The 61,620-nt window shown below is 37.2% G+C and overlaps 3 protein-coding genes, 1 long non-coding RNA gene and 1 pseudogene across 5 annotated transcripts; 3 read left to right on the plus strand and 2 right to left on the minus strand.

The window, feature by feature from the left end:
• The first annotated feature begins 12,917 nt into the window (after window positions 1–12,917).
• Window positions 12,918–13,577, plus strand: LOC109205526 (histone H3.2). Its single transcript, XM_019368237.1, has one exon. It carries the CDS (start codon window positions 13,008–13,010, stop codon window positions 13,416–13,418), a length of 411 nt encoding a protein of 136 aa, XP_019223782.1. The 5' UTR covers window positions 12,918–13,007; the 3' UTR covers window positions 13,419–13,577.
• A 2,496-nt stretch (window positions 13,578–16,073) lies between these two features.
• LOC109205525 lies at window positions 16,074–22,806 on the minus strand (annotated as a pseudogene).
• A 4,471-nt stretch (window positions 22,807–27,277) lies between these two features.
• On the plus strand, window positions 27,278–27,881 carry LOC109205527 (histone H3.2). Its single transcript, XM_019368238.1, has one exon. The coding sequence runs from the start codon at window positions 27,363–27,365 to the stop codon at window positions 27,771–27,773; it is 411 nt and encodes a 136-aa protein (XP_019223783.1). The 5' UTR covers window positions 27,278–27,362; the 3' UTR covers window positions 27,774–27,881.
• A 3,600-nt stretch (window positions 27,882–31,481) lies between these two features.
• Window positions 31,482–35,545, minus strand: LOC109205528 (protein ROOT PRIMORDIUM DEFECTIVE 1). The gene is made up of 2 exons (XM_019368239.1): window positions 33,512–35,545; window positions 31,482–31,754 (listed from the first exon to the last, which is right to left on the minus strand). The coding sequence occupies exon 1, from the start codon at window positions 34,816–34,818 to the stop codon at window positions 33,556–33,558; it is 1,263 nt and encodes a 420-aa protein (XP_019223784.1). The 5' UTR covers window positions 34,819–35,545; the 3' UTR covers window positions 31,482–31,754; window positions 33,512–33,555.
• Window positions 35,546–37,082: 1,537 nt separating this feature from the next.
• LOC109205520 lies at window positions 37,083–41,359 on the plus strand. 2 transcript variants are annotated; one of them, XR_002064690.1, is made up of 3 exons: window positions 37,083–37,189; window positions 37,834–37,989; window positions 41,096–41,359. It is a non-coding gene; the product is annotated as an uncharacterized LOC109205520 (long non-coding RNA). The 2 variants fall into 2 exon arrangements; XR_002064689.1 differs by lacking the exon at window positions 41,096–41,359 and adding an exon at window positions 39,613–39,650.
• Window positions 41,360–61,620: the final 20,261 nt, after the last annotated feature.

Raw genomic sequence — 61,620 nt, forward strand, 5'->3', positions numbered from 1 at the left:
CTTTCTTTTATTTTTAGATTTGATAGGCTTTGTTTTGTGCTAACCAGTTTTGAAGTGTATGCAGGAGTGGGTGTGCATTGCAAGGACTGTGCTTGAAAAATATGGCTAAGTGTCAAAATGCATGGTCTCTGAAGTTAGCCTGTCAAAATTGCTTAAGGAATTATGGCCGCACACATTTTGTGCGATTGTGCAATTCGCAGCGAGACTTCTCCACAGGCAGGTAAGGAGTGCGGACCGCATCAAAATTATGCGGCTGCACTCAGTCAAAAACTTGAGCCCCATGGGTAAAAGTATAAATAGTACCTCGATCATCATTTTACACTTTTCGATCTCTTGAGCTCTAAGACTAAGCTTGCACAGTAAAATTTTCCCATTGCCCTCGAATTGTTCCCTCATTTCATCACCTGCATCTTCATTACTGGTATGTTAATTTCTTCATTAGATTCTTCATCTTTTGTTTTGATTTCGGGTTAGTTCCATGCCTAAAAATGTTTATTTTTTGCTTAGAATCATATGGGTAGCATATTTAGTGTTAATTGGGGTTTGGATAAGTAGTTATCCATGCTTAATTGTGCAAACCATGCCTAAATTACGCAAAGATTGCATAAACCCTAGGCCAGTACCCGTAGAGTTTGAATTATGCGGCCGCACACATTTCTGTGCGGTCCGTAGTGGAGGCTATGCGGCCGCACTCATTTTTGTGCGGTCCGCAGCCCTCTGAGTTAGGCAAATAGTAAGCTTGACTTATGTGGCCGCACCCAAAATTGTGCAGTCCGTAATGGCCTTGTGCGGCCGCACTCATTTTTGTGCGGTCCGCAGTGATGCAACTTCAGAGACCCCAGTAGTCTGAATCTGGGGCTCTGCTGCCGCACTCATTTTTGTGCGGTCCGCAATGGGCACTATGCGGCCGCACTCATTTTTGTGCGGTCCGCAATGGGCAGTCTGCGGCCGCACTCACATTTGTACGGTCCGCACTGCCCCTTTTGAGAAAGATTTTCCAGCAACTTCCAATTATGTTTAAGCATGCATTATAAGCTTCAATTATAACTGATTTCTTGTTCTTATGTGTGCAGACAATGGTTCGCTCACGAGGCAAAGTAGATATGTTAAAAGGGAGGGCAGAACCCTCCCGAGGCCGGGGTCGAGGCACAAGAAATCTCCCTCTAGCAATCCAAAAGGCTACAAGCAAGAAAGCAACAACACATAGAGCCCCTGATACCTTGGAGACCAATGAGTACGTCCCATCCGAGGAAGCTTCTGAGGGTAATTCCGTGCAAGCACAGACGGATGCCCAATCACAACACAGACAACAATTCCCTAGGAGACTCCACTTGGTGGATGAGTCCTCATAAGTTGCCAATTCTTTGGAAGGTTCAGAAGAGGGCAACCAAGACTCTGAGCCCTCTTCCTCACATGCTCCCCCTACTCTAATAAACTTAGATGATGATGTTGTTCCAAATGATGGGAGAAGGGGAGATACTGCAATGCCGGGGTTAGAAAGATCAAGGAGGCCGGAGATATGGGAGGACAGGTTTGTTAGTGCCAATGCCTTCGCCAAGTTTAGGGAATGCTGACCACATAGGTCATTCACTCTTGAGCGATAGTTCTTAGTGAAAGACTTGGACAAGCACAACCCCAATGTCCTCAGGCAATTCCAAGAGCGGAAAGGTTGGAGCTGGTTCACCAACAAAGTCCTAGATGCAAATGAGTACCTGGTTAAGGAGTTCTACGCAAATGTTGCTCACATCAAACAGGGAACGAAGGTGACAAAAGTGCGAAACCTAAAAATCCGCTTTGATTCTTGTGCACTGAACACATATGTAGGGTTTGAAGAAGTGGAAGCAGTGCAATATTTGGAGAAGCTAGCATTGGGTGATGCAGCTCGTCCGTGGCTAACTAAGATTCTGGCAATCCTAGGGTCAACACCTCTGTGGCTCACAACAGGGGTTCCAATTGTCCGGGCCACCCTAAATATTGAAGCAAAAGGGTGACAAACGTTTGTGTGTAGCCGCATTGACCCGTGCCTCAATGAAAACATGCTCCCACTATGAAAAGAGCTAACATCATTAACAAGGGAAGATATTGATTAACAAGTATCAGTTAAGCATGGAAAGCATTTAGAGCATATAACAGTTAAGACAAGGAAGGAAATAATTTGACGGCGTATAAGCACTCGTCACCTCGCATATACGTCGCTCACATGAAATTCACATAGCACATAGTCCGAGGGTTCCTATTTCCCTCAAGTCAAGGTTAGACACAACACTTACCTCGCTCCAAAGACCACTCAAAGCTCCACACAGCTTTACCTTTCAAACAAGCCTCCGAACCAACAATATCTGGCAAATTACCAACAAAATGATTCAAAATAAGCCTTAGTAATCACCCACGATTACAAAAGATTAAATTTAGGTCATTATTGAAAAAGTTAACAAAAGTCAACTCCGGGTCCCGCTTGGTCCAATCCCGAAATTCGGATCAAAACCCGAATACCCATTCACCCCCAAGCCCGGTTATGCAATTTGTTTTGGAATCCTACCCCAATTTGAGGTCTAAATCCCAAATTTTCAAAAATTCCTAATCCTACCCAAACCCCCAAATTTCCACCATAAAAATACTAGATTTTAGGTTAAAACTTGTGAAATGTAATGAAAGATTGAAAGAAATGGGTTAAAATCACTTACCAATGATTTGGGGAAGAAAGGGCCTTGCAAAAATCGCCCCCAAGATTTTCTTATTTTGAAAATTTGAAGAATGAGTAAAAATCCAATTTTCTAGCTATTTGAAAAATCTCGTTTTCTAGTTTGGTTTGGAGCCCCGAGGGCTCGGGTGAGTTTCTCATAGGCTTCAGAGTGGTTTGGACTTAAGAAAATAGCTGGTGAGGATCTAGTTCTAGTGCAGCCTCTGATCTCGCATTTGCAAGGTCCATGTTCGCATTTGCAAACCGTTAAGAATCCTGTCAGGTTCGCATTTGCAAACAAGTAGTTCGCATTCGCGGTAGTACTGGGGGAGTGATTCGCATTTGCAATCAAAGGGTCGCAATTGCGGAAGTCCCAAGTTCGCAAATGCGAACAAAACCATCGCATTTGTGATGGTAGCAGAGATGAGGGACCTTTGCATTTGCGAAGGCTTTCTCGCATTTGCGGGGTTCGCAATTGCGAACCCTAGGTCGCAATTGCGACATCTGCGCCTGAACTTAAGAAGGGAAAAATGGGATTTTAACTCATTCTTTCAAACTCTCAACCCTAAAAACTTAGAGGCGATTTTTCCAAGGGCTCAATTCATCGGTAAGTGACTATAACCTACTTTCTTTCAATTACCCACTACATTTCATAAGATTTCAACCTTAAATATAAGATTTTCATGGAAATTGGGGATTTGGGTAGAATTAGAAATTTTTGTAAAATTGAATTTAGACCTCGAATTGAGGTCGGATTTCGAAACAAATTATATAACTGAGTTCGGGGGTGAATGGGTAATCGGATTTTGGTCCAAATTTTGAATTTTGACCAAGCGAGCCTCGGATTGACTTTTGTTTACTTTTTCAATAATGACCTAAAATTGGACCTCTTTCATTCGTGGGTAGTTCCTAAGGCTTATTTCTAATCGTTTGGTTAATAATTTGCTAGATTTGGTTGGTTCGAAGGCTTGTTCGAAAGGCAAAGTTGTGGTTGAGCTTTTAAGTCGATTGTGGAGTGATGTAAGTATCGTGGTTAACCTTGACTTGAGGGATTAAGACTTATTTTCCTATTTGCTATGCGTTTAAATGTGCGGGTACAACGTATATGTGAGGTGACGAGTACTTATGCGTTGTTGTTGGGTTAAAGCATGCAGGTGAGATTTGTTTCTTGTAATTTATTGCCTTATTTACTCATGATATCCATGCTTAGATTAGTTTATTCCTTATTTGATCGTTCTTTCTGCATTTATAAATTTAATGCTGATGGTTAAGTATTCTTTGAAATTGAGGATTTGTATCTTGGAACCATTATTGTTGTAAGTTTTACTCTTGCTTGTTCTTATATTCATTATCACGAGTGTTAGAGCACGAAGGGTGATGCCGTGCCGTTTATTGTTTCATCTACTAATTAATACATGGTGAGGAAGGAGGTTAAAGCACGAAGGGTGATGTCGTGCCGTATTTATCGTTTCATGGAGAGATTAAAATTAAAAGCACGAAGAGTGACGCTGTGCCGTTATTATTATTTCATGGTGAGGTTGAAAGTAAAAAGCACGAAGGGTGATGTCGTGCCACCTATATTCATTATGTTTATCCGTTTTCATTGGTTGGTGGTTTTGACTGTCTCACGTTGTCATTTTCTATTGTAGTTATTGTATCTTGTAACCCGCATGCCCCCTCCCGATAGTATGTGTTTAATCTCTATTTGTTGTTATGTTGCATGTATATCTTTGTTTGTTGAGGTTTAATTACGCGGGTGTCCTGTCATAGTCTTGTCACTACATCGTCGAGGTTAGACTCGACACTTACGGAGTACATTGGGTCGATTGTACTCATACTACATTCTGCACTTCTTGTGCAGATTTTGGTACTTGTCTCAATTGTACGTGAGGTGCATCAGCTCGGATTAACTTATTTGGAGACTCGAGGTAGATCTGTTGGCGTCCGCAGACCTTGAAGTCATTTCCTCTTTCCTTATTTGCTGTTCATTTCATTCGAGACAATTGTATTTATTTCAGACTCTATTTGTAGAACCTCTAGAAGCTCGTGTACTTGTGACTCCAGATCCGGGTTGTATTTAGATATGCTGGTTATTATGCTATTTTGCACTTCATTATAGTTGCACTTCGGTTTAAGTGGTCTATTTATTTGAATTATGTAAAATTGGTTTAAGAATTTCTCTAACGTTGGCTTGCCTAGTGAGTGAAATATTAGGCGCCATCATGGTCTCGAAGGTGGGAATTTCGGGTCGTGAGAAGTTCGAGGTAGATATGCTGGCCTCCGCAGACCTTGAAGTCTCATTCCTCTTTTCTTATTTACTGTTCATTTCATTCGATACAGTTGTATTTATTTCAGACTTTATTTGTAGAACCTCTAGAAGCTCATGTGCTTGTGACTCCAGATCCGGGTTGTATTTAGATATGCTGGTTATTATGCTATTTCGCACTTCATTATAGTTGCACTTCGGTTTAAGTGATCTATTTATTTGACTTGTGTAAAATTGGTTTAAGAATTTCTCTAACGTTGGCTTGCCTAGCGAGTGAAATGTTTGTCGCCATCACGGTCCCGAAGGTGGAAATTCCGGATCGTGATAGTTGGATTTTATCCCATTGAGCTTTAGAATATGCATGATTAATATCACTCTTTTCCTAAACTATGTTTTTTGGCCAAAAAAATAATTTTGCTTAAGAAATATAAAAATACTGAATTTTATTCTTTTACTAGGAAATTAGTGCAGTTACTTAATTATAAAAATAACATTTTGAAATAAACAAAAATTGAATGTTAACATTTCAAGATAATGTTTATAGATGTTCGCCCAAATTAAACCATACAACAATGTTGAAAATATTTTAAAAAATGGTTATTTTTCTTAATTTAACTTTTCTCTTCCTTCAAAAATGCATGTTAGCAGCTGATATTTCTTTTTCTTGGTTTAACCGAAACATTTTTTTCACTAAATTCACATTAAAATAACGTAGAAATGGCATGGTGTAGCCACTATTTAAGGTGGTATTTATTTTTTATCCAGCAATTCTAATGTTGAGCAAAAATAGCCACTGCAATATTAAAATTAATATGAAAAGACATATTTACCCTTTCTTCCCTTGCTTTTCTTCCCAAACCCTTGCTTCTCTCTCTCCGTGCCTTCTCCATAACTGTTGCATTATGTTGAGGTGGCGGAGCCTATCTACACAGTCATTCTAATGCACATCGCTTGTAAGCATTCATTAAAAGACAAAAGCTCTTTAACAGAACTTTTCAATATTCATGGTTCAAAAGTTAGTAACAGAACTTTGTAAGTAGGGTGTAGACCTTCTGCTCTCCTTGCATGGTTCAGTTGGAAAGCACAAAATAAAAGAAACAAAAATAATGATTTCAATTCATAGCCAAAGCATAATGTCGCAGACTCTCCCAAATTTAAATCTTTTAACTTTGATTTTCAAGTTCAAAAGTTAAGGACAGACATCAGTTACAAGTTCAAAACTTAAGGACAATAGGTCCTTAACTTTGATTTCCAAGTTCTAAAGTTAAGGACAGGCAGTCCTTAACTTTGAGTTTCAGTTTCAAAAGTTAAGGACAGGCAGTCCTTAACTTATAGTTTCAAGTTCAAAACTTAAGGACATGCCGTCCTTAAGTTATTGTTTCAAGTTCAAAACTTAAGGACATGCAGTCCTTAACTTTGAGTTTAAAGTTCAAAAGTTAAGGACAGACAGTCCTTAACTTACAGTTACACGTTCAAAAGTTAAGGACAAGCAGTACTTAACTTACGGTTACAAGTTCAAAAGTTAAGGACGTCTTGTCTGAGTCCTGAACTTAGAGTTCCAAGTTCAAAAGTTAAGGACATGTAGTCCTGAAGTCCTGAACTTAGAGTTTCAAGTTCAAAAGTTAAGGACATGTAGTCCTGAAGTCCTGAAGTTAAGGACATGAGCAGAAGGGTATTTTTGTCCGAGCAGTTAAAGTTTATTAAACCAGTGGCTAAAGACTAAAGACATTTAAAACGCTGGCTTTAAAATAAAGACATAAGCTGTTAGTGGCTATCTGTGCACATCGCCCTAAAATAACATTATTAAACGGAATGAAGCTTTAATGACTCATGATAATTTAACCATTTTTATCCTAAACTAAATAAACACGGATTAAGCCCTATTTCGCAAAAAGAAATAATATTAAAGAAATATTCCCTCTATAACAATTTACTTATATTGGTATAGAAAACTTTTGTTTAGCATTACTACTATTTGGAAATGGAATAGTCTTTTCTGTACCTATAGTTATTAAACAGTTCCTAAATATTTTTAGCTACAAAACAATGATTATACTTCTTTTTTTTTTATGTAATCTTAAAATGTACATTTTTATTTGAGGAATTTACCTAGAATACAATCTCTTTTTTCCGCTTATTTAAATTCCCTACAACTACTTTCACAAAATTACATATAACATAATTTATTTTAAAAGTTTGCAACTTTTCATATTCCTATTATCTCCCTCTTGAAATCCTCTAACGCTCCTAATATCTTTCTCTTAAGATTCTCTCTCACCTAAAAGTATCTATCTTTTTTTTTTGAACGGTAAGAAGTTTATTCTATTAAACACAAAACATTAAGCATTACAGCAGTAGTTATGATCTTGAGGACAGTGGCGGATCCAGGATTTTAAAGTTATGGGTGCTCGCCGATAAAAACTTCAAAAGAAGAGGAAAAATAAATTTACTTGTGGGTGCTCACTCAATATTTATTTAAATATTTGTACAGTTGCCTATATAAATTTATTAATATGTTCAAAGTTAATGGGTGCTTAAGCACCCATAACTTCCTATGTGCATCCGCCACTGCTTGAGGATCATTGGGAGAAGGTAATACATGCATGGCATGTGAATTACCTAACGTAGCAAGGATTCTACAACACTTATAGGAAATAGTTTTGACAACACCCTCACCACGTTTGTGGGCCAGCATCCTGGCCAGAATAAAGGGTGGTGGAAACAACCAAAATTCTAACTTATTTAAGACTAAGTTGGCGACTGCATGCTTTGCTAGATTGTGGGCTACTTTATTCCCCTGTCTGAAGATGTGATGCATTTCCACGGTGCCCATTACAACCATCATGAATAAAAGAGATTACCTGAGTAGCATCAGTCTCGGTTTCCAAAGGAAAGAGCTTTCTGTTGTTTGCTATACAAAGCCCCTGGTAGAGGGCCATAAGCTCTGCATGGACTGGGTTTTTAGTAATAATTTTAGAAGCAAACCCTATCAGCCAGTCGCCCTGCTCATTTCTTATTACCCCTCCAATGCCTCCGATACCTCTTACTTTATTATGAGCACCGTCTATATTTAGTTTGAACCAGCCCGATTGAGGTTTAATCCAGTTGATGGTTAGGTTAATTTCCCTATCCCAATTAGTTTCTCTATTCGTCAGAAGAGTGTATTCAGCTGATTGATCAATGATCTTGCTAAGGGATAAAGGAATAGTAGTGTTATTAATATTGTTGTTATTCCTAGTAATCCAAATATTCCAAATAACAAAGGGGAACAAGGTATTCCAAGTGATGAGCTTATCAGGATTTATTGGATTTTCCAACTGGAGAGATTGAAGCCAGTTCTGGCTAGGAGGTTGGATTCTAGCAGTATTAATACCTAGACTGTGCCAAAGGTTTTGGACGTGAGGGCACATGAGGAAGATGTGCATAAGAGATTATGATTCCTTACGATAGATTGTGCACCTCTCGTCTACATTCAAGCCTATATGGGATAAATATTTCCTACATGGAAGTCTATTGAGGTTACATAGCCACATAAAGTATTTAATTTTGTTAGGGCATTACAAGTTCCAAACCCAATTGCTGTTAATCTCAGGGTGGAATTGACCTTCTACTAGGTCGTAGCAAGACTTAGTCATGAAGAGACCATTAGGGTTACTATCCCAGGATATCGAGTCCATATTATTATCAATGGGGATGAAAGTTGACCGGATATTAGATATAATTTCCTCAGGGATAACAAAGGAAAGTTCCACCTATTGCCGGATCTAACATCACAAATCCTAAGGGAGTTTTCCTCTTTGATTAGGGGACCAATGACATAGCTTCTAAGGGTATTGGAGTTGGGTATCCATCTATTTTCCCATATAATAAGAACAGATGAGTTATGAATTGTCCAAGACATTCCTTTTTGGCAGATTTCCCATCCCTTAATAATGCTTTTCCAAATGAAGGAGCCCTTCTCTTTTGTCTTATGCGAGTATCTTTTAAGAAGAGTAATAGCCCAAAGATTGGTGGTATTGTTAGCTAATCTCTCAAGCCAGGCTTGCTAGAAGGGTTAGATTTTTTGAACGAGCTTTCCTTAGCCCTAATCCCCATTCCTGTTTTGGTCTAGTAACCATGTCCCAATTAACTAGGTGAAGTTTCTTCCTGTGGTCAGTTGTACCCCAAAGAAAGTTTTTTTGAATTTGGTCAATTGTCTTAAGGGTTTTTGGGGGTAGCATAGTATATTGCATGTAATAAGCTGGTAGACTAGCTAGAGTTGATGTAATTAAAGTGCTTCTTCCAGCTAGATTTAGCTTATCAAATTTCCACCCTGAGAGCTTACTCCTCATAGTATCAATGATGAATTGGTAATCTTTGTGGTTGGGATTATTATAAATAATAGGGAAATCCAGGTATTTCCTAAATGAGTTACATTCCCTTATCCCAAGGGAGTTGGAGATATTAGATCTAGTTGTCCTACCACAATTCTTAGAGAATATTATCCTAGATTTTTTGAAGTTTATTGTCTGCCCAAAGATGTCACAGAATTGCATTAGGGCAGACTTAATAGAAGAGGTAGTTTTGCTATTGGCCTTTCCAATTAAAACTAAGTCATCTGCAAAGAATAATGGGATAGGGGGCTGTCGTTGCTCATTAAGATAGGATCCCAAGTCTTAATGTCCACTAGGTGGTTTATATAATTAGATAACATTTCCACTCATAAAATAAATATGTAGGTTGACATAGGGTCTCCTTGCCTAATCCCTCTACTCGGTTGGAAAAACATGGTTTTAGTCCCATTGACCAATATAGAAGTGGATGATGTAACTATACAAGACATAATAAGTTTGGATGTATTTGGAGGAATTTTGAAAAATAAAAGGGTCCTGTATATGAACGACCATTCTAGTTTATCGAAGGCCTTTTCAAGGTCAATTTTGATCAACATTTTGCCAGTATTTCCTTTGGTATTTTTAAAAGAGTGAATTAGTTCCTGGATAATATTAGCATTATCACTAGTTCTTCTGTGTTTTATAAAGCTAGATTGAATAGGGCTGATCAGATTATTAAGAAGAGGCTTTAGCCTGTTTGCGATTATTTTAGTGACAGTCTTGTAGATAGTGTTACAGAGACTAATAGGTCTGAAATTATTAAGGTTATTGGCATTAGGAAATATAGGAATAAGACAAATGTAGGTAGTGTTGATTTCTGGAGGGATTGCATGGTCCTTAAAAACTTTGTGACAAAAAGCCCCAACAGAATCTCCTATAATCTTTCAATATTTTTGATTAAAAAACGGTGTAAACCATCAGGGCCAGGCGACTTAAAAGGCTTAAAAAAGAAAATAGCATTGTTTATTTCACAATCTAGCAAGGGTTTATCCACTGATAGGTCGATTGTGGAAACTAGTTGTACTGTGTAACATGTGAGTCTTATCTTTATGGGTATGACCGATACAAAATAACCTAGAAAAGTGATTAATACTTGGAATTTTCACTTTGAAGTTGGACACGAGGCAAATTAATATTTCCTTTGAAAGGATATTAAGAAGAAACCAAAACAGATAAATGAAAGGAAAGAAGAGATTGCATCGTACATTATTGTCTTATCTATTTTTAGTATTACGAATATTTCATTTTCGATGTTTGGTTATATGTAAGAGTTGGGTCAAATATTACAATTATTTTAAAATTTTACTGAACTTACATTTATTACAAAAATTAAGACTTTGAGTTTAACTACAAATTATCACTTTTATTGTTATGAAATTTTGACATCGTTTCTTTATATAGGAAGGCTATTTTTTTTTATGTACTCCAGCCGAAAATTATGAATAAACTCATAGTAATAATAAGTAATGTAGCACTGAGTTTGCATTAAAATGGGAGACCTTGAACTTTGAGTTATCCCAATCAAATTTAAATATTTTAAGCGTTCATCATAAGATATATAAAACTATGATAAATTTCATGTTTGTTATTTATTTTAGATTATATCAAAGCAAAAATAGTATTCACCAATTAAAAATTCTTAATATTTATAATATAAAAAAAGAAGAAGAAGCATTAAGTTTGAGTATTAATAAAAGAACTTAAACTTTGAGGTTAACTTCTCTTGGTGATTGGCATTGGCTCACTTTAAAATATTGCTATAGTAAAAATAATAATTTACGATAAAATCTGGATTTCAAATGATTCGTTTCGCCGAATACGTTGTTCACCTGAAGTAATGAATGAGTAATGACTAGATACATAACTCAACTAAAAAAATTATTTATACGAGTAAAAGTTTTTTTAATTATATATTTTCTTCTAATTTTGTTGATCTTTATTACTTGCCAAACTGTAGGGTATGAAATATTATAGTTCTTTTTTATTTAATAGAATTTAATTCTAAATCTTTATATTTTAGTTATTTTTGGTGAAATATTGGTCCAAAATTAGTCAATCTTTAGACTATAAAGTGTTACAAATAGTTTTCTAACTTTCCCTTGAGTAACAAGTTTTATCCTCTTTTAAAAGTCATAAACAAGATGCTAACCTCTTTCGTGCTATAACTATTCAAAAGATTCAATTCCAATCTATTTAATTATATTTTAACTTATAACTCAAACACAATTTTTAATAATTTTTACGTGACTTTTAGAAATAATTTACTCATTGGAGTGAAAGTACACGTGCAACGCACGTATCGTAACACTAGTGTCCAAAAAAAAATCTAGTGAGTTTATATAGTGGTAATCAATAATTAACAAATTAGAGGATTTTTAGGGATAATTAAGGATATGTTTTAAAATAGGATTCCCCATTATCAGGTAATTTACCATATTTTTAGAGTATATCATTTATATATGTATTGTAAAATTTGTAATTCTAATACTAGTTGTAGATTATGGAATATCTTATAAGTCCGTAAGTAACTATGAAAATTTCCCTTTCTATTTAAATGTTGAGAAACTTATATCTTACTATTGCATTCCGAAGTCTTTCTTTCAAAAATAATTCCTAAAGTATTATGATCTTAATTTTTCTCCGTAGGATGTCATGATGGTACCTAGTCACTAAGACTAGGTAAGCCTCACTCTTACCGAAATAAATTAACAGAATTTTAACCAGAACAACTATTAAGCATGATATTGAAATTTTTATAGTAAACCAATAATCCTGAGTATAATACAATACCCAAAATCGGTAGTACAAGTCATAAGCTCTACCGAGTTTACTAGGAAAATCCTCTAAGTACAACTGTGAATTATGTTTTTATATAAATTCTCTTTCAAATAGAAAGCATATTAAATAAAAGGAGTATTCTAAAAAAATATCAAATTATAATATCGAAATCCTTTCAAGATTTATTACTCTTTAAGAGATACATATAAAATTTTGTATCGAATACATTACTTTTGATGTTTGAGTTGTAACTACGTTGTAGGTTTGCAGCTAATTTGCATATTTTATGATATATGTCATACTTCTCATATTATTCATAGTTGAATTATAATTTATAAATATTTTAGATAGATTATTTATTAGTATGATTTTATGATTTTAATGTAATTATTATAATTATTTTCTATTTTATACTATTTTAAAATTCTTTAAATTAGTAAAATTTAATGATTTGTGGGACTTACGCCCCATGTCTCAGGGCATATATCTTATCTTGTAAGAGGTAAAACGTCTTGCATCACGCCTTCGCATTTTAAAACATTGATGGAAAGATATCATCCAAACTAAATTATACTCCAATTTGGCAATATTTCCGGGAACAAAAGTGCAAGTTTCCATTTTTCCTATAAAAGAAATTACTACTCCATAAATAAGCAAAAAGCACCAGGATCGCGATCCGCATCAAAAGTATACCCCAATCTACACCATCCATTTCCTCTAAAATCCGACGGTCCAATTCCACCCGCGCCAAAGATTTCCCTGAAAGTCCCAAATTTCATCTTCCTCCCTCCACATTCCACACATCCTCTTTCCCTATATATTCACTCACCCTTCAACTCTTTCTCCACACAAAATCACAACTTTCACACCATTATCAACCTTTTCCCCTCTTGCAAAAAATCCTTTAAAAATGGCAAGAACAAAACAAACAGCACGTAAATCCACTGGAGGAAAGGCACCAAGGAAGCAACTCGCAACAAAAGCCGCCAGAAAATCAGCTCCGGCAACCGGAGGAGTGAAGAAGCCCCACCGTTTCCGTCCAGGTACGGTGGCACTTCGAGAGATCCGTAAGTATCAGAAAAGTACTGAACTTCTGATCCGAAAACTCCCATTTCAGAGACTAGTAAGAGAAATAGCACAAGATTTTAAGACTGATTTGAGGTTCCAAAGCAGTGCCGTAGCGGCGCTTCAGGAAGCGGCAGAGGCTTACTTGGTGGGTTTGTTTGAGGATACCAACTTGTGTGCTATCCATGCTAAGAGGGTTACTATTATGCCTAAGGATATTCAGTTGGCTAGGCGGATTAGGGGTGAAAGGGCTTAGCTCTTTTAATCTGTGGGATTTTGGTTAGTGTTTTGAAGTTTTTTGTATGGTGGCGTCAATGTGTATTTGGACTTGGGATCTGTGGTTTTATGATGTCTTTTTGTTGTAATGTAATGAAAGATCTGGAAATGAAAATCAATATTCTGTTAAACTTCTGTCCATATTTTTGTTTGAGTCAATTCCATCTTACCCCCTTAACCTTTTTGTGTTTGAGAAATAATACCCCCTCACCTCTTGAATGGGAAAGAGAGCCCTCTTTAACTAAAGAATTAACAAGCATAATGAGAAAACTATCACTGGAAAACTCTAAGATAACTAAATCAACTTTAAGAAACTTAATTACTTAATTTGGTTGTTATTAAACTGATTCAAATACATATAGTATATTTCATTTTATTTTGTGGATCTTGTTATCCTCAATATGCGAACATCTGGCTCCAATACGTTTCAAATTCTGTTGTGCCAACTAATAAAGGTTGACGAAAATAGATTTAAGTCATGTTGCTGCTTAATCTCATAAATATTCACGAAATCGATGTGTGGCACCAACTAGTAGCTAGTATAGCTTTGAGTTATTGTAGTAAAATACAATGTTCACAGACCAGTAATGGGTTAAATATTGTTTTAGTTTAATTTATCTTCTCGTTAGTTACTTTGCTACAGATAACTCTGCGCTCACCATAAAAAGGAGAATTCGACTTTGTTTTTTTCATATGCTTTGATATTGGCATCAAACAAGCTTAGCTCAAATTAATATTAGCCATAATTGTTGAATAATGAAGAATAAAGGTTACTTGCGAGATACAACTTAATGTAAGTTACTTTTGATATTTGATCTTTTTCCTTTGTCCAATCTATTAACATCGGAGTACATGCCTATTATATTATTCATATTCGTAGGTTGATGGTTATTATCATGACGTTAACTAAAAAAAGCAATTAAATTGGTTAAGACGTGATGACACTAGTTTTCTCTCCGAACAAGGATTGTTATATCATTTTGTAAATTTTGGTGACCATTTTTTCATTTCGTTGGTTGTCTTTTGGGTCAAAGGGGGTTCCCTTTCCCGTTCAAAAGGTGAAGGGAGTATTGTTTCCTTATGCTAAAACGTTAAAGGAGATAAAGTGGAATTTACTCTTTTTGTTTTTGTTTTTTTTAAAGCATGGCTATTAGCTACTCTATATCTGAGCATATAGAATGGAAAAATGTTTTATTGATGGTAAGTATTACTCCATTTCCAAAAAAAAAAATTAAAAAATCAGAAGGTATTACTCTGTGATTAGGTAGGAATCTAAACAAAAATTATTTTAAGAACATGTTGTTTTAAAATAAGAACCATAACAATCATCTTCTACCGCAATAGCACTGTGTCAAAAGTAAGCCTAGTCAGCCATTGTTGAGCTCTTCATGAGCATTGTGTTTTAGAGAAGAAGGAAGAAGAGAAAGAGAGAAGATAGAGAGACAACTAAGCTCATTTCTTCAACTAACTAAAAAATGAAGTGCACTATACATACATATATAACCACCAACCTTACTAACTAACTAACTCTAATTTTACTTATACACCTTCTAGAACAGTATTACATAAATAGCGTTAGGTACAATTGCATTAAGCTACTAATTTCTACACACTGGGATAGTTTATCGTATGCATTCCACTTTGATGTTTACAGCACTAGGCAGAGGAGATTACTTCTTTCAAGATCTTGAACAGAAGATAGGAGATTAAAATCCAACGGTCAGCATCTTAACCTCATTTCTGGAACTCAAATTGTTGCTTCAACAGTGGCAGCAAGATGTTAATGTTAGCGATGAATGTTCTAATCCAAAGAAAGCTTCTAGCCAAAAGCTTTGTAAGCTTGGTTGGAAGAAAATATTCACAAAGCATCCATAAGAACACGAAAAGTACATTAAACAACTGTATTAAGGGATGTCAGTTTTTAATCATTTTCTAAGAAAAAGAGATATAATATCAATAATGCACGCATCACTGTTTGCTCCTTGGAAAAAAATGTCTGTAGTTTTGGTTTCTTTAAAAGATAAAATACAGATTTTATTTTATAAGAAATTGAAAATACAGATGTGAAACTTAATTAATGAAGTTCTCCCGCTGGAAACTTAATTAATGTACATTTTCAATTTCTTGAGTTTACTCGAAGAGGGTAAGAAGTTCAAGTTTGGGAATGCAAGTTTTGTTTTCTGGAGAATGATTGGCAATGCAAGTGTAAGAGATCTCAAGTTGTTGAAGATTAGGAACCCCTCCACATGATCAGCATATCATAAGAGGCTAAAACTTCCCCTCGAATTTCCTAACATTAGATGATTCTTCCCTGATTATTAATTATTTTCCAAATAATGGAAATCAGTTTTTCCCATGCTGATATAACATGCCTTAACTTTGCCAATTTCCTAAATGCAGTTGACAGCAATACGATACCTTCAGAATGCATTATCAAAGTTTCTAAGTGGCACATACCTGTTGTGCTACTTTGCTGTTTTCCAAAGTTTCTAGGGGAGCTTACTTTTTTTAAGTTGTTTTTGCACTTTTTCAGCTTTTGATTCTCACTCAGCATAACAATTGGAGTATCATTTAATTATTAATATAGCCATATTGGTTCTTGCACTAGTATCAACTTGCACATATAGAGTAGAGCTGCTATATGGCACCATATTTCCATGTTTCTGATATAAGTGCCAAGTAATATGACTGAAACAAGAAGTAGAATCTTTTGACACAAGCTTGGTTTTCAAAGTGACTTGGGTACAAGAGAGTAGTGTTGAAGGCCTGTTGTATTGCAAAATTCCACAGTAGGAAAGCTTCAGGATTTACATTCAAGAAGATAAGGGTAGAAAGGTCTTGTAAAACTCAAAACTGGCTATTCTTCAGCTATATTTCAAAAGGTGGTTAACGCGGACCAAAAAGTGATCAGCCTGTGCCATTTTTACCTTTCTTTAAAGGGTTAAAATTGGGAAGAGGCGGGGGCAGGGGAGGGAGTAAATTGCCTGCACTATAAGCAGTGTAGAACCAATCATTGTAAAAGAAGGATTCCTTGTGCTCTCTTACTGGGATAATGACGTCAAGACAGTCGGATCCTGCTATGGCTTCCACTTCTTCCTTAATCTTGATAGCTGAATCCTCAAGGGATTTATTGCTTTGAAGCACCTTAATCTGCTTCAGTGTCTGAATATCTGCAAAGCTAAAAGGGATCTCCTCAAGATCATAACAATATTTGATAACAAGTTTCTCAAGCAGGGGAAATGATTCATCTGCGGACGCATGCCACCTTGTCATGAATACATTATACAATTTCAAGATTTCAAGTTTGTGGAACTTGACATCTTCACCCAGGCACCACTCATCGTCCTCAAATCTCAAATCAACTAACTTGAGATATTCTAGATTGGGTAGTTTCTCAATCATGGAAACCGGCACTCTTCTACTTGTATTTCCTGTTAGTTTTAATATCTTGAGATTTGAAGGCAAGTGCAACTTGAAAATGCCACAAGGAAATTGTAGGTCAAGAAATTTAAGCTGGCTAAGAACTTCAAATTTTGGATTGCGAGTTCTCATTTGTGGAGTAAAATCGTGCAAGCCACCATAGGTAATCTGAAGTTGTTGAAGATTAGGACACCTCCGCATTACCTCCTCCACACGATCAGCATCATAAACAGAAATGAAAACTTTCCCTAAGAACGTCAAATTTTCTAGTACAACAGATGATTCTGCAAAGTTCTCCTGCTTATTATTTCCCAAATAATGGAAATCAAATTTTGCCTTGCTGATATGGACATGCCTTAACTTTGCCAATTTCCAGAATGTAGTTGATAGCAATACAGTACCTTCAGAATGGCGCACTACCAAAGTCTCTAAATGGCACATACCTGATACCTGCTGGAAATCAAATCGATCTATACGAATTGATAAGTACCTTAGGTGACTCAATGATTCTAATGAAGTCACAGACAAACCAAACACTCTAATACAACTCATATCCAATACATTGAGAAGTCTAAATTCAGCAATCTGAGATGATGCATTCGGAACATAGCAAGTACCATCGAGAGGACAGAAAAATAGTAGTGACCTCAGGTGTTGGTCCAAAAGCTACAGTGGCTCGTATGCTGGAGATGCACAATCGTAATGATCATTTTGTAGAAGACAGCTCAGCCTGAATTCCTTACAATCTAGTGGTGGAAACTTGGTAAGCTTATAGTTTGTGATATGGAAGCTCACCCCCTTCATCACCGCCATAAACTTTTCTTCTCTACTCCTCTTCAAGCAAAAGTCAAGCACTAGATCATGAACCTAGCAGTATTTGACCTTACCTTTATATCCTCTCTTTGAAACCATTACCAGGCTACAACTAATTAGATCCATCAAATAACCTTCAGCAACCTCTTCAAATCTCCTTGATTCAATGCTTTGCACGATACCTTCTGCTTTCCATAAATTTATCAAACGAGACACTTCAATTTCATGGTCCTCTGGAAACATTCCCATGTAAAGAAGGCAAGGTCTTAACTGAACCGGCAAATTATCATAACTGAACTGTATAGTGGCCAGACCATATTCTCCCACCTTACCAACCAAGGAAAACAAAGCATTTGAAACCTCAAGCCACCAAGAGGCTTCCATTTTTTTCCTTGAGATAATTCCAGCCATTAAGATAATTACTAGAGGCAATCCTTTGCATTTTTCTGCTGCAGATTGACCCAATAGGTATAGTTCAGGTGGGCAGCTTTCCTTCAGAAATACTTTTTTCTGCAATAATTCCCAACTCTCTTCTGGTGTGAGAAACGGAAGAAAGTAAGGATCAGTATGGTACTTGACCTGCTTAGCTAGTTCCTCAAGTCGAGTTGTTAGTAGTATTCTACTTCCCATTTCATCATTTGGAAAAGATAATCTCAACTCATCCCATGCCATGACTTCCCACATATCATCTAAGACAATGAAGTATCTCTTGCCCATTAAACTTTTCCGCAACATATCAGCGAGGTTGCGTTTTTCTTTTAATGTTTCCTTGCGACCAGTTACTTGATTGAATTCCCCAAATAGCAACTCTTCTAACGTGCCCTTGAAACCAGTAACTTGTCTGAAAATCTCAAAAAACACCTCTTCTAGGTCATATGTTTGTGAAATGCAGCACCAAGCTTGAGCGTCGAAGTGACAAACAATTGTGCGATTTCTATATAACTTTCTAGCAAAAGTCGTTTTACCTTGTCCCCCCATGCCAACAATTGTGATGACATCTAGTTCATCTTCTCCTTTAATCAGCTGTTGAATTATTCTTTCTGCGTCATCCTCAAAACCCACTATATCCTCAATATTTGTAGGAATGCTATTTTCAGTCAACACATGTTTAGGCGGCTTTACTGCAAGGCAGGACTTAGGAGCAGGGTTCTTTGACCAGGTCTCAGTCACCTCCACACTAATAATTTTGATCTCTTTTATTATTGTAGGAAGTGAGCAGAAAAGATGCTGAAGTAAATTATATTGAACAAGAATAGAGTCAATAGCAACTTCAGCCTCATATGCCAGATTGATAATACGCATCTGCAGATCTTTAAGAATTTCATGTTCATGTTCAAACTTTGCAACATCTCCAAGAAATGATCTTAGTAGTGAGAGCTCTTCCTTTAAAATACCAATATGAGGCTTCATCAGGGTCGCTAAGCTAGATTCAGAACTCAACATCTCATGGAATTTGATTAGGAGAAAATCCATAAAGCCCAACCTACCCATTGTCGGAAACTGAGATGGAGAGAATTTCAACGTTTTGCAGTGCCTTTCTTCCATTTCTGCCTTTAGATGTTCAATTTTCTCCAGTATCTGTGCCACACCAATATTAATCTCGCTGGTCTTGTCTTGGATTGAAGAGCTTTCAAGAAGCTTTTCAGCAACAACAAATATATCACCCACAAGAGCTACAACCTTTTCCATGACCTCATCCAATGTCTTACCATTAATAACACTATTCGGCACATTTGCAAGCAAAATTAACAAGAACTCTACTACCGCATCAATCTTTTTCGCAGAGACATTAGTCTGAAAATCCTTGAGCTTTTCATTTTTGAAATACTCCATCCAACTCTGGAGCAGATATGAAAAACGATTCAGATTACCTGCATTGCTTAATCTTTTCAGGGACTCTAACGTATCATCATTCTCGTTTTGAGCCATCTCTCTTGGATAAGGTAAAGAGTTCCTGTATGTCACCAAACTCATGTATTACTTTTCACTAACAGCATCAGTTTGGAATATATGCCATTTTTCTTATGGAGAAACAAGTTCTCTAAACATCAGTTCTAATTACAATATGGTTTGTCACTTATTAAGATGCTTTTCACGAAAATCCAAAAAGAAAACAAGTTCCCTCAAAGCATGTAACTAGTTAACATTTTATATATGTCAGAAAGTACTTCGAAATTTGGGCTTCAAAAATTAAATGGGAAGCTTCGTATATGGACCTTCTAAAGCAAGTCAAGTATGTGGTTTGGGGAAAAAATAATAGCCACTTACTACTGCAATTTGAAAATAAGCCACAGTTCCAAAAACTAATATAGAAACTTAGCCCTTTTTCACGTGGATATAACATTTGGACAAAAATACCCCTAACTAAAAATGCAACGAAGACCTGCTGCTTCGTCTTTTCGAACTCCAGGATGCTGTCTTGGAATTCAGTTTCTGTAACTTAAAACTCCAGGACGCTGTCTTGGTATTCAGTTTTTGTAACTTAAAACTCCAGGATTTTGTCCCGGAGTTCAAAGCTTAAATACAAGCTAAAATGGCACACATCCTGGAGTTCCCCTATTGACTGTCTAGATCAAACTCTTCCTAAATAAGAGATTGCAAAACTTGAACTTGGCCTTTTGTCCCAAACCCTACCTAAAGTACCAGCCACTACTAAAAGTTAGAGGCCCAACCCTAGCCCTAGTGATTAAATTAACCACTCCAAGTCAGGAAACACAATTACTCAAAGACCATTGCAGCTTATTAAATCACCAAACCATACAGCATATCCATCAAACACCAGAAACCTCTCCGTAAACATTGATAACACACTGTAGAAAATGGCACAACATAGTAAAAAAAATTACTGATGATATTGAAAGAAGCAAGGTCATTCCTGTTGAAAGAATCACACATATGTTGGTGAAGGCTAAAGGGATGGGTGGTCTTTTTATACTACTTGGGCAATCTTCACATCTTAAGCTAGCTTCTGGGGTTGAGCTAGACACCTAAGGTCTATTTCATTAACAATTTCCCCAAATGGCGGAATTAAATGCCATACGCTACTATCTTTTCCTACAGCTCACGACTGACCTTGAACTGGCCAAAAAGCTTTCTATTTGAACGGAATTCCACAATTGAGTGAAACATATATCATTGCCGTTCTTAACTGAGACTCGGGTTAAGCTCCGTCTCGGAACCTTGTGGGTTTAGGAGTAAAGCATCACGAGGTTGGTGCATCTCGTTGAGCGCGCACTACCACTAAGCTAATAGCCCGTCGTGCGAGCCTCCCACTGGGGGCCCGCTATGCCAAAAGCGAGAGAAACCCCATCCCTTTCTTTCCAGGCGGAATTAAATGCCATGGATATCAATGAGGTACAAAAAAATTACCTGCAAGTTAGCAGCATGAATCCTGCCCTTACTAACCCCCGCAGCTTGAGCAGTATGGACACCATACCTGAAAATAAATCCCTGCAGGCAACAATCTAAATTGAAAAACAGGAAACATTTACTTTACAACAAGAAAAGGACACACATTTAAGAGCATCGAATTCTACAAGCAAAAACCACAAAGGCACGGAAAAACTATCAAATATAGTCACAAGCACCAACTATCAAATATAGGTTACTTAGTTTTTACATTTAATGGAGTTTCGAACTAATTAGTAATTGTGCCAAATTAGTACTTTATCCATAATTGCATAATTCTCTGTAGAAACAATGTTCTGGCTCTTTGTACTATATTGGGCAAAAACTCTAAAAGGAGTGGACTATACTGTCAGTGCATAAAAACATACTTTATTGTCATGCTCCATATTCTCATAATGGAATAGAAATTGGCTAAGGATTGATTTTTGTTTCATTACCCCATTGTTCATTATCTTCTAATATGCCAATGCTTTTCAAAGGTGCAACCACATTCAATGAGCTTGTATGTCTCGAAAAAAGTGAAGTTAGGTTGATGACCTACTTCACGTTTGTACTTTTCATTTTTCTTTACAAATAAAAGTTGACATGTATAATGAAAAAAGAAGGTAATATGGTCTGTGTGTAATTATTAGCTGGTCAATCATTAGAAAATTAGTGAAAATAAAATCATCATTTTTATGGAGAAGAAAAACATTTTCACAACAAGATAGTCCATAGTTGTTCACTTCAATGTGATTATATTCTAGCAATATAAGTACTACATAAATACCAAGTGAATCAACTTAAATTTCAAAAAAAGAAGCTAAGTAAACGGAAGTTTTGCTTCAGGCTCACAATTAAACTAGGGAAGCCCGCGAATTTTGTGACCTAAAGTCAAACTTTAATGAAGGCCTTAACCTTTTTAAAAAAAATTATTATTATTATTATTATCATCTTATTTGAATTCTATTTTTCTAATTTTTTTAGATGCAAAGTTATTAATAATTTTCTTATAATCAATTTCTTTTAATAAGTCTTTCTCAATTGATAATATAGGTCAAATTTGTTTTCCCTTTTTACACAACTTCCCATGTAATTTTATTTTTTCACTTCACATAATTTCTTTAACTTATATATAGCCTAGTAACTGTAAAAAAAAAATAAAAAAAAAAAAGCTATGAGGCCTAAAGCAGTTGATTTACCTGCTTTAGGGAAATGCTGCCCCTGAATTAAACAAGTGTGAAGAATAGTCGTCGTCTTTTTTGCCTTTCTTGTATTACCAACTTCTTAGCCAATCCTGTAAAATAGCAACAAATATGATGATTATGATTAAATTTCTTAGCAGATTCCACCCAGAAAAGTTAATATTGCATTTAAAAGAAGATGCACTAATAAACATAGCAAGAGTTTTGTCAAGAGAGATGGTGCTATTACAATTAAGTGAAGGCAAATGGAACTTAAAATACAAGTATAATAGACATCATAAAATGTGAATAAACAGATCGATTACGAAGTAACTTGAAAGAATGACAATAAAATATGGTCAACCGAAAGCTCAAAAGTTACCTTTAATGATCAAAAATCTGCTATAACAGATTGTCTTAGTACAGAGTGACTAAGTGAAGAGGTTGATAATAAAATAGTCAACGGCGCAGAGAGAGAAAGAGAGAGTGTATGAGCTCTTAATTAGTTGCTAATGGTGGAAAAGTATCCATTTCCTTTGGCCTTGATGAAAAACATATATGGCTCCAAACTCAATGATTAATATGCATTATTAAATTTTCTAGTGCTGCTTTAATTTTACACATCCCACAAGTTAGTGTCCCCAACGGTTTTTCGTGGAAAACGACAAATTACCGGGATGATTTCACTTTAATAAAAATATTATTTGAAAATTAAAGTTGTATTTGAACATGAATATAATTTTAGGTTGTTTTTTAAGTTTTGTGAGTGATCTGAGAAAATTTTTGGAAGACAATTTTTTGGAGTTTTTCAAATTTTCGACAAATTCCAAAATGTATCTTCAAATGAAATTGGAAATTTTAACAAATACTAATTTCGAAATAAAATAAAAAAAATTCGAAAGAAAAATAAGTTTTTTGATATGTCCAAACGGGCTCTTAGACGTCTAGAGTCACAAAGGTCTTTTATATTCTTTTTTGGTATCTTATCATGATTTGCCATTTTTGAAACTAGAGAAAAAGATATTTTGTAGTGCTTCTGTCTCGATATATTGCCTTGCATGAAAAATTTATATGCGTACGTGTTATCAAATATATATTTTAATTTTTAATATAGATCACTCGAATAGTAGAGATGTATTGGTGGTGAAAAAGCGCTATACGTGGAATATGGGAATACTGACATGGCATGGCATGTGGGACAATGATACAGTCACATGTGGCTTTCTTAATTAATAGGGAAGAGAAGGCACGGGAAGAAACACCCACGAGACGAGATGGTATCGGGCCTAACAGTTTGCAAGGAATGAACAAGGCCAGAATGAATAAAGAATTAAAAGGAGGAAAGATACATTAACCGGAAGTAAGTAAGGAAAAGGAATCGGAACAGATATGAGGCATTTATAGCAATAAATACGTCAGTTATAGATATCCAAAATAATGGGCAATTAATATCACTAATGCCCATAATCAACCCAAATTATGTGGGAAAAACTGTTACTACTATATATCCCTATATAAGGACACAGAATTCTATTTGTAGAGACAGATCTGAGACAATATTGAAATATATTCTTTACTTTTCTGCTTTCTCGAAATTCTCTACCTTGACTTTGCAATTTGGCTATCAATTATTTCCTTAGTTATTCTTATTATTTTCCTTTGATATCATTGAGAAAGTGAAGTAAAACTTGGTTATCAGTAACCCATTTTCTTCTAAAATTAGATTTTGATCAAAAGGACATATTTTTCGTTAAACAAATTGGTTCAATTACCAGAAATCTGATAATATTTTCACTTTCCAAATTCACCTTTCTGATAAACAAACATGTCAACTGCTAACGACAATAACCAATTGAACCAACACGAGGGCGGAACTCCACCAATCCCTTCACTATAAGAATCTCCTCGACAGTCCCGAGAGGGAACAGATCAACATCACATACGAATGATCAACATGGGGACGAGTAGACTGCCAAGGACGGTTGAAACAATTAATTGTAGAACACGTCAACAACGCCCTTCAAGCTTTTGTTAGTGGATTTCCAGCTGCGCCACCTACTCCACATCCAAACAATACCGCGACTATAGAAAACCCACGCTCAAAACTTGCTAATTCAGGAAGCGGGGGAACTCCTAGTGAATCTCGTGATTGAAGGTCAGGTACACCAAATAATTCTGATTTACAAAGTTTGGTACTAACTTTGTAGAAGCAGCTGAAGGAGCAGAATGATCGTATAGAACAAATACCTGGCGTGCCACCCGTGATTAAAGGAGTAGATATTGATAAATATTCACAACAGCCTTGGAAGCAAAGTGCAGCACCTTTTTCGATTCCTAAGAAGTTTAAAATGCCTGATATTCCAAAGTATGATGAAACAACCGACCCACGAGATCATGTAACCGCGTTTACAACTGACGTGAAAGGCAATGGTAAAAAACTCTTAAATTAGCAAAAGAGTGAAAGAAAAAGACTAAGTAGGAAAAGTACCATGTGTCCTAACTTTCCATCTGAATCCCTATGAGAGATATTTCCAAGATCTTCTCTCCATAAGGGCAACGGATAGTAACTTCTCTACCCAAGCACGGAAGTTAAGAATCTCCACGAAAACTTCCATGGTTGCTGAAAAAGTAGGCATGGGAATACGTGAGTATCTTTTTTAGAAAGGAAAAAGACAAGGTAGAAATACTTACGTGCAAAATTCCATTTTTCTGGAAAAAGGCATGTTTTCTTCGCCCCACTGAAGCACTAGTGGAAGCAGCAACAAAGCGGGCATACCAGCCACGATCTCTGTCATCTTCAGAGCTAACTAATATTCTTTTACTTTTGGCCACAAGGGAAAAAACTCCTTCATGAAATAATTTAGGGGAGTAAAGATGAAGCAGATGACGGAAAGTAAAAGGCATAGAAGCCAAGTTTGACAAATAACGGAGGCATGCAACAACTCTCCAAATAATAGGACCAATCTGTCCTAAACGCACATTGAAGTAACGGCATAATTCAATGATCACGGGATCAATAAGAAGTTTAAAGCCTAGGGTAAAAGGATATGTACTGTATACGAAGGAATAACTAGTCTGAAATGAAGTTATTCTCTGGTTTGCACTAGGAACTAAAATTGGGAAGTCAGGTTTCCAGTAACCTTCTTTTCTAACGAGAACGAGAACGAGAACGAGAAGACTGGTAGTAATCAAAGTTGGGTAAGGGTCAACGCGATCAAGGGAAGCCATGGAAGAAACTTGACTCTTCATAGATTCACTATAAGCCACAGAGGAAAACGCTTGAGGGACAATTTCATCGACAATGGGTTCACGTAAAACTTCAATTGAATATCTCTAGAAGAAGATCTTGGGGTTATAGGAGCCCTAGGTCTAGAAGAAGACGGCTTGACAACACTACTTTGAGAGGGGAAACCACAGTTAGAAATAGAAACGAGACTACGCAACCTACCACCTCTTCTACTTCTAGTAGGTGTATTGGAAGAAACAAACTCGTCGACAATTATAACTTTGCGAGGATCAGGGGAAGACATGGTTATCTAAAGAAGAACAAGGGAAAAATACAGAAAGGTGTAAAACAAGAAGACGAAGGAGGAAAGACTTCAGAAAATCAAAGAAGGAAGAAGTATTTATAAGAAGACACGACTATTAAGGTCATCATGAAGCGTCATAATGGAACCGTCAATTCATGACTGATGCGGCTGCAGAAAAGCCCTAAAAAGCGCTGAAGAACTAAAGGAAAAATTAGCAAAAGCCACGTGGCATGATCATTAAATGGAAGTGATATGCGTCGCATAAGTTCAGAAGGAGGTATGATTACATTTGAAAAAACGGCGGCAGGGAATTCCCGCCATAAAAACTTTCCACTTCCGTGAATATTCAGTAGAGAATATTCAAGAAAGTGGGGGGACTATCTGTATTGGTGGTGAAAAAGCGCCTATACGTGAAATATTGGAATACTGACATGGCATGGCACGTGGGTCAATGATACATCAACATGTGGCTTTCTTAATTTATAGGAAAGAGAAGGCACAGGAAGAATTACCCACAATATGGTATCGGGCCTAACAGTTGGCAAGGAATGAATAAAGACATAATGAATAAAGGATAAAAAGAAGGAAAGATACATGAACCAGAAGTAAGTAAGGAAAAGGAATCGGAACAGATATTAGGCATTTATAGCAATAAATACGCCAGTTATAGATATCTGAAATAATGGGCAATTAATATCATTAATGCCCATAATCAACCCAAATTATGTGAGAAAAACCGTTACTATTGTATATCCCTATATAAGGACACATAATTCTATTTGTAGAGACATATCTGAGACAATATTGAAATATACTCTTTACTTTTCTGCTTTCTCGGAATTCTCTACCTTGACTTTGCAATTTGGCTGTCAATTATTTCCTTAGTTATTCTTATTATTGCCTTTGATATTATTGAGAAAGTGAAGTAAAACTTGGTTATCAGTAACCCGTTTTCTTCTAAAATTAGATTTTATCAAATGACATATTTTTGGTTAAACAGGACATGATGGAGTTTTCTGATTTTTTGTCCCTTAAAATACGATTTTTTTTATATTTAAATTATTTTTGGAACTAGATTATCCTAAAAAAGGATTAATCGTACAAATTTAACATAATACGAGTGACTGAATGATTTAAAAGCTACTGATTCTTTAAATTTAATTTAAAAGTACAGTATTTAATTAGTTGAAGGTCAAGAATACTTATCCAAATATCACAAAGCCTAGAATAATGGAGTAGTTTGACAAAAAAAAAATGTAGTACTAGTAATTTATCAACAATATTCTCCGGAACTAAAAGCACAAGCTTCCCTCGTTTAAAAGGAAAAGAAAGCACCCGGATCATGATCCGCGTCGAAAGTGTAACTCCAATCATTGCCGTTCGTCCATTTGGTTTAAAATCCGACGGTCCAGTTCCACCCGCGCCGAAAATTTCCCCAAAAGTCTCAAAATTTCATCTTCCTTCCTCCACATTCCACACATCCATCTTCTTTCCCTATATATTCAGTAACCCTTCAACTCTTTCCCTACACAAAATCACAACTTCTACACCATTCTCAAGCTTTTCCACTCTTACAAAAATCCTTTAAAAATGGCAAGAACCAAACAAACAGCACGTAAATCCACTGGAGGAAAGGCACCAAGGAAGCAACTCGCAACAAAAGCCGCCAGAAAATCAGCTCCGGCAACCGGAGGAGTGAAGAAGCCCCACCGTTTCCGTCCAGGTACAGTGGCACTTCGAGAGATCCGTAAGTATCAGAAGAGTACTGAACTTCTGATCCGAAAACTCCCATTTCAGAGACTGGTAAGAGAAATAGCACAAGATTTTAAGACTGATTTGAGGTTCCAGAGCAGTGCTGTGGCGGCGCTTCAGGAAGCAGCAGAGGCGTACTTGGTGGGTTTATTTGAGGATACCAACCTGTGTGCTATTCATGCTAAGAGGGTTACTATTATGCCCAAGGATATTCAGTTGGCTAGGCGGATTAGAGGTGAAAGGGCTTAGTGTATTTTTGTTTGCAGTTTGGGTTTTGTTTTTAGGTTGTCTTTTTGCTGTAATGTAATGAAAGATTTGAAAATGAAAATCTGGAAAAGATTGCTCGTTGATGGGAAAGTGTTAATTTCTTCAGCTAACTATTTAATCTTCCCTTATTTTAGTCCGAGTTTTGCTAGTGAGTACTGTGATAATATGAATTAAAATTTATGATTCCGTTAGAATGTCATTTTGAACTCACTTTTTCCTCTGCTAATTTGTTGGGCGAATTCAAAAGTTTTCTTTTTGTTTTAGGGTATGATAATATAATCTCAATATTTTCTACAGCTGATTAGATTCTGCTAACTTAATACCTACTGAACTCTCACTAACTAAAACAATCATCTTCAACTGGAATAGAACTGAGATAATAATCTATTGTATGCAGTCCTTTTAGAGGTCGTTTGGTTTGAATTACCCTTATGCCTATTGTTTTTTATTTACTGATTGGTATGTTATATTAAAAAAAATCAGTAGCATTGCATAATTTTTAAAAAGAAGTTTGTTCACAAAAATACTCTCCATCTAAATCAGCCTCCATCTTCTTGTTCCTTTATCCATTGATGTACGTCAATTTCCAATTCTTACATTAACAGGTATTAAATAATTTTTTGAGGCTCTAGTTTTCAATTGTTTAAATTATATATGCTGATTTCTTCTTCTAAATCTTTTTCCTAACTTTAATCCCTGTTTCCTTCAGATGTAAGATAGCTAATTGCCATGTGTAATACTACTGATTTTTTTGTCTTCTCAATTTTCATAGGATTTGTTGCGATTAAAAAAAAAAAAAATCCACATTAGAGGTTCAAACCAAGATCCACTAGTTGGCCAGAAAGACATAACCAAAACTATAGAATTTAGAGGCATCAAAAGCATAGTTAAGCTAAAAAGAGAAATTGAAGAATTGTCAGAGTAGTAATATAATTACATATGCACTTAACATTTACACTAGAATAAAGCTATTTAACACACATTAGTTACACAAAAAATATAGCATTCTCGGGCCCACCAATCATAAACAAAAGAGTATGGACATAACCCGAGGTATCAAAAATAGCGCTACAATTTAATTTTAAAGTTGTTAGTCGAGCAAAAACTATCAAACTAGTGCCACCACATATACAGAACTTTACCATACTTAATAGTTTACCATTGACAATCATGAACATCATTGTTTGGCATTCAAGTTCACCCATACGTAAAAACAATTCCATCTTTCTGACGTCTTCATAGAGAATCATTGTAGCTTTGATACGTTCTTGTACAGAACACAACTCAAATGCGGGAGATTTAATGATGGGATAAATTTCACCACGAATATCGATCGGTCACGATCCCCAATCTCATCAATCAAGGCACCCATTCTTTTATCTTGACTTTCAATAAAGTTTTTCATAACTTCCGTCATACCCTTAAGAAATGTCTCACTAGAATCCTCCACAACCCTTTTCCTTTTCTTGCTTTTCTCTTTTTCATTAAAATTAGAAGAGGACCTATTAGCATGCTCACCTTGTTTATGATTTTGTTGGAATCCTGCATGTTCATTTTCATATGCTCCAGCACATTCATGTATGATGCTCTAGTATCATTCTTTAGTAAAACTAGGTGCAACATAAGCATTTTCAGCTTCTCCAGTAGCTATATTAGGTCCATCACCAACATCATCTTCTTCTTCTTCATCAACATCAATTGGCCATCCTAAGCTCATGTCATTAGAAAGTCCTGAAGCTTGACTCTTTAGAATATCCTCAGTAGCAGCTAGTGGCCTTTCTGCGAACAACTCCCGTTGCTCTATCCTTGCCAAAAATTTCCTCCCAATCCTCAAACATTGGTCATTTATGAGAACAACTCTCAAGCACTCATTGAAAGCTTGACTTACGCTCCAACCCGATCTAACATAGTCAACCTTTTTTAATCTATTCTTCTCATGATGAGCCAAGACATTTAAGAACACTGCTAACATTTTACTACTTAGACATATTTTTACTATCAGTCAAACCTCCAATTTCCTTAGTTAAGAGAACTAAAGTGTGAAAGGAATTTCTATCCATTCTTAACTTATCAATACATGCAATATTACTGTCATGTATGATACAATTCAAATGAGACATAATTTTAGGAATTCGAACACTCATACGGTACCTAATCACACGCCTATTTCTATGTTGTCTTTTTATAGAATGACCATAAATAGTCATGAAAAGAATTAATATACAAAAAATTTCAATTAGAAAAAGAAATCTATGAGCAAAAGTTTATAATTTTCAAGCCCATAAAGAGAAACAAATGAACCCAACGAATATTTGAAACGAATATTTGAAAAGAAGCTAAACTAAGATTTCATAATCAACATAAAGAGAGAAGGGCTAATAAATGGTAGAAGACAATCCACAACTGTGATTTTTACAAATTGCAGCTCTTTCACACATAGCTAGTACTCTTTCATATATTGCAGCTCTTTTGGCACTACATATTGAGTTTGAAAGGCTATGATTTTCCTCAATTATTTGCTAAATCAAATTCAGCAAAACAATTACGTAGCATTCATAAGAGATCAGATTTTTACTATTTTGGTAGAGAAGAGGACTGTACCCAAATTATGCAACAAAGAACTGAAAAATAATAACAAGAAAGAATAAGAGAAATAGGTTTTGATAGAAGTTTTAATCTAGTGAGAAAAGCAAAATGGAAGATAATGTCAAAGTTGTTCTTCAATCGCTACAACATAGCTGCTGCATCCAAAGAAGAGAAGAAATCTTCCCAAGAGCCGAGAAATTTGTAGCGGCGTTGCTTTACCAATGTTGGGTAAAGAATGGGAAAAGTGATGTAGAAAAATAGTTTGAGGACCTTAGGGCTACTTTGGTGAATTTCGCTATTTTGTGGTGGGATAATAATCCCAGCATTAATTATCCCACCTCCTGAGAGGTATAAGTTATCACGATATTAATTTTAATACGGGAATAACTTATCCCAAGTTTGGTAACCAAACAAGGTATAGGTGGTACTAAATTTTTATACCAGCACTATTTTTACTTATCCCTCGTACCAAACGAAACCTTAATGTTTATAGCACTAGGCAGGGGAGATTACTTCTTTCAAGATCTTGAAATGGAGGGCGGAGATCAGCATCCAAACCTCATTTCTGGAATTCACTTTGTTGCTTGAATAGTGGCAGTAAGATGTGATGAATATTCTAATCCAATGATAATATTATAGCCAGAGGCTCTGTAAATTCGGGTATAAGGCTTTCCTTAATGGCAATCAATGTCAGTAGTTCTATCTCAGACGAGTTTCCAATCATTCAGAGCACATGCGACTTCCACTGGAGCAAACTACAGATGTAAAACTTAATTGATGAAGCTCTCCCACTGAAAAAGGAGGATCAGCTCAACCTATGCATTTAACATGCAAAATTCCCTGGTTAAGGAAAACCCCTATGTAAGCAACAACACGTAGAAACCCTTCATATCCGAGAGCTAATAGTAACAGCCAATATATATTATGGTCAGAATCCGTATTATCCTCTTTTTTTTTTTTTTTTTTTTCCTGAATTCTGATAAATAGCCATGTAATTTTCTTTTAAACAGAATTATATATAACTGCATTTCTGACAGCAAGTACTTGTTTCACCAAACAAGTATATAAGGTTCACTCACAGTTAACTTCTCAAACAGAAACTTATGATGGGGGAAAGATAGTAAGCTCGAAGTCTTCGTAACTAATGTTATCTAAAGCCCAGGTGTTAAAAACAGATATGGTTAAGCATCAAATTCACAGGTTTGAGCATGGTTTCTATGTCTCAGAATTTGAAGGCCAATAATGAAAGTGGTACTCAAGGTGAACAGGAGTCTGGATAACAAGACTCCAAGGAGTCTTTTGTGGCGAATACAAGAAAACTCTAGCTTTCGTTCCATGTTTTTAACAAAATTGCACTCATTCAACCCTCCTCTTTCCCTGCACAGCAAAGAAAGAGAGAAAGTCAGGCTCCTAATTTCAAGGTCTTGATGAAAAAGTTTATATTCATCACTATTTCTCCAACGTGTACAAGTCTGCTAGCATATGAAATACATAGGCTCCATAGCAAGAAGCAAACAACAGAATGAAGGAAAAGATATCAAGGAATTCGAAGTCATTATAACGATGTCACCTCTTTTCCAGTGCCCGGCGCCAAAACCCACTGGTCGGCACAGTAATGGGAGAGAGCTAGAGAGGATTAACGGGAAATGGGTCAATCTTGCTAGGAATGGGCAGGAGGAGCTACAACCAATTTCCTTAAATATACATGTATCATCAATTTGTAAATTTCTACAGTATTAAAAAGAGGAAAGCAATCTTTTGACTGGAAATGCACATGATCTTGTTGGCAGGCAAGTCTAGCTTTTCAAGAGGAGATTCAGATTCAATAACAATAATTGCTAAAATGGATACATCCAGTAATTGTCATTTCATTGTTTGCAATGCCTTAAGAATCTTATGCAATATGCTGCTATAACATACCTAGTGAAGATTACCCGAGGAAGATAAATAGCCCAAATTCAGATATTATCCTTTCTATTTATGAAGAAGCATCATAAATGGATAGATTTCAAATAGCAAGGACATTTGATGCTAGCACAAGAAAGATGCATCAATCTCTTTGACATTATTAGACTTAGATCCTCTTCTCACACTTGTGCCATCTTCTTCATGATTTAGGGGCTAGGATGTTTCAAGAAGAATCTTTCAATTGGAACTAAAAGCATCGAAACAAGATTAAAATAACAACGTTCAAACCTACGCTTTTCTTTTAAAAGGAACTCTTTGGAAAAATATATAAGATTATATCTACACCTAACTAAACTGAGAGAAGTAACAAACTTTCCATCCCCCCCCCCCCCCCCCCCCCCAAACCCCCCAAACAAAAACTCGACGGAAAAATACTTCAGTACACAGTGACAGATCACATTTTCAGTTTGATCAGTAGAGTATAACCTCTGGATTGTGTCTGTCATAGCCCCAAGTTTTGGTAAATACAAATTGAAAAGGCCTCAACTTTTACATCTACAGATGCTCAGGAATGCTGATTTAGTGGAATCCTACATGAAGAATCTACTATAAATCACATGGTTATACCTTTGCTATATATACCCATACTTCAAACTTGATCCGAGTTTTTACTTAGGAAAAAAAAAAAAGATACGTTTCATTAAGAATGACACGAAGCATATAAAATATGAAGATGGTGTGAAATGAACTATTCCCCACTTGTGAGAATTCACTGGTTTTTTTGTTGTTGAAGGTGTGTAATGAACTATGCAAGTGGCATAAAATCTCTTTATCCTTCTATTTCCTGAGACGAGAAAATTGAGTCCTTAAGTCTCATGACCTTTCAACGGCAAAAGACAGGTGTACAAAATAAATTGAGCAGATTACCTGCTGATATATATCATCAATCAGAATTGGCCAATCTTTCTTTTAAAACAAACTAGAAAAGGAACGAAAGAAAGGAGTTGATGTTAACAGTTTCTTTTGGGTCATCCTCTAAGATTTTCTTGGGTAGGGCAACAGGGAGAGACATAAGGAGATAACATAAATAATCTAGATTAATCAGTATATAAGGCAATAGCAAAGGATATTTAACTTTATAAATTTTGGTGCTCATAGCAACATATAACTCCCTAAGGCTCAATTGCCTATGGACATAATAAGATCTGCATGTAATACTGATAAACCTGTATCACTGATGTTAGTATGGGTATGTTACTACTTCCGTTGCTTATGGAGCATTGTCATCAAACAGTACTTTGTAAAACCGCTTCCTCTCTTCTGGATCAAATATGCCGCCTAGATCTCCTCCTCCTTCCTTATCTTGTTCTGATGTTTCATCGCTTTGGTTCCTTCTTTTCTCTGGCTTTGGCATTATCATGCCTTTATTCCTCTTCTTTTCTAAATTCAATAGGTAATGTCTGCGATTATATTCATGGAGTCCCTCCTGCATTAATTCTCCAAACTTCTCCTTAACAACAACAAGAGGGTCCTTTTCGATCAGTTCTGACCCATTATATGCTTCCCTGAGGAGAACTGTATAGGTCTGGTATCTGTTAGAAACATAGAATATTCCAGGATGTTTGAGCAGAAAAACATTTAATTTCTCTGGTAAACATAATTCCCTTCTAAAATGGCCCAATTTGAAAATTGATGCCTTTTTCCACAAGGTCAATGACAGTAATTCATGCACTACCCCCACGGTTCTCTTGTCCATTTCCTTTGAGCCCTCCACTAAACCATTAAGTCCCAAATAAGGTGAAATATATGGAGTAGAATTAAAGTCTTCAAATCTTTCCCATGATTTGACCCAAGTCGGAGGCAAAGAGCACGGGAAACCTGGCTCTCGACCATCCTTCATGGCCTTTCTTTCGATTGCAGAAACAGCTAAATCAGGCTTCCAGGCTGTGAGCTCAATCTCCATTGAACTCCGTCTCCCGGTGTGGTTAACAACTCTAAATATTTGAGGGTACTTGGGTACAATCCTGAGCAAATAATCATCAGGAAATCCAAAATTCCTCCTCAACTCGTTAAGTTTCATAACATTCAGCCTTCGATCACGGCTCATCATCAACAACTTTGTTAATCGCTCAGCATATATCGGTTCCTGCATATCCTTAACAGACTCTTCCTCTTCAGTCAAAAACATCATTCTTTTAGTCAGCCCACAATAGTACTCATCATTCTCAAGGTAGACTTCAAAGCAACAAGGATACTTTTTTAGCCAATTTAGAGCTTTGCCTTGAAGATCAAGAGTCTTGAACTTCTTCTGCAGGTATTTTACTGATGCAACCTGGTTAGGACATCTCATAACAATGTTCTTAATCTGATTATTCACTATCCATCGACGGTTTCTATGTAATGCAGCTTCAAGATCTGGATCTTTCTTCATTGACCAAAGAGAAAACCTTCGCCGAATACGAAGACTAAACATTGCATCCCACAAACTCAAGTACCCATTTCTCTGGCTTTTCACATAAATCTGAGTTGCCATTCCTAATCAGCACTTACATATATACCAACTAGTAGGGGCGGATGTACATATGCAGTATGAGATGCGAGTTCGGTCGAACATAGTAATTTTGGCTCACTCTTATATGTACAAGTATCAAATTTCGAACCCAGTAACTCAAATGGCCAGTGGGTTCAGTGCGTTCCCGAACCCATAAAGTTCAAATTTTGGATCAGATTATTACGGACTCAAAAAAGTAAATAAAATCAACATGACTTGTCTTTTAAGCTCTTATTTAAGAACCCCATTAATTTAAATAGTAGAATAACATCAAAACATCAACCAGATACTCTGCCACTACTGCCACGGAGAACATATGAAATCAAATTAGTTTCACTTGAAGGCTACTGTATATTGAACCCAATTGCTCAAATTTGTAGAATCATATGAAAATATGCAGCAAAGATGAATTCTTGCTGGCTAATAAGAAATGAGGATGTCAGTAGATTTATCAATCAACTCAAATTTTATTTAACGGACCTTTATAAGGAAGGAAAAGCATAAAGCAATTCTTCAGCAATTCTCAGAAGGAGACTTCAATTTTCTTATGGGGCGGCTTTAAGAACAGACATTTTCATTCGTCTATCTCTTTCTTGTTTTGCCTCACACACCTCGAACAACATCATCGTACGTCTTTTGACAAACTACAGAGCAGAGATTTTCTTCTACCGTACTACTTAAAATCCCTTCTATTTCGGCTATCTTAATTCCTAATTTAGACGTATGGATGGCAAACGGAGCGGGTCAAAGCGGATCTGGTGAAGTTTTATCGGGAAAGTACATAAATAGCCATTTTTAGGGCTGTTATTTAGGGATTAGCCACATGAAATTTGAAATAAATTTTTTAACTTCAGGACTTTATATCCTGAAAAATTGAACTTGAAAACTAAAATACAGGACACACTGGCTAATTGCTAAATAACAACCTCTAGAATGACTACCTAGTGTCATTTTTACAAGTTTTGCGAGAATGGGTAAAAATAGCACAGTTTAACCAGTTTTCGGACCGGTCATCAAAAATAGCCAGCGTTTACCAAGTCAATGAAAAATAGCCACTATTTTGCTGCAACAGAGACCGGTCCAGCATAATATACTGGAGTTCGGTGCACCTGTATATGAACTCCAGCATATTATGCTGGAACTCCAACACACGGAAAGTTCCAACATAATATACTGGAGATTCGAGCACTTATGTATGAACTTCCAGCATATTATACTGGACCGGTATACTTTGTTGGAACTCCAGTATATTATGCTGGAGTTCTAGTGTATTTATGCTGGAACTCCATCATATTATGCGGGAGTTCTACCATATTTATCCTGGAACTCCAGTATAATATGCTTGAGTTCATGTATAATTATGCTGGAACTCCAGCATAATATACTGGCGTATTTTTTGGGTTTTGAACAGTGTTTTCGCTCAAATTTATCTTTATATAAAAAGTGGCTAAATTTCAATTACTTTTGAAACTGGCTATTTTTGAACCACCACTTGTAAATCTGACTATTTTTAAATTTCTCTCCGAAAATGGGGCCGAGCGAACTTTCATGGTTTCCTTTTTTTGAGGAATTTACACATAATACAACCTTCTTAAAACTAATTTAAAAGAATTACAGTTGCTTTCAGAAAATTACATAAAATATAATTTTTTATAATTTTTTACTTTTTAATTAAATCATATACAACTTTTCATATCCCTTAAATATCTCCATTAAAGCCACTTAAATAGGAAACTCAAATCATTTTTGAGTATTCAACCTATTTTAAACTTATCAACTACTCTCTCTGTCTCCAATATACGTTGTTTTGCCATGCTTAGGTGGAGAAATCATTTTTATCTTTCTCTTCCACAAGCTCATAGGCATAACATTATTTTTTGTTTTTACTAAACTTTTTTCTTTGCCAAAATTGCCTAATCACGAACTTATTTTTCAGTCTCCACTAATCTATTCTTTCTACGAAAAATGTTCAAAAATACCCATGAACTATGATTTTTGGATTAAAAATACCCTTCTTCCATCTATTGAATTAAAAAAAGCCCATAAGTTTTTTCCGTGGGTTAAAACTTAAAACTGCCTTTCAGCTTAACAGAGCTGATGTGGGTCTTCAAGTGAGTTACGTGGCACAGTGTTATTGGTCCAGCTAGATTAACTTACCCATCATATATCCGACCCATAATATAATACCCGACCCAAAGTTAATACCCGAATACTAATTAAACCAAAACCCACCCAAATTACTCATTCTTCTTCTGTGCAGCTAGGGCTCCAAAGTTCCTGCTTTTTATTCCTCTTCTTTCTTCTTCCTCTTCAATATTCCCTCTTCTTTCCCATGCTAGATTCTCTGATTAAAGTAAGTATTTATATTTTTGGTATGTAAAGTTCTGGGGTTTTGAAATTTTTGGTTGTTTGACTTTTATCTATTAAAAAATGGAATCTTTGACTGTTTTTAGGCTTTGTTTATAGTTTATTGTATGTAAAAGCTATAAAATTATGGTGGTGGGGTTTTTATTTCAATACATTATCGTCCCTTGTTTGTCTTATGCCATTGATTCTTGCGTATATTAATGCTTTGAATATAACTTAACGTGCTTTCTTTTTTGTGTTTTATGCCGCATGTGGTCTTTGCAGAATGGTTGAAAAAATAGATTTGATTTTTAATTATGGGTCAGTGGGTGAGAAAACCACAGCCGGTATACAGTAAAAAACTTATTCACGTGTGGAGAAGTTACGAAGCAGATTTTTTGTCTTACATTGATATTTATAAAGAATTCATGAGTGAGAAGTTAGGGTATATTGAGGTGAAGCAGCTTTTACTGATTGGACCATCTGGTAGATATTATGTGGTAGTAGGAGATGAAGGTGTTAGAGCTCTCCAAAGTTTACTTTCAGATCAGTTTTAAATTTTGAACTTATTTGCGGTAGACAAATATGAAGAAGATATCGTGTCTGTTCCGAATATTATTCACTTCCATGAGACTTATAGTGTTAATGTAGAACCTGGAACAGATTGTGATCGTAGTGAGGATGATGTGGATGATAATTTTTTGTCTAGTGAAGAAGATGATAGAGAAGAAAGGTTGGAAGTATTCAAAAAGCAAAGGACACTTGGTATCACTGAAAAGCTTGAAGAGTACAAGGTTTTGGAGAAAGGTATGTCCTTTAAAAATCAAAAGCTGCATTGCGTAGAGTACAACATTACATCACGCCAAAATAACTTTCATTTAAACACCAATCTATATCATTACAAGCAGAAAAATCTGCATTTTAACACCAAAATAGCAACATGAGACTACCAAAAACTGGAGTACTACATAGCAGATTTGTACTGCATTTAAAAACCTGTGATGACCCAAAATGTCATCACTTGTTTTTAAATTTAACTCTGTATTTCCGAGGCCTTGAGAACCTCTTTTAGCCTCCCCTCGATTTGCGTGCGCAGTTCGGGCGCGTAGCCGAAAAGCTTAAATACGAAAATCTGTGAAAAATGGTAAAAATTGGCTATAAAATGAGTTAATTTGACTTCGGTCAACATTTTGGGTAAACAGACCTGGACCCGTGACTTGACGGTCCCGAAGGGTCTGTAGAAAGATATGGGACCTGGACGTATGCCCGGAATCGGATTCCGAGGTCCCATGCCCGAGAAATGAATTTTTAAAGGAAATTGTTTTCTGAAATATGTTTAAGGAAATTTGAAATGAAATTTGATTAGAACGTGTTGGTATCGGGCCCGTATTTTGGTTCCGGCGCCCGGTACTGGCCTGATTTAAGATGTTTCTGTAAAATTTGGTGAAAAACGGACGTCGTTTGACGTGATTCGGACTTGAATTGCTAAAGTTGATGCTTTAAGAAGTTTGAGAAAAATGCTTTGATTTTGAGGTTTTATTTGTTGATAATGATGTTATTTTGGCGATTTGATCGCACGGATAAGTTCGTATGATGTTGTTGAGTTAGTACGTGTGTTTGGTTAGGAGCCCCGAGGGCTCGGGTGTCTTTCGGATGTGTTTTGGGAAGTTTTGAGTTTAAGAAAAGTTGCAGATTTTCTGCAGTCAGTGCCCAGGGATTTTACCCTTTGCGTTCGCGTGGTACCACTCGCGAACGCGGAGCCTTGGGGGATTTCTCATCGCGAACGCGACCTGTGTGACGCGAATGCGTAGGGTCATGGGGGAGGGGTCACCATTTGTGCATCGTGAACGCGACATTTGGTCCGCAAACGCGAGGGCTCGAGAAGCTAAAGCTTCGCGAATGCGAGCCTGTCTACGCGAACGCCAAGGCTGCCCAGCCTGACCTATCACGAACACGAAGGGCAATTTTGCCCAGTTATTTTAAAGTCCCAAAACAGAACCCATTACGGATTTTCGTAAAATTTCATAAACCCTTTCTTCTCCAAAGCTCCTAGGCGATTTTTGAAGCACTTCTTCACCAAAGCTTCTTGGGTAAGTAATATTTAACTTGTTTCTTTTATTTTCCATTAACACCCACTAGAGTTCTAGGCCTAAAACATGTAATTAAGGGTAGGAAATTAGGGATTCGGGTAGAACTAGGAATTTTTGATTAATGGTGATTTAGACCTCGTTTTGGGGTCGAATTCTGAAAATAATATATTTGGGCTCGTGGGTGAATGGGGGATTTGATTTTGATCCGAACCTCGTGTTTTGACCAAGCGGGCCGGGGTCGATTTTTGGATTTTTGGGAAGAATGATTGGAAAGCTATAATTAGGCATTGGATTCAAATTATTTAGCATTTATTGATGTTATGAAGTCATTTATGTACAGATACAATTGATTTGGAGCCGAATTCGAAAGGAAAGGCAGTAATTGGGGATTGAGTTGGCCGTGAAGTTTGAGGTAAGTATTTGGTCTAACCTTAGCTTGAGGGATTAGGAGTTGAGTCTTATTTCCTATGTGGTAATTGTTGAGTACGACGTATAGGCATGGTGACGAGTATTTATACGTTGGTGTCCAGCATGCTCGTGAGTCTTTATATTGTGATTATCATGACTTCGTTGTATCTTTCATGCCTTGGTGATGGTTTCTAATTGTTGTATAAAGTTTGTGGAAAGAATTGTGACCTATGAACCTTGAGGAGCGTTGGCTCATGTTGTATAACGAATTGTGAAAGTATAAGTGACAACTGAACTTTTAGAACATTGGCTCGAGTTGTGAAATGAACTGTGAAGGTAAAAGTGATAATTGAACCTCTAGAGCATTGGCTCGAGTTGTGAGGTGAATTGTGAAGTGAAGTGAGAAAGAGAAGAGATCATTATGTTGTCACCCTTTCGGGCTATTGTTGGTTTATTCGTTATCTCCCTTGTCGGGATGTGGATGTTATTGATGTTGGTCCCTTGCCGGGATTCTTGTTGCAAATTTTCTTTATTTCCTTACCCTATTGTTTGTGATTGTTGTTTGGATGAGGAAGAGCGTAAAACACAAAGGGTGATGCTGTGCATTGTTTGTTTCGTGAGGAAAGAGTGTAAAGCTCGAAGGGTGATGCCGTGCCGCACGATGTACCATTTCGTGCCTATTATATTGATTTCATGGTGAGGAAAGAGTGTAAAGCACGAAGGGTGATGCCGTGCCGCACGATGTACTATTTGGTGCCTATTATATTGATTCGTATGGTGAGTACGAGAGTAAAAGCACGAAGGGTGATGCCGTGCACTTGTCCTTGATTTCCCTGATTCTTGCTGATAATTGAGTTACATTGTCCTTTACGTTTATTTGCTGATTTTCTGTTGTTACTTGACGTTATTTCGAGGTTATAGATTTCCTTATCCTATTTGCCTTGTGATTGTTGTTTGGGTGAGGAAGAGCGTAAAGCACGAAGGGTGATGCCGTGTATTGTTTTGGTGAGAGAGAGTACAAGCACGAAGGGTGATGCTGTGCACTTGTCTTTGATTTCCTAAATTTTATTGATCGTTGTGTTACGGTTTATCTACACTAAATTGCTGGCTTCCTGTTGATACTTGTTGTACCCCGCAGCATGATTTTCCCTTCCTACTTTCAATTAAACCGTGGTGATCCTCATACTTATTTGTTGCTCTTCTGATACTATTCGGTGTTTCCCCGCAGCATGTTTTCCCCCTCCCATCCTTACTTCCTTATACTTGCTTTACTTTTCGCTGTATATTATATAACTGCATAGATTTATTTGATAGTCTGGTCCTAGCCTCGTCACTACTTCGTCGAGGTTAGGCTAGGCACTTACCAGCACATGAGTCTGTTGTGCTGATACTATACTCTACACTCTTTTGTGTAGACCCCAGTGTTGTAGACTTCGGACCGCGGTGGGATTGTTGATACTTGCTCATCAGGCGACCCGAGGTAGTCCTGCAGGCGTCCACAGGTCTTGGCGTCTTCTTCTACCTACCGTTCCTGTTTCATTTCCCTTATATTCTAAAACAGTGTATTATTATTTCTTCAGACTTTGTATGTAGTAAATATTAGACCGTCTGTGGCACCGTGATACCAGATTTTGGGTGGTTAAGGATTTAGTATTTGAATTAGTTATAGTTTTCATATATTTTATCGTTGTTTTCTACTTGAATTTAAACTTTAGCTATTATCATGTATTCGCTTTATAATTGTTAAAAAAAGAAATAATTGGTTAATGAAGTATCTGAACTAAAGGTTTGGCTTGCCTAGTTCACATTAGTAGGCGCCATCACGACTTCCAAGGGTGGGAAATTCAGGTCGTGACAAGTTGGTATCAGAGCTCTAGATTACATGGGTCTCGCAGTTCACAAACATGCTTAGTAGAGTCTGAGGGATCGGTACGGAGACGTCTGTATTTACCCTCCAGAGGCTACAGAGTTAGGAAATGTTTCACTTCTATTCTTCCTTGTCGTGCGATTTTGTTCTCTCAAATGCTAAATTGAAACCTCTACTCTTGTCCTTTTGCGAATGGTGAGGTCATGTATCGCTTCTTCAGCCGAGCATCAGGTCAGATTGGTGATAGATCAGCTACGTCTTCGGAGGCCTTGTGGAGGTTGGATAAGTTTCACCAAGCTCTTCACTACTACTTTCTGCGGTGCATCTTCTAAGGATCTCCAATATTGTCTAGACAGTTGTCATGAGGTTCTAGAAACATGGGGATAGTTGAGACCAGTGGGGTCAATTTTGCTACTTTTCGCTTGTCTGGATCCGCCAAGACTTGGTGGAGAGATTACTGCTTGACTAGACCAGCCGGATCGTCAACTTCGACTTGGGAGCAGTTCACGCAGCTATTTCTGGAGAAGCTTATCCACATCACTCAGAGAGGGGTATTAGAGGGGGAGGTAGAGGTATTAGAGGTGGAGGTAGAGATGCTAGAGGTGGAGGTAAAGGTATTAGAGGTGGAGGTGCAGTTATTGTTCTGGTTTGTGGTAGAGAAGCTTCGATTTTATTTTGCGCCGTATCTGGTCATGCCTAGTGATTCTTTGAGTGCCCATGTTTATGTGTCTACGCCGTTGGGTGATTTTATTGTGGTGGATTGCGTCCATTGTTCATGTATAGTGGTTATTGGAGGTCTTGAGACTCGTGTAGATTTGCTTCTTCTGGACATGGATGATTTCGGTGTTATATTAATGGACTGGTTACCACCTTACGACGCTATCTTGGACTGTCATGCCAAGACTGTGACCTTAGCCTTACCGGGTTTGCCTCGTTTAGAGTGGAGAGGGACTCCTGTTCATTCTACCCGTAGTGTTATCTCGTATGTGAAGGCTCGGCGAATGGTCGAGAAAGGGTGTTTGGCCTATTTGGCTTATGTTCGCAATTCTAGTGCTGAGGTCCCTTCTATTGATTCCGCGCCCGTTGTTCGTGAGTTTCTTGAGGTGTTCCCTTTCGACCTGCCGGGTATGACACCCGACAGGGATATTGACTTTTGCATTGATTTGGCTCCGGGCACTCAACCCATTTCTATCCCGCCGTATCGTATCGCCCCGCCTGAGTTGAAAGAGTTAAAGGAACAGTTGCAGGACTTGCTTGAGAAGGGTTTCATTAGACCCAGTGTTTCTCCTTGGGGTGCGCCGGTGGTGTATGTTAAAAAGAAGGATGGGTCGATGCGAATGTGTATTGATTACCGGTAGTTGAACAAGGTTACAATCAAGAATAAGTATCCATTGCCGAGGATTGATGATTTGTTTGATCAGCTTCAGGGTGCCAAGGTATTTTCGAAGATTGACTTGGGATCTGGCTACCATCAGTTGAGGATTAGGGCATCCGATGTCCCTAAGATAGCTTTCCGCACTCGGTACGGGCATTATGAGTTCTTGGTTATGTCATTCGAGTTGACAAATGCCCCAACAGCTTTTATGGATTTGATGAACCGAGTGTTCAGGCCTTATTTGGATTCGTTCGTGATAGTCTTCAGGATGATATTTTGATATATTCCCGCAGCCGAGAGGAGCACGAGCGGCATTTTAGAGTGGTTCTTCAGACTTTGAGGGATAGTCAGTTGTACGCCAAGTTTTCGAAGTGTGAGTTCTGGTTGAGTTCAGTTGTATTCCTGGGTCATGTTGCATCAGTAGAGGGTATTCAGGTTGATCCGAAGAAGATTGAGGCAGTCAAGAACTGGCCTAGACCAGCATCAGCTATAGAGATTCGGAGTTTCTTGGGATTGGCAGGCTACTGTCGTCGGTTCGTGGAGGGGTTTTCATTTGTCGCAGCCTCGATGACCAGGTTGACCCAGAAGGTGGCCCAGTTCAGGTGGTCGGACGAGTGTGAGACGAGCTTTCAGAAGCTCAAGACAGCTCTAACTACGGCACCCGTGTTGATTTTGCCCACAGGTTTAGGGCCTTATACAGTTTATTGTGATGCTTCTCGCATTGGACTTGGTGCAGTGTTGATGCAGGATGGCAAGGTCATTGCCTATGCTTCGCGACAGTTAAAGATTCATGAGAAGAACTATCCGGTTCATGATTTGGAGTTGGCAGCCATAGTTCACGCATTGAAGATTTGGAGGCGTTATTTGTATGGCGTGACATGTGAGGTGTTCACGGATCACAAGAGTCTTCAGTATTTGTTCAAGCAAAAGGAGTTGAATTTGAGGCAGAGGAGATGGTTGGAGTTGTTGAAGGATTATGATATCACCATTTTATATCATCCGGGAAGGCCAATGTGGTGGCCGATGCTTGAGTAGGAAGTCAGCCAGTATGGGCAGTCTTGCTTATATTCCGGTCGGGGTGAGGCCGCTTGCCTTGGATGTTCAGGCTTTGGCCAATCAGTTCGTGAGACTGGATGTTTCTGAGCCTAGTCGTGTGTTAGCTTGCACGGTTGCTCGTTCTTTATTATTGGAGTGTATCCGCGATCGGCAGTATGATGATCCCCATTTGTGTGTCCTTAGAGACACGGTGCAGCACGGAGGCGCCAGGCAGGTTACCTTAGATGATGACGGAGTTTAAGGATTGCAGGGTCGAGTTTGTGTGCCTAATGTGGATGGGCTTTGAGAGTTGATTTTGGAGGAGGCCCATCGTTCCCGGTACTCTATTCATCCGGGTGCCGCGAAGATGTATCAGGATTTGCGGCAACATTACTGGTGGCGTAGAATGAAGAAGGATATCGTTGCATATGTGGCTCGGTGTTTGAATTGTCAGCAGGTTAGGTACGAGCATCAGAGGCCTGATGGTTTATTTCTGAGGATTGAACTTCCCGAGTGGAAGTGGGAGCTATGGACTTCGTTACTGGACTCCCGTAGACTCGGAAGGAGTTCGACGCAGTATGGGTCATTGTTGATAGGCTGACCAAGTCAGCACATTTCATTCCTATGGCATACTCCTATGTTTCTGAGAGGTTAGCTGAGATCTACATTCGGGAGATTGTTCGCCTTCAAGGTGTGCCCGTATCTATCATTTCAGACCGGGGTACGCAGTTTACCTCGCATTTTTGGAGGGCAGTTCAGCGAGAGTTGGGCACACGGGTTGAGTTGAGCACAATATTTCATCCCTAGACGGACGGACAGCCTGAACGGACTATTTAGATTTTGGAGGATATGCTCCGAGCTTGTGTCATTGACTTTGGAGGCTCGTGGGATCAGTTTTTTTTGCCTTTAGCAGAGTTTTCCTACAACAACAGCTACCAGTCAAGCATTCAGATGGCTCCTTATGAGGCTCTATATGGTAGGCGGTGTCGGTCTCCGATTGGGTGGTTTTAGCCGGGAGAGGCTCGGTTGTTGGGTACGGATCTGGTTCAGGAGGCCTTGGACAAAGTCAGGATTATTCAGGATAGGCTTCGTACTGCTCAGTCCAGGCAAAAAAGTTATGCAGACCGCAAGGTTCGAGATGTGGCTTTTATGGTTGGTAAGCGGGTATTGCTCCGAGTGTCGCCTATGAAGGGCGTGATGAGATTTGGGAAGAAGGGCAAGCTTAGCCCTAGTTTCATTGGTCCATTTGAGATTCTTGATCGAGTGGGAGAGGCTGCTTATAGACTTGCATTGCCGCCGAGCTTGCCAGCCGTGCATCCAGTGTTTCATGTGTCCATGCTTCGGAAGTATCACGGCGATCCATTCCACGTGTTAGATTTCAGCACTATTCAGTTGGACAAGGACTTGTCTTATGAGGAGGAGTCGGTGGCTACTCTAGACCGGCAGGTTCGTTAGTTGAGGTCGAAGAGTTTTCCTTCCGTTCGTGTTTAGTGGAGCGGTCAGCCTGCTGAGGCATCGACCTGGGAGTCCGAGTCCGATATGCAGAGCCGTTGTCCCCATCTTTTTCCCGACTCAAGTACTTCCTTGTTATGTCCGTTCGAGGACGAACAGTTATTTTAGAGGTGAAGGATGTGATGACCCAAAAGGTCATCACTTGTTTTTAAATTTAATTATGTGTTTCTGAGGCCTTGAGAACCTTTTTAGCCTCGCCTCGATTTGCGTGCGCAGTCCGGGCGCGTAGCCGGAAAGCTTAAATACGAAAATCTGTGAAAAATGGTAAAAATTGGCTATAAAATGAGTTAATTTGACTTCGGTCAATGTTTTGGGTAATCGGATCCGGACCCATGACTTGACGGTCCCGGAGGGTCCGTAGGAAAATATGGGACCTGGGCGTATGCCCGGAATCGGATTCCGAGGTCCCAAGCCCGAGAAATGAATTTTTAAAGGAAATTATTTTCTGAAATTTGTTTAAGGAAATTTGAAATGAAATTTGATTAGAACGTGTTTGTATCGGGCCCGTATTTTGGTTCCGGCACCCGATACAGGTCTTATATATGATTTATGATATTTCTATAAAATTCGGTGAAAAACGGACGTCGTTTAACGTGATTCGGACTTGAATTGCTAAAGGTGATGCTTTAAGAAGTTTGAGAAAAATGCTTTGATTTTGAGGTTTTATTTGTTGATAATGATGTTATTTTGGCGATTTGATCGCACGGATAAATTTGTATAATGTTGTTGAGTTAGTACGTGTGTTTGGTTAGGAGCTCCGAGGGCTCGGGTGTGTTTCGGATGTGTTTTGGGAAGTTTTGAGTTTAAGAAAAGTTGCAGATTTTCTGTAGTCAGTGCCCAGGGATTTTACCCTTCGCGTTCGCGTGGTACCACTCGCTAACGCGTAAGGCAAAGATCCCAGGTGTCCAGTTTCTTCTTCGCGAACGCGAAGCCATAGTCGCGAACGCGGAGCCTAGGGGGATTTCTCATCGCGAACGCGACATGTGTGACGCGAACGCGTAGGGTCATGGGGAAGGGGTCACCATTTGTGCATCGCGAACGCGACATTTGGTCCGCGAATGCGAGGGCTCGAGAAGCTAAAGCTTCGCGAACGCGAGCCCGTCTACGCGAACGCGAAGGCTGCCCAGCCTGACCCATCGCGAACGCGAAATGCCCATCGCGTACGCGAATGGCAATTTTGCCCAGTTATTTTAAAGTCCCAAAACAGAACCCATTACGGGATTTTCATAAAATTTCATAAAACCTTTCTTCTCCAAAGCTCCTAGGCGATTTTTGAAGCACTTCTTCACCAAAGCTTCTTGGGTAAGTAATATTTAACTTGTTTCCTTCATTTTCCATTAACACCCACTAGAATTCTAGGCCTAAAACATGTAATTAAGGGTAGAAAATTAGGGATTTGGGTAGAACTAGGGATTTTTGATTAATGGTGATTTAGACCTCGTTTTGGGATCGAATTCTGGAAATAATTATATATTTGGGCTCGTGGGTGAATGGGGGATTTGATTTTGATCCGAACCTCGTGTTTTGACCAAGCGGGCCCGGGGTCGATTTTTGGATTTTTGGGAAGAATGATTGGAAAGCTATAATTAGGCATTGGATTCGAATTGCTTAGCATTTATTGATGTTATGAAGACATTTATATATAGATACAATTGATCTGGAGCCGAATTTGAAAGGAAAGGCGGTAATTGGGGATTTAGTTGGCCGTGGAAGTTTGAGGTAAGTGTTTGGTCTAACCTTAGCTTGAGGGACTAGGAGTTGAGTCTTCTTTGCTATGTGGTAATTGTTGAGTACGACGTATATACATGGTGACGAGTATCTATACATTGGTGTCCAGCATACCCGCGAGTCTTTATATTGTGATTATCATGACTTCGTTGTATCTTTCATGCCTTGGTGATGGTTTCTAATTGTTGTATAAAGTTTGTGGAAAGAATTGTGACCTATGAACATTGAGGAGCGTTGGCTCATGTTGTATAACGAATTGTGAAAATATAAGTGACAACTGAACTTTTAGAGCATTGGCTCGAGTTGTGAAATGAACTGTGAAGGTAAAAGTGATAATTGAACCTCTAGAGCATTGGTTCGAGTTGTGAAGTGAATTGTGAAGTGAAAGTGAGAAGAGAAGAGATCATTATGTTGTCACCCTTGCCGGACTATTGTTGGTTTATTTGTTATCTCCCTTGCCGGGATGTGGATGTTATTGATGTTGTTCCCTTGCCGGAATTCAATTGTTGACTTGTTGCTCCCTTGCCGGGATTCTTGTTACAAATTTCCTTTATTTCCTTACCCTATTGTTTGTGATTGTTGTTTGGGGTGAGGAAGAGCGTAAAGCACGAAGGGTGATGCCGTGCATTGTTTGTTTCGTGAGAAAAGAGTGTATAGCACAAAAGGTGATGACGTGCCGCACGATGTACCATTCCGTGCCTATTATATTGATTTCATGGTGAGGAAAGAGTGTAAAGCACGAAGGGTGATGCCGTTCTGCACGATGTACCATTCTGTGCCTATTATATTGATTCTTATGGTGAGGACGAGAGTAAAAGCACGAAGGGTGATGCCGTACACTTGTCCTTGATTTCCCTGATTCTTGCTGATAATTGAGTTACATTGTCCTTTACGTTTATTTACTGATTTTCTGTTGTTACTTGATGTTATTTCGAGGTTATAGATTCCCTTACCCTATTTACCTTGTGATTTTTGTTTGGGTGAGGAAGAGCGTAAAGCACGAAAGGTGATGCCGTGTATTGTTTTGGTGAGAGAGAGTAAAATCACGAAGGGTGATGACGTGCACTTGTCTTTGATTTCCTAAATTTTATTGATCGTTGTGTTACGATTTATCTACACTAAATTGCTGGCTTCCTGTTGATACTTGTTGTACCCCGCAACATGATTTCCCCTTCCTACTTTCAATTAAACTGTGGTGATCCTCATACTTATTTGTTGCTCTTCTGTTACTATTCGGTGTTTCCCCGCAGCATGTTTTCCCCCTCCCATCCTTACTTGCTTATACCTGCTTTACTTTTCGATGTATATTATATAACTGCACAGGTTTATTTGATAGTCTAGTCCTAGCCTCGTCACTACTTCGCCGAGGTTAGGCTAGGCACTTAACAACACATAGGGTCTGTTGTGCTGATACTACACTCTACACTCTTTTGTGTAGACCCCAGTGTTGTAGACTTCAGACCGTGGTGGGATTGCTGATACTTGCTCATCAGGCGACCCGAGGTAGTCCTGCAGGCGTCCACAAGTCTTGGCGTCTTCTTCTACCTACTGTTCCTGTTTCATTTCCCTTGTATTCCGAAACAGTGTATTATTATTTCTTCAGACTTTGTATGTAGTAAATCTTAGACCGTCTGTGACACTGTGACACCAGATTTTGGGTGGTTAAGGATTAAGTATTTGAATTAGTTATAGTTTTCATATATTTTATGTTGTCTTCCGCTTGAATTTAAATTTCCGCTATTATCATGTATTCGCTTTATAATTGTTAAGAAGAAATAATTGGTTAATGAAGTAATTGAACTAAAGGTTTGGCTTGCCTAGTTAACATTAGTAGGCGCTATCACGACTCACAAGGGTGGAAGATTCGGGTCGTGACAAAACCTAACTTCAAAATTATACCAGATAACGATGCATTACATAGATTCATTCCTAACATCAAAGTTACTAGACTACATATTCCTAGCCGCTACAAAGCCAAAGAAAATAGCCTAAAACACTTAAAAGAAAAAATCTTAAATTTTTCCATTGTAGTCTCCAACTTCGATAATTTCAGCAAATCTACCAAGTTAATATCCTCCATTTCAGCAACCTATCTTCTTTAAATTATTCTTTCCCTTACAAACAAATAACAAATTAAAATACAAAGGATAAATGGAAGAAAGAAGAGGGAATATTAAAGAGGAAGAAAAAAGAAATCAAAAGGCAGGAACTTTGGAGCCCTAGCTGCACGAAGAAGAATGAGTAATCTGGGTGGGTTTTGGTTTAATTAGTATTCGGATATTAACTTTGGGTCGGGTATTATATTATGGGTCGGATTATAAGATGGGTTAAGTTAATCTAGCTGGACCCATAACACTGTGCCACGTAACTCGTAGAAATGGCGTGGGGTAGCCACTGTTTAAGCTGGTATTTACTTTTTATCCAGCATTTTTAATGCTTAGCAATAGTAGCCACTAGTCTATTAAAAATAATATGAAAAGACTGTATTACCCTTTCCTCCCCAAACGGAAATACACTGATGCAATTACATATCAACGTCCAGATGGTATGATTTATGTCAAGACTTACGCCAATTTGGTGAATATTATTGGCTGAAGTTTCTTCATGTCAAAAGTTGGAATGACAACATTTGTTAAAGTCTGATGCAAACGAGTCTCTCCCAACTTCTCTTGCAGAACTTTGTGAAGATATTTTCCATCATATTTGGGGCCCAAAATGGGAGACCAAACTCTGCAATTGAAACCAAATCTGTTTTATTATACTATTCTAGAAATTAAACATACAACCTTTTGCATATCTATACAATTTTTCGCTTGTCATGATAGGTTAGGGAAAATTCATAAGTACCTTCTCACCTATAGCCGGATTTTTAACTACACACTTAAATTTTGCAGCGGTCTTATTACCCCCTTAACAATTATAAAATGGAATAAATTTACCCTTAAAATATCACGACCACGTCTATGTTGTGTGGTGGAGTACACGCACCTAAATGTTGTTTACCACTAAAACTCTTTCAGTCACTTCAGATGAAATACAAGTACTTGGTACCAAGGAAATGTAGTCTTGAAGTCCTAAAGTTAAGTTCAATAGTTAAGGACACAAGTTCTAAGGACATGCAGTCCTTAACTTACAGTTACAAGTTCAAAAGTTAAGGACAATAGGTCTTTAACTTTGATTTCCAATTTCAAAAGTTAAGGACGGACAGTCCTTATCTTGCAGTTACATGTTCAAAAGTCAAGGACAAGCAGTCCTTAACTTACAGTTACAAGTTCAAAAGTTAAGGACAGACAGTCCTTAACTTATAGTTACACGTTCAAAAGTTAAGGACAAACAATCCTTAACTTACAGTTACAAGTTCAAAAGTTAAGGACGCTTGGTCTTGAAGTTTGAGTTCCAAGTCAAAAGTTAAGGACATGTAGCCTTGAAGTCCTGAACTTAGAGTTCCAAGTTCAAAAGTTAAGGACATGTAGTCCTGAAGTCCTGAACTTAGAGTTACAGGTTAAAAAGTTAAGGACATGTAGTCTTGAAGTCCTGAACTTAGAGTTTCAAGTTCAAAAGTTAAGGACATGTAGTCCTGAAGTCCTGAAGTTAAGGACATGAGCAGAAGGGTATTTTCGTCCGAACAGTTAAAGTTTATTAAACCAGTGGCTAAAAACTAAAGACATTTAAAACACTGGCTTTAAAATAAAGACAGGATCTGTTAGTGGCTATTTGTGCACATCACTTGAAGACCCACATCAGCTCTGTTAAGCTGAAGGGCAGTTTTAACCCATGGAAAAAACGTTATGGGCTTTTTTTAATCTAATAGATGGAGGGCGATGTGCACAAATAGCCACTAACAGATCCTGTCTTTATTTTAAAGCCAGTGTTTTAAATGTCTTTAGTTTTTAGCCACTGGTTTAATAAACTTTAACTGTTCGGACGAAAATACCCTTCTGCTCATGTCCTTAACTTCAGGACTTCAGGACTACATGTCCTTNCCTTAACTTTTGAACTTGTAACTGTAAGTTAAGGACTGTTTGTCCTTAACTTTTGAACGTGTAACTATAAGTTAAGGACTATCTGTCCTTAACTTTTGAACTTGTAACTGTAAGTTAAGGACTGCTTGTCCTTGACTTTTGAACATGTAACTGCAAGATAAGGACTGTCCGTCCTTAACTTTTGAAATTGGAAATCAAAGTTAAGGACCTATTGTCCTTAACTTTTGAACTTGTAACTGTAAGTTAAGGACTGCATGTCCTTAGAACTTGTGTCCTTAACTATTGAACTTAACTTTAGGACTTCAAGACTACATTTCCTTGGTACCAAGTACTTGTATTTCATCTGAAGTGACTGAAGGAGTTTTAGTGGTAAACAACATTTAGGCGCGTGTACTCCACCACACAACATAGACGTGGTCGTGATATTTTAAGGGTAAATTTATTCCATTTTATAATTGTTAAGGGGGTAATAAGACCGCTGCAAAATTTAAGTGTGTAGTTAAAAATCCGGCTATAGGTGAGAAGGTACTTATGAATTTTCCCTAACCTATCATGACAAGCGAAAAATTGTATAGATATGCAAAAGGTTGTATGTTTAATTTCTAGAATAGTATAATAAAACAGATTTGGTTTCAATTGCAGAGTTTGGCCTCCCATTTTGGGCCTCAAATATGATGGAAAATATCTTCACAAAGTTCTGCAAGAGAAGTTGGAAGAGACTCGTTTGCATCAGACTTTAACAAATGTTGTCATTCCAACTTTTGACATGAAGAAACTTCAGCCAATAATATTCAGCAAATTGGCGGTAAGTCTTGACATAAATCATACCATCTGGACGTTGATATATAATTGCATCAGTGTATTTCCGTTTGGGGAGGAATGAGTAATACAGTCTTTTCATATTATTTTTAATAGACTAGTGGCTACCATTACTAAGCATTAAAAATACTGGATAAAAAGTAAATACCAGCTTAAACAGTGGCTACCCCACGCCATTTCTACATAGATGGAAGAAGGATATTTTTAATCCAAAAACCATAGTTCATGGGTATTTTTGAACCTTTTCCGTTCTTTCTAATCTCCCTATATCATCCCAGTACTTCTCCATACGTTGATTCCAGTAAATTAAAGATTTTTTTAATTTGGGTTGATAACTCCATCTGATACAAAAATGGATAGAAAGTCCATTCTTATTGCTGCGAGAAAACCCAAAGGGCAAAATAGTGGAATATACACTATATCTTTTGTTTGTTTGTTATAATTGACACAAAAAATACATTATTTTGTATATGTTATACTCTGTATAATATATTCATTAATACTTTCTTTCTTTCTAGTTTTATGCATTATGTCTTATATGTGTATACAGTATATTATAAAGGTAGATTATAGCAGGGGCGGTTCAAAAAGATTGGTGGCCTAAGGCCAATTTTTAATCTAGGGCCTTTCAAAGAAAAAGAATTCATCTATATTTTTAATTGAAGTCTATTTTTCTAGCTTTTTAAGATGTAAAGTTGTTAATAGTTTCTTTTATAAAAAATTTAATCTCAAGAAGTTGATAACTTGATATCGAAAGAATTTTCTATGCTCTAATATACTTATTGAAACGCTTGAAACCCGAGGAAAAAAATGCGTAATATAGTTTTATTCAACCATACTCTTCAACTCTTGTTTTTTATAGAAAAAATAAAACTCTTTTCTTTCTAAAGAGAACAATATAACTTATTGAAAACTTAAGTTTTTTTGCAGAAACCAAGAAAGATAATATAAGAATATAGTACCCGTTTTCTGATGAGAAAGATAAAAAATAATACTTGGACTATTGAAGATACAAAAAAACGAATTCTAAAAGTTTGTTGCACGTTTTTAGTCAGAAATGTAAAAGGAGAATAATTAAGTACCTCACTAATAATGTCAATCGTAAAATTTTAAAGAGAAATTTTCATAAAGCACTATCTTTTAGTAGTAATTAGCCATCTATAGATACCATTTGCTATATTACAGATTATAGATACCTTTTATGTGGTTATAAGATGTATTTGATGTATTTAAGCTATTGTATTCATGAATACAGTAGCAAAAATAGGCGTGAATCAGGGAAGTCCAGCTAATCAGTTGTTGTATTCGAGTGTATTCGACTGTATTCATGGAGTGAAACATGGGATTACAGTTGGACAGATTATTGTATTCGACTGTATTCACAGCGTGAAATAGGGGATTACACTGTTTTTAAAACGGAAAGTGAATTAATTAACATAATAAACTCCTAATATAACTCAACAAACTCAATTATAACACACAAATTTTGTATTTTCAGTTATAAAAAAGATTCTCAACCGAAAAGTACCCCAAAGAATAGCGATCTTAAGAGAAATTATATAATAAATCTGAATACATAAATTATATTAATTAAAAAAAACTTATGAATACATTCATGGCATATAGCGAGACTGTGAATACAATGAAATGCATAGAATACAGCGGGATACATTGAAATACAATGAGAAAAAAAAAACAGTAAATACAATGAAATACAGTGAATATAGGAGGTAAAAATTCCTTCATAAAATCTGATGCTAGTATATCAACGAGGGCCATGTAGATTAAAATCCCTGAAGAAGCAGAATTCAGAATTCCTTCAACTATTAGAGAAATAGAGCTATGGGCATTATACATCCTCGATATTCCGATCCCAATCCCAATTCCTGCTGGCATTGTGAGAGAAAAAAGAACTGCCATGATTGCTGTATGAGAGCGGGGAAGTTAGTTAAGAAGGCAGCAATGGCGCTGATGTCCAATTCGTGCAAGATAACATCACCTTCATTGTGTTCCGCTATGTTACACCTGAACCCAAATTCTTGCTGTTCATTCGTGGACGATCCCCGATAGCTCGAAGCTATTTTTCAGAAAAAGCAATTACTCCGATCCAAAATTCGTAAAGAGCTGAAGAATTTCGGTGGAAGGAGGAGGAGATGGGAAATTTTAATGGGATGGGGGAAGAGAATGAGATGTATCAAAGTGGAGAAAGTAAAAAAAAAGTGTAACTGATTAGCGTATTCAGTGGCTTAGGGCTAGGAGGTAACCAAAATTAAATATTTTGCTATAAGCCTTAAAAGATATCTATAGAATATAATTTTTTTAAATGGTATTTATTTAAAATAAATAAGGTGTTAACCTTTGATATAGGAGGTAAAAATTCTAATTTTAAATAATGAAAAATTTATATTCGCGACAAGGGTTTAGGGGGAGTGATTTCTTTCTCCATTTGCTCAAACTGTTACATCAATACTAAACTAAAAGTTATCTTTACCTTTTATAAAATATTTTACTTTTTTATTTTAAAATACCAAATATATTTAGACCCTATGTCTAAAGATTATTATGAGATATATATGATCCAACTTACCTTAATTAGATATATTGAGTTTGAGTCCTGTGGTTAAAAAAATTCTGTTTATTAGGTCTTACGCGGTTCAAATCTAGATTAGTCGGGGTTTCAATACAAATACGAGTAGAAAATAAAAATAAAAATAAAAATTTGGGACCCCAAAATTTGGAGGCCTAAAACCTTTGCTTTAGTGGCTTGACCCTTGGGCCGCCCCTGGATTATAGTAAAATTGTTCTATGCTGGATTTTTGTAAAATGTTAATCAATGTTTTTATACTTTACAATTATTTATAATATATGATATATATATATATATATATATATATATATATATATATATATATATATATATATATATTTATTATTTGATTCGTATATTATATTATATAAATTATATAATATATTATTGTATATTTGTATAATTATATATATAATATATAGTTCATATAGGTAAATTGTATAAGTACGAATGTGTATTCTCACTATATGATAACCAATGTATACAGTAGCAGTATACAATATATATTACACATATTTAAGGTTTACGTTTTCATAATAATTATAGTGTTATGACGTATATAAGATATGAAATGCATTGCATAAAAAAGTTTGATGCCAATCTAGGTTCAGAAGATGCGTATGTTTTTTGTGTAAAATAAGTTAACTCCTATAGCAAAGGTTGACAACTTGTTTATTTTAAATAAATACCTTTTTAAAAAATTATATTTCATAGCTACATTTTGATTTTTTATAGCCAAATATCTATTTATAGTTACATCCTACCCTTAAGCCATAAAATTAGCTTTGTATTATTTTATTCTCTTCACTCAAATTTCTCCTATCCCTAACCAAAAGCTTTTATTGATGAATTCAAAACCGTAACTCAGAAGACAAACCGAAAAATGACCACAACCGGAATAGTAGACAGGGACTCGACGACCTCTACGGAACCGCGACTGCCCGGAAACCTCAAAATAGACCTTCGTTGAACTCGGAACTCGCCGGAAAACTCGAATTACACCAAAAACTCGTCGGAACTCAGACCTCTCGCCTTTCATTTCATCTCGTTTCTAGCCTTTATGCTATGTATTATGTTCTTTTTCCAAACTCCCAGAAATCTGTCCATTTATGTCCTTGTGTGCTTGTTAGGTTGCTTGAGTCCAAAGAGGTGGAGAAGAAAGGGGAGGAGATTCAAGGGTTAAGGGTGAGAGAATTTTTGGCGTCATCGGCGACAGATCTGTGTGTGTATGAGTCCGAAACCTAAATAATGACTTTTGGGACTCTAAATATGTTTATCCAATTTTTTTTTAAAAAGTTACTTTTCTATCTAAAACGGAATATTATACTGCAGTTTACAAAGCTCTGTATTATAATGCGTTTTACTTCTCTTTTGTAGAGTTACAACAGTCAACTTTGGGTATTAATATTTGCAGGTTTTGTCTAATGAAACGGAAGCAAGTACGTAGAAAGTTTGCTAAGTACGTAGCTCTCGCTGTCAAATCCCACATCTGCAAAAGCTTTGGTGTTTGTTTAACCAAAAAATTGAATATTTGGTTAAAGCTAGAATTTAATAGAGAAATCGGGTTACTGATAATCAAGAAATGAGAGATTTTAAGAACAATAATAAAGCAATGAATAAGAATATATTTCAGTATAATCGCAATGATATTTCGTGTTCTACAGATGTTGTGACTTTCTCCTTTTATAGTTAATTCTAAGAGAAAGTGTAATGCCTTTGTCTTAATGAGGCAATTACGAGCAATAAATGACATTAAAAGAAAACGTTACTCAATCATTCTTACTAAATACAAATCCTCTAACGTATTTGGCATTTAATATTGAATTTGGACTCTTTTACGCTATCAGATTCATGTCTTCAATTCCTTCTGATCTTCGAGCTTTAAATGACTCGAACAGGTACGAGTCTCGTTTCACTTGAATAATAGCTCGTGCCTTTAAGTATCTTCTCTCCCGCATCTGTTGTTGCTCGTGCCTTACCATGCTTTGACTATTTGACCGGTCCACGTGTCATGACACGCCATCTTCAATATTTAAATTCAGTTTTTTCCCAATACAGATAGTCCCCCCACTTTCCATTTATTTATCAATTAAATATTTAGGAAGTGGATCTTCATTAAAAAGGGAATTTTTGCCATAATTAATGCTATGACAGTACCAACGCTTCAGTTGTCTTTTCTATTTAATGCATTGCATACGTGTCACCTTCTCATTAGCTCTGTAATTCTGCACCCTTTTTTCAAGGCTTCTTCAAATCCACTATTCACGAAGTGATAGTTGCCTTTATTATAGGCTTTCCATTATTACACTTCTTAGTCTTTGACGGTCGCTTTTATATAAACTTAACCCTTCTTCTACAAATTTTTACCTAATATTTCACTATTTACTTCTATTCACTTCTTCCTCTGTTCACATCTTTCTACCATGTCATCTTCAAATCCCAACCCTTGGAGAGTCCCAATTCTTGACAGGTTCCCCAATGCTCCTGTGAGACATAGAAGAGGTAGAAGAGGCAGGCTTCGTGGCCTAGGATCCATTCGTGGTGGTACCTCTGGTTCCATCACTCCTTCTTCTAGCTCTGGCACTATTTCTAGAGGTTCTTTCATTAATAGATCTTCTTCTAAAGGCAAAGAATCTTCTGAGTCTATTCAAGAACCTTTGGTCGAAGAAATAGTGCCAACCGACTTATCTTTCGAGCATGATAAAGAATCCTTTCGTGACCAAGTAATTAAATTAGAGAGAGCTGACACCTATCCTTCTTTAATTACTGAATCCTTAATTTCCACTGTTCGAAAAGATTGTCGTTGGAGAGATGACCTTCATATAGTTATTCCTAACCCAAACCAAAGAATATCTTCTTTGGGATTTATTCCTGCTATCGACTCAGTCATACTCGATTTTTGTCGTTTTTTCAAAATTTGTTTGGCTCAAATTGGTCCTCTCGTATGGAGAGCAGTAGCTTGTTTAAGGTATATATCGGTAAAGGCTGATGTTGATTTTACCTTCTCTCATCTAATTCATCTTTATCACCCCAAGCTGTTCCGCAATGGTGTTTTTACCCTAACTGCAAGAAGTAAAAGGGTTTTGGTAAGCCCTGAAGATGATAAAGATCGAGGCTGGTACACCCGTTATGTTGCGGTACCCACGGTTGATTTGGTGGGTGAATCAAATATTCCTTTTCCTGAGAAATGGAACCTTGGACGTAAGTATTTCTTTCTTACCGTATCTGTTTTATTTCAACTCCTTTTCTAATTTCATTCTTTTTTGCTTTTTTGTAGCAACCATGGGAGATGTGGAACCCGTTCCTAATTTCTGTGGTTGGGTAGATGCTATTTTGAAAGCCGTGCCTATGGAGGCACGGACCTGGAAATCTATTTCTAACAAACATGGTTGGAAAGTAAAAACTCACGGTATGCGTCCCTTATTGTTTCCCGTATGTTAAATTCTTTCCCCTCTTTTAACTCTTTATCCTTCTTTTTGTCAGGATTTACTATTCGAGGAATGTCAGCTGAAGTAGCTATTGCCCTTCAAGCTTCTTTTAGTACTCCTCTTTCTTTGGAGAGAGCACAAGCTACACTGTCAAAGAGGAAAGTTGTTGAAGAGGATTCTGAGGATGATGAAGATGAAGACACCTCATTGGTAGTTAGACCTAGATCCAAGAGACGCATCATTTCCGAAGATGAAGCTGAAACTTCTCCTACCCGTGCCTCCTCTCCTGTTAATATTGTTTCCGATGATGAAACCATTCCCAGGGACACCATTGAATCCACTCAACGTCTCTTCACTGACGGTTTCGAAAGTGGTGAACTAGGTCCGGTTTTAGATGAGGTTCCTCTTTCCTCTTCTATTCCTATTCCCTCTATTCCTCCTTTGGTTTCAAGTACATCTTTGCCCATTTTATCTGTTCCTGCTTCTTTGCCAATTTCTGCTCCCGTACCTGCTTCGACTCCCTCGACTCCTGTTATTTTCACCTCTTCTACCGTTCCTCCTTCTATAGCTCCCCCTTCCTCTGTTCAGCATGCAGAGGAGGGTTCCAGTAGCAGAACTTTGGCTATGAGAAGTGTAACACTTGAGATTCCTGCTAATAACAGTCTTTTAAGGAAGTCTGGTGGAGCAGATGTCTGGCTTAAGCCTTTAATTGGAGACATTGAGAAGAAGAAGATGGACAGTCACAGTTGCTTAACTTTGATGAATGACATAGTTCATTCTACGTTGAAGGTATTCTTCCTTTACTTTCTAATAAGTTTTTTTTTATCTCTAGATTCTTATCTTCATGAGTTGTCTTTGTATGCCAACCTTATTGGCACGGAATTGATGGGAAGAATTTCCCTTTTAGAAAAGAAGGCTCGTGAATCTGATAAGACTATTCTCGAGGCTGAGAGGGTAGCTAGGGAAGCCCAGCTGGAAGCAACTAATTGGAAGGAACAGTTTAAAAATGCTCAAGAAACGATAAAAGTATTGCAAGAAAGCAACCGTAACCTGGAGCAGCAAAAGCGGACTCTGACTTCGGAATTAGCGAAAGCCCAGGCTTCTTCTAGTAAAGCCGAGAAGGAAAAGGAGCGCCTTGAGTGTTCCTTTTCGGAGCAATTATCAAAGTCAAGTGAAGAAATTAGAGAACTTAAGGCACTCTTGAACAAGAAAGAAGAGTATGTAGGAGAGTTAGTACAAAACTTGGCTCAAGCTCAAGCTGATTTAAAGATCTCTTCTAATAAGGTTCATGCATTAGAGAGTTCTCATGCCTCCTTTGAAGCTACCCTTGATTCCACTTTAGCTGAAAATCAAGTGTTAAAGAATGATCTTGCTATGTGGGAAAGGGATTATGAACTTCTTGAGGAGAAGTTTAACATAGAGGTGAGTTGGGCTTTTCTAAACTCTCGTCGTGATGCTTTAACTGAGGCCAGTCAAGAAAACTTTGATTTAGAATCGGAATTGGCCAAGGTTTTGAAAACCATTGAGATGACCCAACAACCACTTGACTTTCCTTCTCCGGCAGATGAAGCTCCCGTGGCTGAAGAACCTTTAAATGAAGAAGCCGCTGCTGTGGCAATTGAAGTTGAAAATGTTGCAATTCCAGCTCCCGAGGGTGAAACTTCTATGAATCAGTTTGAGGAAGCTGAAGCTTCCGTGACTCTTGCTCCCCTCGATGAATCAATCCCAGCTGAAACCGCTTCTGTTGCTGTTTCTTCAGAAGTTACCGTTCCTGAAAGTGAAGCTGATATCACAACTTCTGATGTTCCAGCCCCTCAGTGACCAGTTTATGTTTTCAAACTTTATTTTTATTTGCTTTGTTGATTGGTGGGTTTATCCCTTAGTCAGTGTTTAGGGATTTTTTAGAAAAAGTCCCCAGTTATCATAATGGGGCACTTGTAAAAATTTCTTTTTGTTGACTAAGTTTTTACTTAGTCTTTTTAACTATATAAAGAAGTTTATTAGTACTTCAATATGTTCTATTCTTGCCTTTTTCTTATCTATTTAGGACTTATAGAATAGTTTAGCATTTTCAAACTTTGAAAATGCTTTATGATCTTTCTCATGACTTATTAACATGAGGCTTATAAAAGACGGCCCTTTTATATATATCGACACTTAATGAAGAAGACGTCTCAACTTCATAATGGTGTTACAATACGATGAAAGAAATAGGAACACACATGTTTCTTTTGGAATCACTTTGACAAGTTTTTATTCACGAACTTTGACAAGCTTTTGAATATTACATGTATTAAAATACATCTATAACTTTCTCGTAACTGTTTTTCTTGTAACAGATTTTTGCAAAATAAATATAATTCAAACAAGGTTTTTCCTTATAACCCGTTTCAGTATATAGTCATGACCCTATCTTCATGTACTAGGAAGGGTTTGAGAGGTGACTCCATTGTTCTCATGAGTTTGAGCACTATGATGAATGTTTTGTATCCTCATTTGTTTTGATGGGAAAGAACAGAATGCTGAGGTTCCGTAACTTCTGCTCGACACTTGTCTCTTTGTTTTTCGACTTTCGTTTACATATCTGTTTTCCCGCACGTATCTGTGTACAATATGCAGTCCCCCAAGTGTTTGAGCGGTGAAGTATGAAGCCTCGAGCACTTGGTAGTCTCCTTCACCTGGTCCTTTTCCTGAAAAGGAAATACATACGGGACTCGGGGGTGCGATTATAGATGAAGACTGCTTAACCCGTGTATACTTCTATCAGAATAATTGTAACCCTGGGCTAGGAATTTTAGTTTATTCCCTTTTGCCTTACAGGTCGTGACTCATCATTTAGTACGGGTTAGCGTTTTGCCTATCATCTAAAATCGTTAGTAAAATTTTAACAATTCAAAAAATAAATAATTTAACATGGTGATACCTGACCGTGGGTTTTTCCTTAGAAGTAGTATCTCTTCAAATGAACTGCATTCCAATGTGAGGGAAGCACCTTCCCGTCCATTGTTTCTAACTCGTATGCTCCTTTTCCTGCAATGTCCCGAACTCTGTAGGGTCCTTCCCAGGTTGGACTTAGTTTACCCACGTTGGTTGCCTTTGTAGATTGAAAAACCCTTTTAAGCACGAAGTCCCCAGTTTTGAAGTATCGTAGTCGTGCTTTCCTGTTGTAATATCGTTCGATTACTTGCTTTTGTGCTGCCATCCTTATTAATGCGGTCTTCTCTTCTTCCTTCGCGCAAATCAAGGTTTACCCGCATATCTTCATCATTTGATTCCTCCGTTGCCTGAGCATATCGTGTGCTCGGTTCTCCTATTTCAACTGGGATTAAGGCTTCTGCACCATAAACCATTGAAAATGGTGTTTCTCCCGTGCTTGTTTTTGTCGTTGTACGATAAGCCCATAATACTCCAGGTAATACCTCAGGCCAATTACCTTTTGAATCTTGTAACCTTTTCTTCAAGTTGTTGATAATGACCTTGTTCGTTGATTCTGCTTGCCCATTGCCTACTGGGTGATAAGGTGTAGATGTGATTCTTTTAATTTGCCAGCTCTCAAAAAAACTCAGTGACTTGAGCTCCGATAAATTGAGGGCCATTGTCGCAAAC

This window comes from Nicotiana attenuata, unplaced genomic scaffold (genome assembly GCF_001879085.1).
Source record: "Nicotiana attenuata strain UT unplaced genomic scaffold, NIATTr2, whole genome shotgun sequence".
In the NCBI taxonomy this organism is placed as follows: Eukaryota; Viridiplantae; Streptophyta; class Magnoliopsida; order Solanales; family Solanaceae; genus Nicotiana; species Nicotiana attenuata.

Bases quoted from the DNA above. Each gene is read 5' to 3' on its own strand.
- LOC109205526 (XM_019368237.1), top strand. From the start codon at position 13,008: ATGGCAAGAACAAAACAAACAGCACGTAAATCCACTGGAGGAAAGGCA.
- LOC109205528 (XM_019368239.1), bottom strand. From the start codon at position 34,818: ATGGCAACTCAGATTTATGTGAAAAGCCAGAGAAATGGGTACTTGAGT.
- LOC109205527 (XM_019368238.1), top strand. From the start codon at position 27,363: ATGGCAAGAACCAAACAAACAGCACGTAAATCCACTGGAGGAAAGGCA.